This window comes from Rattus rattus, chromosome 2 (genome assembly GCF_011064425.1).
Source record: "Rattus rattus isolate New Zealand chromosome 2, Rrattus_CSIRO_v1, whole genome shotgun sequence".
NCBI classification, from domain to species: Eukaryota; Metazoa; Chordata; class Mammalia; order Rodentia; family Muridae; genus Rattus; species Rattus rattus.
Window position 1 is genome coordinate 201,970,920 of NC_046155.1, and position 72,089 is coordinate 202,043,008.

Below are 72,089 nucleotides of genomic sequence, written 5' to 3' on the forward strand. Positions count from 1 at the left end.
TACAAATGTAGTGAAAGGGCCAGGAAGGAGGATGTGATGGTTTGGTTTCTGTATGCTTGGCCCAGGGAGTGGAACTGTTGGGAGGTGTGGCCTTTTTGGAGTAGATATGTCACTGTCTCTAGCTGCCTGGAAGTCAGTATTCTGCTAGCAGCCTTCAGGTGAAGATGTAGAACTCTCAGCTCCTCCTGCACCCTGTCTGCCTGGATGCTGCCATGTTCCCACCTTGATGACTCTGGACTGAACCTCTGAACCTGCAAGCCAGCCCCAATTAAATGTTGTCATTTATAAGACTTGCCTTGGTCATGGTGTCTGTTCACAGCAATAAAACCCTAAGGCAGGGCTCTGGCATTGTGTTCTGCTCAACTACAGGCTTCCTTAGTAGATTTATGATATGCCTGTTACACACGTTCCAAATGGATACTGTTTGCTTAAGCCACACCTCACCATCTCCATTCTGAAGTGGATACTTAGCAACCACCTCAGAGATGGCTCTGCAGCCAGCATTATACACTTGTTTCCTCATACACTTGTTCCCCCTAGCATCCAATAAGGAATGTGTGCATTTCAAAGTACCAGCAGCTGGACATAATTCTAATTTGAGGGTTTGCTTACTATTTTAGATTTCATTTTTAAGGTATCCCATGTATGAGAAAGTGTGGTGTGAGTATAAACTGTACTGTGTTTGGATAAGTCAGACACATACCCTGTCATCATCTGTAGTCAGTTACCGGCTGTGTGGCTGCACCCCAGAGGCTCTTCCTAGAATCCAACTGCTCACTAGGGAGGACTCTCTCTCCTCAGTCTCTCCTCTCTGGCCATCATCACTTTACTCGCAGCTTATATAAGAAGCTTTTCTATGTTCCACAGGTCATCATGGTACCTGGTTTTTCTGTGCCTAAGTTCACTTAACACAACGTCCAATTTTATCCAGTCAGAGCAACACGATTCTATGAGCATACATATTATTCTCTCATGTTCACATACAGTTTTTTTGCACATCAGCTGATCAGCTGGCTTGTAGCTCCTAGTCACTGTAAATAGAGCTGTGGACAAGGAAGTACAGATGTCCGCAGCAGGCTGATTCCATTTTCTTTGGCCATATTCCCCAGGAGTGATCTCAAGCTTTAGGTTAAGAACATCTACACTGGAGTGTTAATTTCAAGCCACACTCATCACCCTATTATCTAGTTTCACTGGCCATAGAAGCATATATTGGGATGATGTGACAGACAGCTTCCTGTGACTTTGACCTACATTTTTCTGGTGATTAGTAGTGAACATTTTATCGTGTATCTATCAGATTTTCCCACATCTTCTGAGAGACATCTGTTTGGGCGGCTTGCCCATTTTTAATGGGTGTGATGATTAATCTTGATTGTCCACTTGATGGAATTCAAATCACCATGGAAACGGATCTCTACGCATGTCTGTGTGGGATACAGATTAATGAGGTTAGCTGAGATGCTAAGACTCATTCTATGCATGGTTGGCACCATTTCCACAAGCTGGGGGCGCTCAGAATGAATAAGATGTGAGCTGAGCATAAGCAATCAGCACCCTTTGCTTCCTTCTTGTGCATGCGATGTGACCAGCTACTTCACCCTCTTGCCACCATGCCTTCCCCACCAGGGTGGACTGTGTCCCTTTGGACTGCCAGCAGAAATACCCCTCTCCCAGTGTTTTTTATCTTGGCAAGAAGAAAGTATTTGCTTGGATGCCACATTCTTATTTCCTTGCATGCTCTCCATATTTAGCTGGGATTGATACACCTGTAGGTGATGTCTTTCATTCTGTAGGCCATTTCTTCTGGCTGTTTCATTGTTAAGTAGCTTTTTAGTTTGATGCGATCCCTATCGTAAGTTATTGCACTTTGTTTGCCTATGCTTTTTAAATTTGATAATAAAAAAATAAAACAAATAAAAACACCAATCTCCCCAAAGCCCACCTATTCCAGTATCCTGAAGTATTTTCAAGTTTCCAGTGACTAGCTTGTTTTGTTTTATGGTTTTCCATCCTTTATTTTGAGCTAGTTTAGATGTCAGAGTGTGACTGCAGACTTCTCATTGATCTGTGAGTCTGTTATTAATTAGTACCAGGTGTGCTGACTACCACAGCTGTGCAGTGGTTTATACTAAGGCAGTGCGATGTCGCCTCTGTTCTTCTCTATGCTCAAGACTGCTTTCCTCTTTGGAGGTTTGTCTACCTCTGAAGAGGGTTCAGACTAGAGGTTGTACAGATCTGTGAAGAATGTCCTGTTTGATCTAGATTGAAGTGGATTTCAGAGACTTTTACAGTAGTGCTTCTTGGACCCCGTGAACACGGACAGCCTTTCTATCTGTGTCCATCAACTTGTTTTTCTTCTTTTCAAGGTGTTGAGATTTTTCATTTCTTGACTATTGCTTTTGGTGTTGCTGTCCAGATTTGCTTCAGATATCTTGTTGGCAAAAGCAATATTACTGAACTTTGAATACTATTTTCTTTGCTTTGAGATTTGTGCATTCTTAAGTCCTAACATATTTTTGAAGGTCTCTATTTATGGTCACATTACCTGCAGTGGCGGCAACCTTCCTTTCTAATCTTACTGGTTTTTTTTTGTTTTTTTGTTTTTTAACCAGTCTGGTTCACCTGTCTAGGACTTCTAGAACAACAGTGAACGGTGGTATCCTTTTCTTGCTCCCATTTGAGAAAGAAAATGGCAAGGCTTTTCCCATTCAATTAACACTAATAACTAGCTAATATCAACCATCCTTTGTTATCACTGACACCTTCTTCAGCACCAAGCTGGTTCAGTTTCATCTGCAGGGATGTGTTCTTCATGGGCTTTGTCCTCCAGAAGTGGCAGGCTGTCCTGTGAGCCCCCAGTGGGAAGTGGGGAAGGGCTGGGGCTGGAGCAGTGAAGAGGCTGGCACCGGGAAGAGGCACCCAGGGTTGTATCTCGAAGAGCCTGCTGAAGACCTAACATCCTCCACAAAGCAGAGTCCTTCAGAAGTGCTGCACGCAGGCCACTTGTACATAATTCTCTGGCCTTTGAGTTGGTCTATCCTCAGCTGCACTCAGAAATGACCTACCAGTGGTAAACAAAACTGATGACAAAAGAGTGGTCAAAGAACATTAAGATGGCAATGACTTGATATAAATATAGCATCTGTTAATACATTGTTTAGAAGGGCAGGAAAAGGGGTGTCCAGTGTTCACAATCATTCACGAGGAAATGTCAGGAGGAGGCAGAAATGACTTACAAGTTAGTTCCTTCCTTACTCTAGAAATTCAGCCTCTAGAAACACCTCATTAAAACCTTTGCCTCGCCTCTGCTGTGAGCTGCCAAGTTGATAACTCATGCTTTAACCGCTATTTATACTTTCCACAGGAGCGGGTTAGACTGGTGAGCTTTCCTCTGGATGGCTCTGTGCTGCTTATCAGTCAGGCCAGAGGGCCATGCCTGCCCATGGTCAGTAACCCACCTGGACACATGGGCTTTTACCCTCAAGCGTTTTATTTTGTGATTATTTTTAACAATCACCAAAGAGAATTTGACTGAACAGTTAAAATTTATTCATACCTGTTACCTCGTCATCCATCCTGACCCCCATGTACCTTAGAAATAATGGGCCCAAGATGCCAAACTAGTAGCCTAGGGGTAGAAAAGTGCTTTCCTGATCAAAAGCCACCTACTTACCTGGCTCTTGTCACAGGATGGTCTGCAGCACCCTCTGGTGGCCACAATTCAAATCCATCTACCTTCCTCAAGGGCATTTGATGAGCTGCACAGCCACATCTTTTGTAAGGAGAGAAAAACAACAAAATGACCTCCATCACTGGCGTGACAGCTTCAAGGACATATTGCACCATGACCTTGGAGGTCTTCAGCAGGTATGTCCGGCCCATTTGGCTCCACACAGGTCCACTTCTCTGTCTGGATGATAAAAGCCTCCACCTGTACTCTGCTGGGTACAAGATCTGTCAGTCTAAAGCGATCTATCTCACCCAGAGAACCATACGGCACCCACCATGGGTGACCTCTGTCCTTGCAGATGTGTCATGGATGGATGGATGGATGGATAGACGGATGGCAGCCAGAGCTGGAACTGGGGCAACTGGAGAATGCCACTGTCTGTGGGAACTTACAGGTGCTCAGTCACTGGACACAGACAGATGAAGCTCGGGCTCTCCGTTCCCACTTGCTCTGCCACCCCGACAGGCTACTCACCGACAGATGCTTCACTGCTTTACCTAGCGCAGGGGCATTCTGCTTTCTTCCACTCTGCCCCACCTTGCATCCAGGAGGGCAGAGGTGACGCTCTCCAGAGGAAGAGACAGAGGGGAGGGGAAGGAAGAGAAGATATGAATATGAACGAGGAATGATTTAGCATTTGCCCTCATCAGCTACTGATCCCCACAGCTCTGCCCTGATCTCTAAAACAATTTTGCTCTTAGGGGCCAGGCCACAGGGGTTGAACATCATGCACCCAAAGTAAATGGAAAACATTCACCTGTGATCCCCACTACTGAGCCTAGCTCATTATCCTGGTCCTCACCTATACTTCAACACAACATTGTTTCCACCTTTAGGGCAGGCTTGAAACCCACCTACCCTGACCATGTACCTGTCCCCTGAGGGTCCAGTCTGTGTCCCTCACCCCACACCCTCTGCATCCTCTGTCCTTCTTCCCCTGCACCTGCTAAGGTGCTGTGTCATTTGCCTTTCTAGGCATGCCCTGTGCATCCTTACCCTTCAGCAGCCCCAGTAGCAGCCATTATCATACCTCTGGAGCCTAGGTCCCACCGTGAGACCTGCAGTGCAGTCCTAGGTACCCTGTACCTGCTGTGGAACAGGATCTCACTGACAGTGACTTGCATTTGGTCCTCACCCTCAGAAGGGCTTCTGCACAGGGCTACCTTCACTTTCCAGAAGTGCTAACACTCCCTCTTCTGGGCTGATGCTCTTCTTCTGTGTCCTGACTTTCCCTCCTCAGAGGACCCGGATCACATGTTGATGTCTGTGCCCCATCTCTATCATCACTGCCTGGCCCAGTGGGTGATGACGTGGGTTTCCCCACTCACAGGTCAGAGCTGTGAGAGCATGGCTGTTACCAGGCTTGTTGAGCACAAGCACAGGCACAGGAGGAGGAACGAAAAAAGGACTTCCAAAGGGGCAGCCCACCCACTCATGTTTGTGAAGGCTACTTAAGACACAGATGCAAGTCACCACAATCGTTGTCTGGTCTGACTCTACAGGCAGCAATTATAACGGAACAGCGAAGTCTACATAGAACCATTTGACACTCTTCAATCTGGAAGACATCTTCATCTGCACTACAGATGGGACATCAAGCACCACATAAAAACAATCATAACAAGTGTGTATGGCTTGTTTTATTTTTTATTATAAAAACACATACAAGAGTTTTAAGAAATGATGAATATAAGACAAATCAGAATCACAGTGAGTTATTAAACCCATTTCTATATACAAATAAAAAATTCCGAAAGTGGAATATCATCCAATGTGAGACACATCATAGATAGCATTGCCTGTATTCACCCCCCACACAGCTGTCCCTACGCACACACCCCACAGAGCTGTCCCTACGCACACACCCCACAGAGCTGTCCCTACGCACACAGCCCACAGAGCTGTCCCTACGCTGTCCCTACGCACACAGCCCACAGAGCTGTCCCTACGCACACAGCCCACAGGGCTCTGCTGCTCCCTCAGACTGGTCATCTCTGCACAGCCAAATGGGAGTCTTGCACTGTCCGTTAATCCTGATATTTATGGTTCAGGACATTCAGAGATGGGAAGAAACACACTCATGTACACTTCCACCAAATTTGTCCTACTATGGTAGCTGTGCACCACACTGTGGTAGAACTTCTGCGGCCATTTCCAGCTACGACAGGGAGACTCACTTAGTTCTATGTTTTAAAAGCCAATATGCTTTTATCTAGCCATTTATTTGAGCATAAACTCTAAAAGTGACTCAGATACCAAATCATGTTTTTGTACGTTTAAGATCATTATAAAAAAAATGCCACTCAACCTTTAAAAGCCACTAAAAAGGACACTTTTTGCAGCCAAAAAATAAAAAGGGCTAAGTTCAAGTTTTTGTTGTTTGACCAAGATACACTAATACAATCGATATGTCTGTGACCATACAGCCATAACTGAAATGCATGTGGTATAAGGGAAAGGCAGCTGCCTGTTTCTGTCCTCATCACACTGCAAGGCGCGCTCCTGTGTCATCTGCATCGCGCCTTTCTCTGCTGAAGACAGGTAAGTCCTTTACAGTAAAGCTTGCCAAAGCGCTTCTCTCCCCAGTGACCATGGCCATCTGGTAACCCTCCTGTCTCTCTCAGGGTGTACAGTCTCCTTTGCTTGGAGAGTCTGCTGAGTCATCAGTACTCAGAGAGCCAACCTCTTCCAGGCAGCTGACAATTGCTGATGGAATAGTGTTGGAAGTCTGTGTCCGCCAAGCTTCTAGAATCTTGGATATCTCTGCTGGATTGCTAGGACTCAAGTCACAAAGGGCATACACAGCTGCAAGTTGTACACCCCATGGGATATCTGAAAAGGATTTTCAAATCAGTTATGACACAACAAAGAAAACCTCTGTTAGTTACTCTGCACCTCCGTGTATGTCCTAAAGAAAACTACTCAGACATGGATGACTTCCTGCCACTAATGAAAATTACATTCCAGAGAACAATGTCTCACAATAAAAACGTTCACTCAAGGCCTATCTACAAGTGAAAAATAAAAGATTCCTGTCCCTCTGGGCACTGGCTGTTATGAGGACTTCAGGGTCGTCTAATCCCATGAAGCTGGAAAAACATGAGGATCCTCTAACAACCAAAAATATAAAACTCTCAGTCTCCAGCACTGTCTCTAAAGGGATGTAGACATGAAAATCATAATAACTTTAGTCTATTTTTACTAAATAGTGCATTTATACAAAAGCCTACCCTTGTGTCAACTGACATCAGATGAGATCGCAATTCCAAACCAGTGTGACTCTAGGCCAGTGTTACTCTAGGCCAGTGTGACTCCAAACCAGTGTTACTCTAGGCCAGTGTGACTCCAAACCAGTGTTACTCTAGGCTAGTGTGACTCTAGGCCAGTGTAGCTCCAGGTGTGACCCCAGACCTGAATAACTCCAGGCCAGTGTGACTCAAGAACAGTGTGGCTCTAGACTAGTGTAACTGTAGGCCAGCGTGGCTCCAGGCCAGTGGCTGTAGGCCAGTGTGACTTCAGGCTAGTGTGGTTCCAGATCAGTATAACTTCAGGCCAGTTTGGCTCCAAACCAGTTTGACTCTAGGCCAGTGTGGCTCTAGACTAGTGTGATTCTAGGCCAGTGTGACTCCAGACCAATGTGACTCTAGGCCAGGGTAGCTCCCGGCCAGTGTGACTCTAGGCTAGTGTGGCTCCAGGCCAACTGTGACTCTAGGCCACTGTGGGTCTAGGTAAGTGTGGCTTTAGACTAGTGTTACTCTAGGCCATTGGGGCTCCAGGCCAGTGTGACTTCTAGGCCAGTGTAACTCCAGACTAGCGTGGCTCCAGGCCAGTGTGACAGAGCTAGTTTAATCAGAGTGCCATTATCCCTATGTTGGCAAAAGTTTACTTTTAAAATCTAATTCACTGATTTGTAACTTAGTTAATGTAGTTCACTGAATTTAAATGTTTTAGGAGCTAAAGTTCATCATCAGCCATGTATCTCCATCTTCTATGAGCAAGGCAAGAATAAACAGGGCAAATTGGAATTTCAGGCTGTGTCCCGCATCCAAATGCATATCCACAGATCACAGATTGGATTAATTTCTAAACATGACATGCATCTATGATCCATATATGCCTTATATGCATAGCAAAGGTTTCATGATAGGAATTTTACAGCTGTAGTCTTTTGTCAGTGTTTTAAAAAGTTTTAGATTTTAGAATAGGGACAATGTTCGTTTTCTGCCAAGGGCAGCTCTGGAAGGTTCCCCTCCTCAAATAGGAAGCAAACACCAGAGAAATCCATGTGTCCAAACATCAGTTCTAGTTGACAATTTAGAAGCCAGGACTCAGACACAAACGAGGCATTCACAGCGGTAAGCAGGCACACGTGGACGGCCCTATGCAGACTCCAGACTGCAGTAGCAGGTCTGGCAGGCATTGCTGGCTCCTTACTCTTCCCTCTGGCTTTTAGTGTATCAAGTGAGGACAGTGTCTTTCCACCTCAGGGAGCTGGGAGGCATGTACTACTGTAGGGCAGTGTCCCAGATACACGGCTTTTAGGTTACATCCATGACAGCAACACAATCCAGGCTGCACATGCTAGTGAGACAATTTACCAGATAGGACCCTCGCTACTTTCTATGTCAAGTAGTATCTAAATTGTCATCAAGAGCACTCTCCTATGGAAGCAACGAACACTGCCTTAGCAGCAGGACCGTGTCTTACAGCAAGTGCTTACAGCTGCTGCCCATATGCCTGGCACATCAGGCCTGCCACCCACAGTGAAGGCAGACTTGCCACTAGGGCTAGCCCAGTGCCAACAGGTGTCTCAGCTGTCAATTTGCATATCCAGTACAAAACTGTTTAACCTTATTTTTCAGTCACTGCTCAATATTCAACAGAGGAACCAGACCCATCATTCTCAGGGTTACTCTGAGTTAAGCTTTACCCAAAGAAATCAGACATTAAATTACATGTCATGAAGTCCATAATGGTTAACACAAGAGCCCGCTCTGCTACAGATCACTCTCCTCAGGCTGCATGTAGGTTTTCACTGAGGATACAGCCCAGGAGGCAGCCTCGTGGGCACTTTCTCAATTGTGGTTTTCCCCTCTCAGATGGCCATAGTTAACTGGCACAAAGCTAAGAGAGCAGGGGGTATTGTGTGCTTATGCATGCATGAATGAGAGTGATGAGCCACTCAGGATGCTTCCCGAGTGACAAGTCACCAGTGCAGGAGCACAGTTCCCTTTTTTGAGGAACAAAACAGGGCAAACTGACCCTTGAAGATACAACATATCACAAAAGGTCAAAAGCGCATGATCTTAAGTTGGAGGAGCACTGACTCATGTACTCAGGACAAGCAGGGAGAACAGTTCAAGGGTAAAGAAAGCCACAGTCTTACCTTCATCCTGAGCATGTTGTATGAACATGCCAATAACTGAACTGATATTCTTCACAGCAGTTGGAAATCCTTCCTTCAAACCTAATTGACCTAATCGACCTGGAAAAACAAAACACAACAAAGCAGACAGAGTTCAATAAACGTTGGCTAATATTTTCTGGAAACTGCATTCATGTCTTGTTTTGTTAATGCTTTCCCCATTTCCCATGATACATGGTGTAGTTTAAGCCTGAAGATCCTGTAGTGCAGTGGGAGCAACCACTGTGAGAGAGCTGAGGCCACAGAGCTCACAGCACGATGCCACACACCCTGCCATTCAGGGTGCTGCTCACTTCTTACCCCCTCACCGCTTACCTGCTGCTTTCTTATGTACCATTATGCTAGCTAGTTTGACGTCAACTTGATAGAGGCTAAAGTCACTGAGAAGAGGCAACTGCAACTGAGAAGATGGCTCCGTAAAGCCAGGCTACAGGCAAGCCTACAGGGCACTCTCTTAATGATTGGTGTGGGAGGGCATAGCCCATTGTGAACGGTGCCATCCACGGGCCCGTGGTCCTGGGTTCTCTAAGAAAGCAGGCTGAGCAAGCCAGTAAGCAGCACTCCTCCATAGACTCCACATCAGTTCCTACCTCCAGGTTCTTGTCCTGACTTCCTTTGATGATCATCTGTGATGTGGAATCATGCGCAAATAAATCCTTTCCTTCCCAAGTTGCTTTGGTCACAGTGTTTCATCACTAACTAAACGATGCGACCCTAACTAAGACAGGTAGAATGCAGAAATGGAATTTAAGTAGTAGTCACCAAAGGCAAAATATAACATAGGTAAATTTACCAGGTTAACAGTGAAGACTGTGGCCTCACTGACAGACTGTGGTAACAGAGCAGCAGCCACAGAAGGAAGCATAAGGCTTCCTGCACACTGAGGGAGGGCCACGGGTACAAAGGCAGCACCAGACCAACCAAAGCAGCATCTCACCGGGTGAAGGAGGTGATGCCTCCTGGCTGGCACTAATAGCTATCTCACTAAAAGAATCTGCTTGATGGACAAGGCTCAGCTACCTCATTTTTCACCCACCCTGAACTGTGGTGCACATGTGTGACACAGAGAGCTCACAGAGTACATGTCGAACACTCACAGCACACTGAGCACAGGGAGTTGTGAAAGTACATCAGACTGAACTGTGAGTTCAACAACTTACACCAGCCACCCTACCCTACTCAGGAGCTCTCCAATGCTTAAGGTCCCCTGTAAGTATGAGCTGGTGCGTGTATTTTGCTGTGTATATTGGTGACATTTGCAAGAGGTATACACCTCAACTATTCTCCAGGTGAACACTGCAGATCAGAAAACTAAAAGTGGGCAAATGAGTGTCTTCACCATGAAAGCTAGACTAGTGGACTTCGGGTTTCACAAGTAACTTTAAAAATTAACTACTTCAACAGGAGCCACGGCAAGACTCCATTTCAGGAAAAACAAGGTGGAACATCTACAAATATTCAGAATGGTTACTGAAACACTCTTCACTTTCATTGATTACATTTTGCATGCACACACGTAAGATAGCTGATGCTTAGTTTGCCAGCACAGGTCCTCTGGACTGCCTCCTTCTTCCTGCTCCCAAAACAGAGACAGCCTCTGACCAAGGAACTCAGCCCAGCAGTCTGAAATACCCCCAGACTGCATAGGACCCCACGCCAATGCCTCTAGCATTGACTTGGCTCTTGTGAATGCCTAGACGTTGGCCAACTCATTCAGTAACACAATGCCATGCACATTTTGACTTAAGTCTCATGAAGGTACGTACCCACCCAGACTCAAGGTTTTGTCTTAGATGTCTGTACACTAATTAGTGTGTGCAGTTCACAAGGAGAAAGAAGTGAATTTGTAGATACAGTGACAATCAGCAGGGACATTGTATTTCCCACTATGTAGTAAGGTTTATTCATATAGCATATTCCCAAATGTCAACATTATCTCCAATAATATTGCCTTTGAGCTTTAATTCAGTGGAACCCAAAGGGCTCTTTGAAGAAACCAGCTTTTTGAAGAAAATAGCTTATAGAAAGAGATTTAATTTGTGCCTTCTAGGGATTAATTGGGAGCCCTCGTTAGCAGCTAGGATTAAATGAAAGCCTCTTTAGCAGTTAGTGCCTCTGCCCACTTGTCATCTCACTGGCCCATGATGACATTTTAGACACTGAATAATATGTGAACCTGCCTGTGTATGTGTCAACACCACACCTAGAATTGTCACAAATGGCCAGCGCACTGAGGTAAGAAAGCAGTAAGGGAAGAGAAAGGGAGGTGCTGCCGCACAGACTTACCAATCAGTCTCAGCACAGATGCCACAATGATATCAGGGGTGTACGCGATGTTTGAATGTCCTTTCCTGTATTTGATCCACTTATCCATCACAGGCCACAGCTCTTTACTAGAAAACAGCATGACAAGATACATGCCCATCACTGTGCAGACAGTACCAGGCGCATGCCCATCACCGTGCAGACAGTACTAGGTAGTGCATCGTCACAGATCAGGCACTGTCATTTCCTTATGTAGGACTGAGTAGGACGTGCCTCCCCATGTGTATGTGCAAGGGCCTCCTCACAGACAAGCACCTTGACACAGGCCTCAGTCTAGAAATGGACCTAGTCCCAGTTCTCAAGTGTGAGATCCAAGGGTCTGTCATTCCTGGAAGCAGCAAAGTGGGAAGAACAAGACTCTCATGCACAAATAGCTTGACTCTTATGGAAACCTTCAGGCATTTCAAAGATACAAGTCACCAGCTCTGTGGTAAGTGGTTTAATGTTTAAAGCCAGGCTTTCTCAGCCAGAGTTTAAAAGCAATTTCTTTATTGAGTGTCAGGTTTTTCCACTCTCTTAAGGAATGGTGCATGGTTGATGCCAGAAGCAGACAAGCAGAGAAAGCTTAACTAACTAAATTCAATGGCTGTCTGCAACAGCAGGCTCCACCCTCTCCGGCACAGAGCAGCTAACTGCTACTCTGCACATATTTGTTCCTCTGGTTCTGGCTTGTCAGGGCATAAAGATGACAAGTGGAGCACTTGGTTAGCTTGTACTGGCTGGGCTGCCTTGTGTGGATGCCAGTCTGAGGACAGAAAGGAACAGACGCTCTCCTGCTCCCATTACTTATATTGGGGAGATAGTAACAAGGCAGTGAAAAGTCAGCACACAGAAAAACAAAGCTCAAGCCTTTGATAGCCACTTGGACACTCGCAGGGTACTTTTATTAGCTCTTATAAAAATCAAAGTTATCTGTACTTCAAATGCCTTGGCAAGATGGAAGGACTAGTTAGCCCACACTCCAGCGTTAGCGGTTACCTTCCTTAATCACCTTTCCTTAGAGCAGCAACCTGACTCACCTTATGATGTTGTCATGCGTCCAGATCCACCTCTGGTGGCAGCAGAGGAGATCAATGGCAAATATGTATTCCCAGATGTTTGCACTTAGGTCTTCACCAAACTCCTCACTCGACTGAAATTCTGTTTTGGGGCATAGCTGTATGGTCAGAAGCAGCTTAGAAACTACGATCCCAACATCTATAGGAGCATTCTAGAAAAGAAAAATAAACATTTTTAGAAAGTAACATCTTAGGTGTTGACGATCTGAGACGGTAACAAGCATGTGGTAGACTGCAATGTACCCTGGGTAACTTGGAAGACGCCTCAGTTAACTAGAAACAAAAGCACTGGAGCCACAATCAGAACCATACCCAAAGAGCCGAGCTGTAATCTAGACAGAAACACAAACTGCATTTGGTTACAACCAGGAATTAAGGTTATAAAATGTAGTTACAATTTAACAATAAAATAACCTTAAAATTCTTTAAATTCTGCCTTCTGCAAATGTTGATCAATCTACCAGAGAATAATGCCCAGCTTCCTTCACTTTTGAGAACATTCTGGGCTTTGTGTTCTCATCGTGCCAGCGGCTTCTGTACTTTTCTTCCCTGCCAAGTGGTAAATCACAAGGACACGCTGACTGTGGGCAGCTCAGCTCTACAGAGCACACACTACACTGCACCTAGTTCTGCTTGTATGAACACTCACATAGGCTTTTTTTTTTTTTTTTTTTTTTTTTGATGATGATGATGAAAAGCTTCCTTTCCCTTGAGAAAGGCCTGGAGTGGGACTGCAGGGGGCTGTGTGCAACTCCCACAAGGCTGAGTTGCTCAGAATCCCATCAGCACTGCAAGCAGGTCCTAGGGCAAACGCAGGCTCAGATCAAGAGAGGAAAAAAAGCCTGAGCCTGGAAATCTACATAAGCTACTGACAGATTCTGAGGTTTCCGAAGAGGTGTCCATCTTCTGGGAAAAGTCGGTAATTTGGCAAGCTAAGATGAAGAAACAAACTCAAACACATCTAGTGGCTCCTTGGGAAGAGGCCGAAAATTCGAGAGTCTGCAGGAATGCTGGTTATGCAGGACACTGAAATTCCCAGTCCAGGTTGAGGTGATGGTTAGAGTATCAAGAATCAGCATGATGAACTAAAATTCTAGGAGACAGACTGCACTTATGAAAATAAATAGCCAGTACAGCTTGTAGTCCACATTCTCAACTTGACCTTAACATTCCCAAGTCAAGGGCTCAAGACGACCACTCGTCAGATCTTGAGGTGCAGTTCGTACTGCTTCTGAGGTCTGTATAATTTATCACTTAAAACATTGAGAACTAGATGAAGTTTACAAAGACTGCTCATTTAGGAGATAAAATCTATTGTATGTGCATTAGCATGACACTAATCAATGGGCAACGGACAGCCTACTTTTTAACTATTACCCAATTTATGAATGGAACGAGACTCAGAGCATTACAGTTTCAGATCAGGAACATTCAACATGTAAAATCCACACAAGTATTTCAAACTTGGGGAAAAAAAAGCAACCCAACTCTGAATCTCAAGCATTTCCAGTCAAAAAGCATTTTGTATAAGGGATGCTACCTCAGGAGAAGGGCAGCAGGGACATGTGTGGTTTGGGGTGTCTGCTGGCTGCACCTGGAGCTTGTCAGATAGCCCAACTCGGCAACCTCCTGTTTGTTTGTGCTGGGATAAAGCTGTAGGCCCAGCAAGTGCTGTGCCTCTCCCCTCTCTCAGGGGCAGAAGTTACTTGGTAGGGTCCATGACACCATCTCATAAGCTGTATCATATGCACATGTATTTTGTTCCTTTGAGACAAGGTCTCTCTACGTAGTCTGGCTGTCCTAGGACTGCTATGTGGACCAGGCTGTCCTTGAACTTTTCTAGATTCACCTGCCTCTGCCTCCGAGTGTGGGATTAAAGGTATGGGGCCCCAGAACCACCCTGAGGTGGTTAGAGACTTGTGTTCCACTCCTTCTCATAAATATAAAGCCAAATACAGATTAGTTCAAAGAATACTTTAAAAGGAAATCACAATGGTAAACACACACAGTTTATGTGTATAAACTATAAGCATTTTCTAAAACATTTGAGGTATTTCATGCTTATAAGAAGCAGAAAAGAACAAGGTAAAGGTACACTCATGGCAGCTTCAGCATCCACTCTCATGGTTTACTGATGTTAACTAGATTCTCACTAGGCACAGTTCAGGACTAGGCAAGTGTCAATCTCATACTATTTCAGTAAACCAGTGATTAAAGAAAAGACGCAGTAAAAAGTAAAAGTAAAAAGAACAAAGCGAACAACTTCTCACCTAAGGTCCTTTGCAAAGTCAATTAATTTACAGTCCCTTTCTCTGTGCATTACAGACCAACAGATTTCATTGGCCGTAAGGCAGCATATCGAATGAACACCATGCACTTTGAAGGGCTGCAATACTTCCTGGGATGTCATGAATACTCAATGAATAACATGCATAAACCTATGACACTCTTAAAGGCCCTGCTGGGAAGAACAGCTCTACAGTGCCTAAGAACAAGCTGGTGAGATGGCTCAGGAGGTAAGGTGCTCGCCACCAAGCCTCGTGAACTGAGTTTGATTTCTCGAAGCCTGAGTGGTTGTTCTCTGATCTCCACATGTACAGTGAGCACACATGCATGTATAGGCATGATAAGGAGAGAAGCAGGTGAGCAAGCAAGTAAATATGCATTTCTTAGGACTGTTGAAGACTAAGGCAACAGGGAAGACGATACACAGCTGCCTAACACCTCTGCTCATCCTGCACGTACTGCAGAAGAGAAAAACAACAAAGGGCACCTTTTCCCAGCTCAGGAACGCTCTCAAGCAGTTCAGAACCTCTCCTCTGGCACGCTGCCTGGCCACCAGCTGCATCGCTTCACTAATGGCTGACTGGGAGAGAAATACTTCACGCCACATGTTGGCAATAAACAGAGTCAACTTCTCAGATTCCGGAAAATCTGTAAGAAAAAAGGATGAAAAGAGCCTTTAAGTCTGTCTCACCTAGGCAACTGATCTAAAATGAGGCACAGATTTTACTTCACAGGGGCATACAGGGCACTGACAGCCGACAGGCTTGTGAGTGGGCAGCCAAAAGGGTCTTCAATGTTTCAAAACCTGTTCTCCCTCCATCTTTAGTCCCTTTTCGAATCGTCTTTTGTTTTGAGACAGGTCCCATTCATTCTGGAGTCTCGACCTCCTGCCTCAATCTCCCGAATCTTGGGATTGTGAAAGTGAGCTACCACAGCTGGCTTGGCAGTGTTAGATTTTAAACTCTGTACAAGAGTAGAAAATGTAGCATGAACAGGTGGTATCAAAGGGATCCATCAAAGGACAGGAAGTTAAAACCTCTTGCTTCCAAATTCCTTCAGGCTCAGAATTTTCCCATTTGATAAACATTATAACAATTCGATTCATTTCCATGCAGACATTAACCATTTGCTGAGTAAGTGGACTGTGTGGTGGACGTGGACATTTGGATAGTCTGAGGTAGGACTCAGGAAGCTACCTCTGTTAGATGAGAAGTACGGGTGAGACCCAGGAGGGCATGCAGAAGTCCTGTCAGGTGAGGGGTGCGAGTGAGACCTGAGAAGCATGTGGAAGTGCTAAGACAGGAACCACCCTCACATCCACTGCACTAGAAAACTGGTTTTGTTTATAATATTCAGATACATTGCATACTGACAAATTCCAATCCAATAGAAATGGAAACATCCTTACAGATTTAAGAACAGGTATTTGTGATATCTTAATTCATGCTAACCTATAGTTGGAAAGAAACAAGTGAATGGACAGGACAGGACAGCACATTGTTATCTGTTGAATAACTGAATATGACATGGCTGGGCCCAGCAACAGAGACAGGGCACCACGGATCCATCTCAGAAGTTAGGTTGAGTAGGTCCAAAACGGAGAGTACGTCATGCCTGTTTGGAACTTTCCTGTTAGACTCCTACTGTGGTCACAGGGTGTGCAAGTCAGAGTTCAAGCTTGATGTACTTACTATTGCTGTGTACACCCGTTCTGATTCCTGCTTCCTGCCGTGGCACCTCTACATGCCCCACATGGCATATACCACAAAGTCAACAGGAGGCCGTGAGACAGGAAATGATTAAGGACTTCTATGAAGCCATGGAGTGACCACAGACCAATAGGCATGCAGTCTGAGTGAGCCCACAAATTGGTTAGAACAAGAAATGCAGGGGACTTGGCTGATCGCACTCCTTCCCCGCTGCCTGCCTTTGTGTTCCCCAGTCTTCAGCCCTTTCACGATCACACAGCATGTATCCCATGATGGGTCACTGAACAGATCAGTGAGCAGTGGGCAACAGTGTGGGCACACTGACACAGACGCCCTGGTGCAGCACTATGCCCATTCCTCTCTATTCTATTATGAATACTCAGCCCTGCTCCTCTACCTCCTTCTCAGCAGTGAGGTACAAAAGTCCACCTTACAGTCACTGCCATTTAGCCAGAGGCACAGCAATATGGACAGCCACTGTGTAAGGATCCCCACAGTCTGCAACACAAGAATAAAGGAAACACACACAGTGGGCAACAAGGGACAATCTATACAAATACATGTGCCAATGTAAGTAAGTATGCTGACAACTAGAATGACTAGGTAGTTGCTTAATCTTTATGATAGATTAAAACTTGTTTGTTAAGGCAGGATCTCTAGACCATGCTAGTGTCAAACTCATGAGATTAAAGTATTATTTTTAAAGATTCAACCAGCTGAGAGAGAGAGAGAGAGAGAGAGAGAGAGAGAGAGAGAGAGAAACGAGTGTACGGTGCCTGCAGCAGTGGGTTTCCACAGCAGTGTGAACCTGGAGCACACACCTTCCTTCAGAAGGCTGTAACAGAACAAGCGAGCTCTTTCTAAGTCTCCAAGTTGCCGACAAATGCCCACATACACTCTGCACAGTGCATGGATGTAACTGTGGTCCAGAGAGGTCTTCTGAATCTTTAGCTCTGAGAGAATAGAGCGAAGTAAGTATTCTCCTAAATGCTAGATTGGGAAAAAGATAAAACAATTATTAGTGATACAAGAACCATCCTAATTCAGTATCTATCAGATAAATAAAACTTGTAGAGCACCAGAAGGCAGGCCACACTAGCTGGTGACAACCTGCCTGCCGTGCTAGTAGAGGTGAGAGACCTCCCCATGACTGACCTCTTGAGACTGAAGTGTAACTACCATAGCACGCCTGTAAATCCACCTACTTGCCTATTATGACATGGTCACCATTCAGAGAAATTCTCCTTTGTAGTTCTTGGCTAAGAATCCACACGTGCAAAGACCTGTGTACATACATTAAGCTCAGGCTAACTGTATCCCCATCTTTATTTATTCTATTGTTTAGATTAGGTGCTATTTTCCTTTCCCTGAAAGAGAACTGTACCATTGAAAATGCGACAGCTATTCACACAGAAGACAGTCTCTCAAAGACACTTCAGCCTCTTAGGCTTTCTGAGAGGCAGCAATAAAGGACAGCTATTCCATCAGGACATCCTGGATGTAACAGAGGGCACCGAAGGGTGAGTCAGAAGGCCCTGGAGTCATCTGGCAAGGAGCTGAGGGACGCTTAGCCCACACAGCTACAGCGTCCTCAGGAGCTACACAGCTAGCCTGTGCAATGCTCTCACACTATAGGCACCACTATCCAAAACAGACAGACAAAAGGCTACCATGTGCTGGCGATGAGCAAGCTGAGGGAAGTGTACTTTAAACTGAAAATGCCAGCACCTCCGGAAGGGTACGAGTCTGCTCTGACAGTTTCCTCCATAGCTGTGTATCCAGCCTCCGCTGTCTTCCTGTATTTCTAACCCATAGATACAGGCTAGAACTACACAGGCCTCAGTGTGGAGAAGGTGATCCTCAGTGTCCCCTGCACTAGCCAGTCCTGCCAGACACTTGTGCTTAACACATGCAGAGGAAGAAAGAAAGGCTGCCACATACCTTGTTTGTTGTGCTAAACTCATATACAACTTCTTTCTCTTGATCTCTCATGACAGGCTTTTTGGAGATGTTCCCCACATACACGTGACTTCGAATGACAGGTAGCAGGTCAAAGGAGGACTCAGCAATCTTCCTCAGAGCCCGAGTTATGGCTATGTTATATGACTCTGCCATCTCCCTTGGATTTACTCGCAGAAGTGGCACTGAACTGCAGACTGGGACATTAGTTTGCTCTTCCTCAGCTGGTACGACTTTAGCCGGTGGGATTCCTCCTTGGGGGTCCTTGGGGACTCCTTCCCCAGTGACCTCCCTGGTGTCTGGTTCTGGAGACTCGTTGTCTAGGCGCAGTCTTTTAGCGCTCCTCAACATGGATACTGCTAGTGTTCTTTTCCCACCTGCATCCTGTGACTTACCTTGGTTACTGTCACCACCAGAGCTGCTGCCTGTCAGGACAAATGCTGTTGATGTTGAGGTTATAGCTTTGAGTCCTAGGAGAGCACTGACACGTCCTGGTAACACCTTTCCATCCACAGTGGAGCTTCGGGAGAGCTGCATGTTCCCTTTGAGGAGGCTGAGGGTCCGGGCTCTGGCAGATAATTCTGGGTACATGGTGTCAAGGATTTTTACAGAATTTTCTTGCGGTCCACTCACAGCCGCATGGCCTGGTGCACAGGATGGGAGTCGGCCAGGCACAGGAAGTGCATGCTTTGGTGTAGCAGCACAGAACTGCAATGGAGAGGACACTATCCTTCCACTAGCTGTTGCTGTGGATGGGGATGGAGAGGGATCCAGTGGAGAGGCCTGCTGGAGTTCCTCAGGCCATGGAGACAACACAGGAGGCCCTGGAACTTCACATAAGGGGGAAACACGGCCAGCAGGTGAGGACCTTGAGGATGGTACCAGAGGAGACAGTGTCCGTGATGTCCTTGGAGGTGTCGCTATTAGTGGGGGGAGCAAGGGAGGCAATGGCGGCCCCACTTCTTGCCGGATCTTGCTCAGAGTGTCAGGAGAACAGTTGGTGGGGGTGGACATATCTGTACCTGCTGTGGTGGGCTGCGCTTGGCTTCTCGGCGTTTGTGTATTTGTTCTTTCTCCCGATACTGGCTGAGGGACTTCACTCACTTGCACTTCTCCTCTGTTGAGTCCTGGTGTCTTTGTGAGCTTACTTGCTTGATCTTTGTTAGAAATCTTTGATCGAGGTTTATTTTTACAAAGTGGCTCTAATTTCCAGTTATAATATGTGTGATCAGATGTAACTTTCTCAGTCTCAAGTGTCTGGTCATATATCTGAGAACGAATCCAGATGCTAGGTTTCACAGGTCTGTTCCGAAGGCGACTCTTATCAAAGTTGACACTCTGACCACTGCTGGAAACATCCTCCTGGGCACCAGAGAGATCACCACCACATGGAGGCTCTTGAGGTAGAGGGCCAGAAGGACTGGCTCTGGGGGACTTCTCCATAGAACCATCGTCTAGGTCTTCCTGGGCCTGGGAGGGAGCAGCATCCCCAAGAGTGTCACACAGAACTACTTGTTCCATGCCAGGGGAGATGGCCACACCACTGATGATAGTCCAGTTGTCTCCCTCTTCAATCACCAGGTCTTGATCCTTATTTAAAAGTACACTGATAACTTCAGAGGTCACTGCAGAGATCTGGTAGTGAAATGCCGTCTCTGCCATACATTCAGAACTCTGCTCTAACCTGGGCTGTGCTAGAGAGTCAGAACTCAGGGTCAACAGCTCCCCAGGTTCTGCTAGGCCCTCTTCCCCAGTACTGAGGCTCCCCTCAGAACTGGGCTCTCCCTCATCTCTGCTCTGAGTGTGTTCAGCGTCAGACCTGCTCCTTAGTGGGGAGCTGTCCCCACCACCCACAGGGGATGGCTCAGGCAATTGAGCAGTGTGGGGCATGGGGCTGGACGTTTCCTCAGGAAGAGCATTTTCTGTCAGATCTTCAGCTGCCTGGTTGTGATGTGTATGTACGGGCAGTGCATGCTCAGGGTCCTTGCCACCGCAGTCCACAGGGTTTGTATGAAGTTCCTCCCCAGTCTTGGGGAGAACATCAGATGGTACTTCCAGAGGACACTGAGCGTCTTGGCATGATTTGCTGCCACAACAGTCATCTCCTTCTGACTCCGCCCACTCTTCCGAGGCGCTGAGTAGCTCTTCTTCACAGAACCTCTTCCCACATTCCTTTCTGGAGATCTCACTTTGCCTTAACTCCTTGTTCATTTCTTCATTTAGGGTTCCTTTGCTAGAACAATCTGAAACAGAGGGCCCTGAACTATAATCCCTTAACTGACAACTTTCAAGAACCATAACCACTTCTGATGTAGAAAGCTTGTCTATGTAAAGAAAGGTGCTTAAGTTACATTCTTCAAGTGCGGAGGTCAGATCTCCTACATCTGATGGTTGTCCTGCCTCTGGGCCTCCCAAAGGTCTATTTGAGTCTCCCGCTGCAGCCTGCTGTCTGCGCCCCTTCACAGCTTCAGTCTCATGCTCTCCCTCACTGCAACTAACAGCCTCATCCTCTACCTCAGTGTCTTCCTCTGTCCTCTCTCTGATACCCGTGTAGCTGTAGGAAGCCCCAGGGAGACTACTTTGGGAGGTCCCTTGTGTCTCATCTGCACGGCAAAGGCCTGAAGGGCAAACAGGGCCCACGGGCACACGAGCTCTGAGAGGACCCCTGCTTGGCACTATGAGAGGTACACTGGCTTTCTGGGGAGCAGCTACAGGGGCTTCAGTGTTGGCCTGGGGTCGGGGTCCATGGGGCATCTGCTCAGCAGGGAAGGCTCCTGATGTCACCCCGGATGGAAGCAGCTCCCCAGCCTCCAGCCTACTGGCACCTGGCTGTGTGGTTTGGGGAGACTTCCTGGGCTTCTGCAGCAAGTGTTCATTCATGACACACTGGAAGAGGTTGTCCTCGGAGGAGAACGGTAACTTACGATCTGTGGAACAATCGACATTCTCTTCGAGCAAGGAGCTACCAGGAGAATCACAATTAGGTTCTCGCCAAGACACTGAAACTTCTGGAGAAGGGACTTCTTCATCAGTTACCTGCTCAGAGACCTGTGCTGTGGGGTCTCCATCTCCAACACAGGCTGATACTGATGGCGTAAGACCTATCCCCTTGCCACCATTTACAGCAGAGCTCAGTGTGCTCCCACACGGCCCCCAGGGTTCCAGGCTGCTACTCAGCACTCTCTTGGGTCTTGCCTGCTTTGTTATGACTGACACTTGGTTTGGCAGCAAAGCAGCAGCTGCCTTAAGTCCCAGAGGAATGGTACTTTCTCCAGGAGGTCCAAGCATAGCTGTCAGCCTGCTGTTCTGTGAAGCTGGTGCCTCCTTCTCTAGCTGAAGCCTGGCCCTTTGCTGGTATTCTGAGGTAGCTCTGGGACTGCCCCCACTACCTCGCCTTAGGATATCACTGCGGTGCCAGGAGGTGCTGTCAGCAGAACCAGGGCTCCTTCTGGTGAAGCCAGCTTGCGAACGTGCCAAAGAAGTCCAGTCTGACTTAGGCAGTATGAGTGTAGTGCCTGGACCTCGGCCTCCACACTGTCCACCTCCTGTTGGCTTCTGAAATACTGACTGGGGAAGTGAGTGTCCCTTCGCTGTGCTTTTGAAAATGCTGAAAGATTCCAGGCCCTTGCTCTTCCAATCACTAAAGGTAGATGTTCCTAATTTTGACTTTGGACTCAAAGTAGACAAGCTGTTTTTTGGGTCATTTTCTTTTAGATGTGCTGTTGGCTCAGACCGCAGAAATGTGTTTAAAGTTCTAGTTGGTGACTTTTGTTCTGAATGATGCAGGTCTCTGCAGGTTACTTCTGCTGGAGTGCCTACACTGACACACCCTGGCCATGAAGTCTGGCGGTTACTGAAGATAGACACTGGTACGGAGGTAGCAGAGGAAGAGGAAGGAAGACTGGCTGAACGGTCATGACCTGCTGCAGCTACACACGCGCCTGACTGTGGAGTGGACTCCTGCACATCTCTTTCCCTTCTTTGAAAGTGGCCAGAGCCTGTCACACAGTGTGACTTGGGAACAAATCCATCGGTGAGTATCCGTTTGGAAAATTCTGACTGGGATGGACACAAAGCCTTTGATGACAGGGTTTTTCCTTCAGAGTCTAGGAGTTCACTGAAGGTCCTCTTGCCAAGGGGAGAAAACCAAGCTTGTGATGGCCCCGCTCCAGCTTCCTTCTGTGCTGCTGGACCTCTGGATGTCACCTCCAGCCACAGCCTCCTATTGTGCTTCCGCAGCCCTTTCCCAACTTGCACAGACTTATCCACCTCCCTGGCCTCCACCTTTCTCTCTGCGTCTTCTACAGCATCTCCTCTGTCCCTCAGGAATTCAGACGATGCAGTCAAGTGCCTTCCCCAAGCTAGAGAAGTTGTGGCTGAGGGTTCTCCCAGTGCTGCTTTTCCAGTAACAGCTCCAAGAGGTGTCAGTTTGTTTACAGCCTGGGCAGTTCCCAGTGGCCCGGGCGTCTCTATACACATATCACTCCTTTTAATTTTTTCAAGCAAGTCAAAATAACCCCGTGACTCTGCTGTGTAATCTTCCAAAGCTGATTCCAGAGAGTCTCTAGGTGGGACAGAGTCACTATCGCTGGAATCCGTGAATTCTCCAAAGAAGGATTCCTTAAAGTCACACAAAGCACAAAGTCACTGTCACCACAAGAAAGCACATTTAAAAGAGGGGCTGCTTCTAGGAGAAACTCTCAACACCACTCCTGTGAGGGGTGGCCAGGCTCTATCCTACCCTTAAGAAGCCAGGTCCTATAACAAAGGCCTCCCCAGTCCCAGTCTACAGAGCATCCAGGCTGGGCCTGTCCTTCCAGCTCCCACGTGTTCCTCGTCCTGGGTTCTGTTAAAAAGGAGACTGCACACTGAGGTTTACGCTTCTGCCTCCATCACCCTTTGGTTCCTCTTTTTGTTAGACTCGTGCTGAGGCTAGCCCCTGAGCCATGTTGTTATTCTGGGGACTGCATAGATCCAGAAATACTCCTACAGCCAGTGGCAAGTCACCTCTGCTCCGAGACCCCTCCTACAGGCTCAGCTGGTGGCTCCCATCTGGGCTAACTGCGTTCTCTTACGTCATCAGACCCTGCGCTTTATATGCCTAAGGGAAGGGTGAGCTCCAGTACTGAAACCTAACTACGCACACGTAAAAACCCCACTTGCCAAAGCTTGAAGTTAGAGGCCATCTCTCTCAGCCATCCCCACATTCCCCTACCTGTCTTTCTCCCCTGCCTCTACTGCTTATCTGCTGGTAGCTGCCAAGGTTTCTGACTGGATCTCCACCTTTTCCACATCCTTACTGAATGCCATCACAGCTACATGGCTTTGCTTTACACAGCCACAGATTCTAAATGTCTATATCCTGCTCATCTCCATGGCAGGTATCATGGGTGTTAATTTTAGATGAGAAAAGCATCCTTTCACACACCAGTCCAACCCTGTATCCTCCATCACCTCTGAACCCACAGTACCTGAGAAGGTATCTGGTACAGAAGTGCATGCCAACTCTTCTTAGGGGAGCAAATAGTATGTAAACATTTGAAGATATACCCAAGGCTGAAACGCTCTTGGGTGAACAGTCAAGGATGTTAGACATAGAGACTTTTCTGTCTCTGGAAACATCCCATATCTGCAAGAATATGCCTCCCCGTTCTCTCCATGTTTATCTCATGCTACCCACTAGCAATATAAATAAATGCTATGTTTCTACATAAAAACTGTACTTAAAGACAAATAAAACTCTTGGACAGTGAAGAAAACCATACCACATATGTTGATCCAGAGGATCCTGGCACCACTTCTTACTCTCTTGTTACTTCACAGTAAACCAGTTTTCCTGAGTAAACTAACACCTCTGAGACACCCCGGGCAAAGGACACACAATCCAAACGGAATTACAATTCAGAGAGCCAACTCACAGGTGCCAGGGAAGATGGTAAAGGGTCTGACGCCATCGGAGGGGGTGAGGGCACTGGAGACAGAAGAGGAGGCGGAAGTTTGAAGAAGTCAATTGCAGCTTGAAGATCATCATCAAAAAAGTGTTCGTGGTCATAAACATCAGTCCGGTTGCTGTCATCAGGCTTCTGCCCTGAGACTTCAGGATGCCTCTCCTCACAAAAAGCATGCTCAGTGCTGGGGCTTGCCCCAGTGGGCAGCTCTTCTTCTGCACTTTCCGAGGAAGTGAAGTCACCCTCCATCTCCATGGACAGCTTGGTGAAGAAAGAGCGCATATCTGAGGCCCTGGAAGGGCTGCCTGGCACTGGGAGCAGCTCATCTTGCCCAGACTCTCTGGGTGCACTGTTTCCTTTGGTGGATTTTTCTGAACAGAAGAGAAGCAGACACCACATATTTAATAATGCCAAGGAAACTTACAAATTACTTCTTGATAACATCAAACTACTAGCACAATTAATTTGAAATGAGTAGATGGCTTTAAGAAGGTCACCAATCAACTTCTAAAGTTACCACAGACTAGGACAGGGTTGTGGATGGAGAGTGGTCCATTGAGACACCAGGACTAGCTCACAGCCCAGCAGCAGGGACAGAGGCTTTACTGTCTTACCACACACTGGGAGACACTTTCCCTTCAACAACAGTCTCAAGTACCTTCTATAGACACTGGTTGATTTCAGATGACTACTCAGAAAGATAAAACTGTCTGACTCAGCTTGTGGATAGAGGTCTCTATCTTTGTCACTCACTCCCTCCCTCAAACACTGCTAGCATGGTGTGACAAACAGGCAACCATGCACCTTTGTGGGGGAGGGGGTCTGGAGTTTCATGAACTTCAGTTAATGATGATGATTTAGCCTAGAAAAACCTCTTCAGAGAAATGGGACTGCACCATTGGTGCAGAAACTCAAGGTAAGGCGGGAACAGAGAAGTGCCTAAGCAGGACAAGCATGTGTAAGGCGCACAGGAGCTGCTCTGAGGCAGCTGGTAGTAAATACGAACTTGGCCAGAGCTCTGCTGACATGAGAGCAAATGAAAGTCAGCAGTGGAGAGGGAGCACAGGACTGCAGTGCACTGGGAAACAGAGAAGCTAGCCTGACATGAAATAGACTAGAGTGCCAGCAGCGGAGAGGAGAGGGGAGCCCTCCTTACGTAGGAATTCCTATAGCCAAATGCAGAAGGAATCAGATTACAAACAAAGAACAAAAACAACAACAACAAAAATCTCTGAGCAAACTGGAGCAAAGGAGAACCACTCTGGATGTGGTCCTCAGTGAGTCACAGTCACCATACATCCTGTTCCTAGTCCCCAGCAGTGCCTGAGCAGAAATGGAGTCAAGAACTAGATCCAGTGCAGGTGGGAAATGTGCCATTTCCATGAACCCCACTATTGGTTAACAGGACTGGGGAGGAGTTCTGATGGAACCATTCTCGTGTGAAAACAGAAATAACTTAAAAGGAGCTGCTGTGTAGAACAGGAAGATGACTTGGTCTTCCACATACAGCTGCCAAGCATGCCTTCGTTCCCTCTCCCAGGGCTCTGAGGAGAGCTGCCACCAAAGACTGACAGTATCTGCTGAGGTCAGAGTGACACTGCTTCTATGTACCGGCTATCAGCTACATACTGGAGACTGAAAGGTAGCCTGTAGCAAATGCTGCCACACTCATGCCTTAGGAGTGTCTGGTATCTCTCACCTGGGATGCGTCTGCTGCTCTCCCCAGATAGTCTGTGTGCAGTGTTCACACAGAGCCACAGCTCTTTCAGAAGAACTTTCACCTTTCCTGTAAACAGCAAAGCACAGAGGTAAGGCACAGTTCTGTGATAGTTCTGAGACTTCTTATCCAAGCAGGAAGCAGCACCCAAACCTCCTAGCTGCAACCACTGTGCATAAAGCTAACAGTTGACAAAGCCAAGCAAGGCTTCTGCTACAACCCGAAGACTTGAGATAGGTTTGTTTGCTCTTTTTCTTTCTTCTAGAGCACCGGTTCTCAATCTTTCCAATACTGTGACCCTTCAATATACAGTTCCTCCTGGTGTGGTGACCCCAACCACAAAATTATTTTTGTTGCTACTTCACAATAGTAATTTTCTAATGTAAAATCTCTTTTCTGGTCTTAGACAACCCCTGTGAAAGGGTCATTCAATTGTCATAGGGGTCATGGCCCACACGTTGAAAACCACTGTTCTAGGGTATGGACTCAGAAGACTCAGCCCATTTGTTATTAAAGGTATTGCAGCTTCTCTCTCACAGCAAGTTAGTCCGTGCCTTTGTTCTACAGTGCAGAGATGGGCACAACAGTAGCACAGCATCCCTCAGTTACACGAGTCCATCAGCACAGGCACCAGATACTATGCAGCAACCACCCAGAGGACTGACGGATAGTACAGTCCATGGACAGGAGGGGAAAGGGTGGAAGCAATATGCAGAAAGGCCTGCAGAGGGCGCTCACAGCAGAGAACCTCACAGAAGAAGACAGGCTTTCACAGGATGGGAAACTGCTGGGACTTAAATTCCAAAAATATCTGGACTCTCAAACTGCAACAGAACCACTGACCCAAAGTAAAAGAGGCCAGATGAAAACTCTAAGAACAGTATAATATCAGGGATAAAGTTTCTGTAACTCATTAAATACACAAATTTCAAAAATAGCCATCAAGGCAAAGTCTATTTATGAATATGTAAACATAAAGAGCTTGAGGAGAAGCATGGACTAAAGAGCCAACCCACCCTAACTACATCTCAATGTGACATGATCCTGAGGCCAAACCAAAGAGCTCTAGAAGGCTAAGCTTTAGGAAGTAGGTAAGACCTCTAACCCAGGTCAAGAGAAAATTGACTACATCAACCTTTTGTGTTAAAATCTCCAGGAAATCAGTCACTGGTTTAATACAGTTGCATTCATAGTACGACACTATACTATGTCATCCCAAAAGTGAAGCCCACAGATGGGCTATCAAGACAAGCATGGCTGACATACTTACAAGTAAATCTGTGTACCTGCCCCCACCTTTCCTATTCCAGGTCAACCCGGTTACCATGGGGGGCTCCAGACCCCTGTAGCTGAGAAGCTTATCTGAATTATATGATTTAACCTACCCCAGAGCCTGCTTCCAAATACTGTAATCCCCTTTGCTTAAATGACCTGACCACGGTCCCTGCTTAGTACATTTACCCAAAGCAGCCAACAACGAGCCCTAAAAACAAAGAAAACAAGTTACTTTTTCATCCTCCTGGAGAGCAGTCACAATGCCAAGGAGCACACGTGCCTTCTCAGACCCAAAGCTGGCCTTCCAAACAAGCAGAGAAAAGTCCTCAGTGCAGCTTTCTGAATGAGTTGTGAGTGGGCACCTGTGTTTAATCTTTGAAGAGTGTCTTCTTGTATCACAATCTAAGGTACTTATAACTACTTCTGATTTTTCCACTCCATTATCCCTGTGTATCAAAGAGCATCTTCTTTAATCATGATGGGCATGTCAGAGTGTAGCTAGACCAAGGTCCTGCTCAGCTCTTCCTTTAAAGCTCACTGCTCATAGAGCTACTCCTCCTGAGAAATACTGTCCAATACCTGCTGAGCTTAAGCAACACTACACAGATGTTTAGGGATGCCCGGCACTTTTATGACTCACCCTTCTCCTATGGATGCTGGGTATTGCCTTAGGTCCTTCTCTCCACACCTGACAGCTCAACTGCCATTTGAAAGGGGGTAGGTCTCTTACTCTGTTTATCTTCAGAAAGTCAACAAAGCACACTGGAGGTTTGCATGATATTGGACACAGCAGCACACGCTGTGGCCTGTCATCTACTTCCCACACCTGAGGACGACACTAGGAATGGAAGCCGCCATGTGCAGAGCCTGCACAAGCTTTCCTTTCTGAACCTTTTACTCTACATGGGATTGTTCTGAAGCCCGGATGTGCTGTAGGCCTTACTGCTTTCACAGGACAGTGAGCCTGTCTTAGGTCCACTCCAAGAACTCAACACTCTGCCTCATTTGATCTGAGGCAGGCATGTGCTCTATTAGCCCAGTAGAGCTGCTCTCCGCCCTTGTGGTATCAACACACACTCACTACCTGTGCTTCTGATCAGCGACTCCCCTTTTCCTCCTCATGGATCTGCCCTCCTGGCTCTATTCACCCCTCTGAAACCCTGGAGCAGGTGAATGCTGAGACTTCTGGCTTCGTCTTCTAATGGCACTCAGCATCTTTGATGTTGTCCCTTTAAACTCCATTCTCAGAGAACCCACACTTCATCTCCCAGTTCAGGAATCAACTATTAGTTTAGCCAGCACTTCAGTAGGTAGCTGGTATTTTGGTTCTCAAGGTCCCTCCACAGGTCTGATTGTTAATACTGTTCTTTAGTCTTCTATTGTTTTATGTTAACACTGGCTCCTTAGTCTACAAGCTGAGGGCTTCCCCATGCCACTTGTACTTTTCAAAGTTGTAGTGCGGGATTGAGGCAAACTGATGGCAGACAGGCTCCTTGCTTGCCTACACTCTGAATCCACTATCTGTCAACCACTGCGGGTCCTCCTTTCAGGAAGCTATGGAAGACTACCGAGTGAGTTATTTATGAGAATTTAAACAGTGTCATAGCATCTTATTGGGGGTGGAGAAAGCAGGTAGCTCTCAAACCAACTATTACCTAACCAACTCACAGTTCCCATTCACAGCCCACACTAAAACAAACTACACCGAGGGAGTTTCTGAACGAAACTCTAGCAACAGTTTCTAAACCTGGCAGGGTCCTCTTTAGTCAGCTTTGTGTAGACCATTAGTGCCCTGGCCTTCTGACCTGGAAGAGCCACCTCTGAAACTGTCCTTCTCTGTTACCATGACCACCAGCTTTTCCTCCTGATTCACTTTCCTCTACAGTTGCCGAACCTCACAGCGGTGGTTCTCAACCTTCCTAGTGCTGTGGCCCTTTAATACAGTCTTTCATCTTGTGGTGACCTATAGCCAGACAATTTAGTTGTTACTAAATCATGACTATAATTTTGCTGTTACGAATCATAATGTAAATAGCTGTGTTTTCCAATGGCCTTAGGTGACCCCAGAAAGAGTCGTTTGAGCCCCAAAGGGGTCATGGCCCACAGGTTGAGAATCACTGATGCAAAGTGACCAAGAAAGCTACTTCTGTTTCTGGAGACAGGGCACCATAGCCAAGGTGACTTCAGATCACAGTGCTCCTGCATGGACACTCCAAGAGCTGATGCAGTGTGTGGGTCCTGCCTGCACCTGTTGCATTTGCCCTGTCTGAGCTCTGTAAGCACCAGGACCTGACCACTCAGATATGGCCTCCCTGTTTTATTTGCTGTCCCCAGAAAACACACTGCAGAGCTGCGGCTAGTTCTGCCTCACTTAACACCGCTCAGCACCCAGGAAACTTAATCTTATAGGCCTAATCTAGGCAGAAACCTATCTCTAACGGCTGAAAAAGTGAGATTTATATACTTTTCTTTTCCCAATGTCTTTGCTGAGTCTTTCATGTATTTTGTAAGAAAACAGTTGGCTTTATGCACATGTATAAGTAAACCTGGATATGCAAATCTAACTATCCAAAATAACAAAGTATCTACAAAGCCATATTTTCACAGAAGCCAGGACAGGAGCTGGCCAAGCACAATAAGCAACCCCAGAAGCCAGCACAACAGCCGGCACACTCACTTTTATCTATGCTTCCGTGCGAGTCACTGGAGATTTGTGTTCCAATGTGTCTCAACTCTGAAAACACATATGGAGAAGGGTTTAAAAGGAATACTGCACACTCAAACTAGCCCTCCACATAAGCACTGACCAAATACTCACCCTTCTCATTTTTCTGTTTGGAGAATTCATCAAGTCTTTCCTGTGCGGGTGGGGGAGAAAAACCAAGAGTGCTTATGCTATACAAAGGCAGACACTGTGGGGCAAAGGTCAGACAGGCACCAGAAAACTGTAGCCACAGCTTGGATGCCACCGAGGCCCTGAGTCTGAGCTGCAAAGTGTGTGTGCATCCTTTACCAAGTACCTGTTTCTACAGAAGCTCCGGTCAGGGATGTAAAGGGTGTGCATAATTTTACCCAGTACCTGTGTCTTCCTAAACTCCTTTTCAAGTATTTTCTTTTCATTTCTCAATTGCTTGAAGTCTTGAGTTTGCTTGACAGCAGCCTCTATGTTTAACAGGTACAGCAAAGCAACAGAAAAAGGTGTGGATTAGTGACCCCCCTAATTAAATGCACAAGCTTCTTTTCTCCATGTCACACACAGTGCCTATTCTTCAAGCTACAGAACTGACTAAGGCTGTAAGATCCTTTCCACACCAGGCATAGCAACTCTAATCCTTGCATACAACACTGGCTGGTCAGGGACAGCATACAGGGATTTAGACTGTGCGTAGACCATTCACTTCTTCTTTGGTTCAAAAGCACCCAACAGTGTACACCCCAGTGCGAATCTAACCAGAACCAATACCAGAGACGTGTACGTGCACCAATGCAAAGGATAGCAGCATCATACAAGTCACCAGTGACAGTTCTCTTCTCCCCGAGTTTGACTGTGCCCAACACTTGTAGGGACAATTCCTTTTGTACATGAAAAACAAAGGCCACATTTAACTTCATGGAGGTCTAGTCTCTAAGCTGCATACATCCTCTCAGGCACTCCACTCATCTCCACAGACAAGGCAGGACAAGGCTGAGAGCACTCGTGCACTAAGTGATGCACTCAGGGATCACGAGACGGCTATTCCAACCACCTGCAGTTGAATCTACACTGAGGACAAACAAGGAATACTTCATCACTTTTGTTCTGAATGGCCTTTTGCAAGTAAATTTGAATTCTGAAGTCTACACCTTACATGGAAACACCTCATTCTGAAGCAGAACCCAACCCTGTAATGCTGGGAGTCAGCATAGGCAGACAGCTGGTGCCATGTTGGTCAGAGAGTGACAGCACAGATGCTGCCTGTAGATGACCATCAATGAGTAACGACAGACGACACAGACAGTCCCATTTGAGCTGGCCGCTGAAAACATAGATGGCCACACATCCCAGTGTGGCCTTTTTGCTTTCTGTCTATGCAGAAACAAGAAGCACCAAACAAGTGGGACACCTCACAGAATTCTGCATGTGTGCCAGAGTGATCTATGTACAGCAGTTCCTTGACATCAACTTGGCCAGACTTGAGTCATTTGAGTGGAAGAAACTTTAATTGAGGAAATTCTCCCCATAAAATCAGGGTGAAGGCAAACCTATATGGCATTTTCTTAATTAGTGATTGATGTGGGAGGTCTCAGTCCATTGTGGATGGTTATATCCCTGGGTTGCAGGCCCGGGTTTCCTATAATAAGAAAGCAAGCTGAGCAAGCTACAAGGAGCAAGCCAGTAAGCAGCTCCCCTCCATGGTCTTTGCGTCAGCTCCTGCCTCCAGGCTCCTGTCTTGTTTGAGTTCCTGCTTTGGCTTCCCACAATAGATTGTGATATACAACCAAGTAAACCGTCTCCCCCAGACGCTTTTGTAATGGTGTTTATCACAGCAATGGAAATCTCGACTAAAAAAGACAAATCCCAAAGTGACAACCTTTTCTAGTAACCACCACCAACTTCACTTCAAACAACAAAAGAGAGACCTCAAACGGAATCACTGTGTTTCCTTCCATGCTGCCTGTTTACAGCAGTGGTGACAGACGACAAGAGAATTAATGTGAGCACTCGCAGACGCTTCTCCACACACTGGGCTGACTGCAGAGCAGGGTGGCACATGTCCCTTCCTAGCACACCCACTGATACCTCAGCCTCACACTAGACTGTGAGACAACGTGGCTCGGCTGGCCAGCGAGCAGCGGCCGCACGTACCTTCCAGCTTCTTCACCTTAGCTTCCAGTTTCTTCTTCCTAATAATAAAACCTTGTTAGTTAGACGGCAAAAACCAAAAATCTAGTTCATCACACATATCATTCTAGTTGGTAAGGTTTATATAAGAGATTTTGCTCACAGCTAGGACCACATGTCAACTAAATTACCAGCATATGATCTTACGGGAGAATGAGCCTGAGAAACAACACGGTACCAATTAATGTGCAGTATTTCTAAGATGGGTTTTTAAAACCTGACTTCTGTTTGAGAAACACAAAACAGGCCTATTGAGTCTTTGCCACAAACACATGGGAGACTTTTCTTCCTCCTTTGGGACAGGAAATGACTCCTCTGAGCCGTGTCCCAATGATCTCCCTGGGTCACCCAGCACTAACCGGGCATTTTTCAGGAGCATGAAAGTGAACAAGGGAAGCAGCAGGTGCAGGTGTCCCTTGGTCTAAGGTGGGTTTCTGAGATTAAAGAAGACCAGAAGCTCAGAACAGTATCAAAACAACTGTCATGTCCCAGCCCTAGCAAACAGTGACACATATACCTCCACAAGTGCTGGAGGGATGTGGCTGACCTCCCAAACGTGAATGTAATTATCAAGATGCTTCTCACAGCCCATTTCACTAATGGAAACAAATGCTCCCTGCCAGTGAGACACCACAGATGACGCCTGTAGAGGACTGTGGCAAAGACAGGAGACCCAGGACTGTGTTTCAGGACACACAGGCATAGGTGCAGCTCACATGTAACAAAGAATGTTCGAAAGCTCTGAGAACCCCTGCAGCACCAGATGACCTTAATCACAACAGTGCTGACCCCTCTGAGACACTAATTAATTACAACCAATGAACAGAAACTGGGGTGTGTGGGGAAAAAAAGAAAAGAAAAGAAAGAAAGCACCACTATTTATAGTTGTTCTAAGAAAGCCACTTACTGGGCATCAGTTCTCAAGCATTCTTCTTTCACGCGAGCATATTCCTGGTGGGTGTTCTGATACAGCTTCAGAGAACTCTGACAAGGAAGACAGGAAACAGAAAGATCACCCCCAAGCAGTCATGGGCCATGGTCCTCTTCTGTTCTACCACAAGCTGAATTCCCTGTAGCACAGCATTGAGTGCACAGCCAGAGCTGTCAGCAAGGCCCAGGAGTCACTCAGCACCACACAGATAGGCTAGCTTCCTCATAAACAGAGCTGACAGCATGGCAGAGCAAAAGCTACTTACTCAGTTCCCACCTAAACCACTGCTAATACCAAACACTAATGCGTTCACCTCAGCAGCCACAGTGACAGAATCGAAGCTGATATTGGTATATTGTTATTGTCAGGAAATGGAAAGCAAGTTTATCAATATTAACGTAATCAATATCAATGGAAAATATTTGAACATTGACTTATCTGCATGGTGACCCTATGGACTGGGAAGACACTGTCCATGGTGTGGTCTGTACTTGGCATTTCTCTGGCACTAAGAGCTCTGAGAGATGAGCTTTATCAAGCCCTCTTCAGAATGGACTTCACAGGTTGGCTTATTCCTGCAAATCATGGACACTGAAGGACTCCAAGGGTCTCCACTGACTCCAAGGCTGATGCTTCCTTGAGGACATACCTCAGATATTGCATAACCAAGAGCATGTAAGACAGAACACTGTGATTAGCTGCTTAACCTCCACTGCAGTTGAGTGGGAAGAGAAAAAGGAACACTGATGTGTACCTTCATGGTGTACAAGTGCACATCACTGCTAAAACCACAACGTGAGGAAGATGAGTGATACACAGCACAATCTTCCCTGAAAAGAGCCATCCAGGACATGGGGTGGGATAACCATGGATAGCCCTGCCTCCCCTCGGACCACCCCACTATGCTATAGATGCTTCTACATACAAACTCCATGGGCACAATACTAGGACTCCTCTAAAAATAAAACAAAACAAAACAAAACACTAACAATCACACAGGAAAGCACTTAGAGCTGTTTTGGGGGTCTGACTTTGAAGAAGGGAGCTTGTGAGAGGTCAAAGGATCAGTTTCATATCCAAAGCATCTTCTCCCTCAGGTAAAGCACCAAACATTCACCTGTAAGAGCTTGTGAATGAATGCTGCTCTCTGAGGACCTCATGACCCTGAGAAACTACAGGGACTGTGCATAGCTACCAAAACACCGAACCAAGCTGTCAAGACCATTCAAGTTAAGTGGCTCAAGATCCATGAGCAGAGGCCCTGAGTGCTGAGCTGAGGCTAGACCAGCACAACTAATGAAATCCAATTGCCCCTACACTGCCACACAATGATTCTCCTACCACTAATTCTGAATGTCTACCTTATTTCCCACATAAGTCAAGGAAAAAAATTAAGTTAAGAAAGGAGGGTTACTCGGAGATCATAAAATCACAACAATTTACACTTAACCCTCTCGACACTTGGGAGGAGTCCCATGAATCGCTGTGAAGCCATGCATCAGCCCGAGCAGGATGCTCAGGGTTTCATTAGCTCTTCCACCCCTCGCCTACAGGGAGACACTCTCGAATCCCAACCAGCTACACAGCTAATCCTAACAACTGACAATGACCCTCCACAGGACAGAGGTTCAGACACCTTCTTCTCCTCCAGCTCAGCTTTCAAGGTTCCCAATTCTTCTTGACACTTCTGCAGAGGGGAGATTTTCTGGAGCATCTGCTCTACTTGGTGATGCAGTGTGCTGTTCTCTCTGAAAATGGACAAAGGGTTGGCGTCACTAAGCAGAAACTACTAGAGTGTGTTAATAAACACTAACTTTAAATGCAGTTTTCTTGCTCACACTAAGGATCAGACTACTTTTTATCTTTTAGGCATAACTTTTTAATGAAACTATCAAAAAGCAACATCAGATACTAATCAGACAGACATCAGGACACGGGAAGAAGCTGTCTGGGGACACTGTGCCAAACACTGGGCATTTACAGTCTTCATCGTCTCCCCCTTTGTCTCAATTAAGTGATACAGCATCTTACAGTCTGATTTATAGCCTCACATTAGCTTAGCTTCTAAGTGATTACTGCAGTCAGAGCATAAAACGTCACTATCATTTTAGTGGTTTTATTTTGGTTTAAACGACACAAGATAAACGGCACTGAACAGTGTAACTGTGTAGGCAAAACGAATGGGAGAGCTTCAGCTTCAGTCCACACAGTGGTCAACAGAACAGCTACTGAAGCAAACCATAGGATGCAACTTGAAACCTACGCCATAAATATATTTGAGCCATTTGATAGGCAATGCAAGCTGTTTGTAAGGGAGCATCCAAAGCAGTTTAATCTAAGCCAGGTCTCTGGCCTGCCACATATCCACCTCTACCCAAGGATTCACAGGTGTAATCACAGCTACAAAAGCCAGGCAGCTCACCTTCTTGCAAACTGCAGCTGTAAAGCTTGTTAAAGAAATCTCAGAACCTTTGTCTTTTGACATTTGTTTGGAGATAAATCTGCCTTACAGGAAACATGTACACCCAGGCTAGAGCATTAACACTACACAGTACACACACAACAATTGTGAGTCAGCATTAACCCTATTTACCAATGTATTCACACCCATGGTGGTGTGAGTAAGAATGGCCCCACAGGCTCATCCATCTAATGCTTAGTTACCAGAGAGTCACACTATTAAAGGAGTAGAAGGATTAGGAGCTGTGGCCTTGCTGGAATAGGCATGGCTTGCTGGAGAAAGTACGTCACTGGGATGGGCCTGGGGGTTTCAGAAAGCTCACACTAAGCCCAGCATATAAATCCATATATCTATATACCTGCATACCTCTGTCTGTCTGTCTGTCAGCCTACAGATCAGAATGTAGCTTTCAGCTACTACTCTGGCGCCTGCCTGCCTTTATGCCCCACCATGCTTCCCTCCTTAATGGTAACAGACTGGCCCTCTTACAGTGAAAGCAAGCCTCCAATCAAGGGCTTTCTCTATATGAGTTGCCTTGGCCATGATGTCTCTTCACAGCACCAGAACAGGGAATAAGTCAAAACATCTATTTCTGTACTAAAGCCTTAAATAAATGACTAATTAAAATGACAAGAATTAAGACTGATATAGCTGATGGAAAATATTTTTTATTTCTGTATATATCAGAACCTCCAAACAGTCCTGCAGACAATCTGGACCAAACTACTACTCAAGGTCAAGAAGTACACATTCATTCATTCTCCTCACTCCACTGTGGCCACAGGGGATGTGCTCAGGTTCCTCAGAAGAGGTAGGGCAAGGGGTCAAGTGACATTAAGCCTAGGACACTGGCACCCAGAGGTCGGAGAGCTTCACTTCTGAGCTGTAACAAATATATATACTTGGGGCTAATGCCAAAGTGGCTTAAAATTAGTATCTGTAGCTGACACTAAATACCCCATCACAAAACAAACCTCTGTATCTCAAACAACTGCAGGCTTTATCTATTTAAAGGACTAGTTTGGGGTTGGTGATATGGCTCAGTGGTTAAGAATATGCAGATCCCAGCACCTATAGGAGGTGCTCAAAGCCACCTCGAACTCCAGTTCCAGAGGCTCCAATGCCCTCTCTGACCAGCATGAGTACTACACTCATGTGCACAAGCCCACAGAGAGACACAAAATAAATCTTTAAGAAAAATAATCAATTTGTTTATTTTTATTTAAATTTTGATAGGGAAATATTAGAAAATTAGACCACTTACTCTGTCACGGAATTACAAATGTAATCACCAAAAAATTTATGCCATTTCTCTCAAAGTGCTGTAGAGACCAATGCTCTAAGTACTGTGACCTCACAATACTGCAGGGACCATGAACTCGACCTCTGCAAGAGCAACATTTGCTCCAGCACTGAAAAGAGTCCAATCTCTACAGGTCCACACATGTTGATTGTTTGGAAAGAAATGTTATTATGTTCTTTTGAGAGAGATTTAAACCAAGGCAGCTGTTACAAAAAGATGAGGCAGAACCAGCTTTTTCTTGAAGATATCTACCCTTGCTTAGCAACATGGTGAGTCTAAGCCGAGAATTGTATTTCAAATACAAAGTTGCATTACTTATATAATCTGTGGATATACACATTAATAAGAACAAGATCAATTTCCTAACCACATCGGCGTCTCACTTAAACATAGCAATCAGCAAGCATTACTGCAGCTACCACAAAGCACTTAATGTCACACCATACACACAAGGAACATCCACTCGCTAAAAAGCTAAGGACCCTGAGGAAAATGAGAGCAAGCACCAAGAACAGAGTCTGCCAGGCCCGTCAGTTCAGGATCCCCACCACACACCCATCGCTACCACCCTAAAATCCTGCTGTTGGCTGTGTCTGTGAGAGGGTTCCCATTAATCCAGTAGACACCGCCTTTTGAAAGGTGAATTGTAGAGGGCCTCCTTATCGTTTTGAGTTATCACACATAAGTCAGTGCCAACATCCAAAAAGAAAAGCAAGCAAAGGATATCATCACATTTCTTCTGATATTCTGTCAGCAGGTTACTGTAAAAGAGAAAAGAGCAGTTAGGCCCTGATGGCACTGGCAAGCAACCTCAAAGAGGTATGGCTCAAATCATTCCAGGTGGCCCCTCCCCTTTGGTCCCCAGAAACAAAAGCATGCTGGGCTGGCATCACCTTGATTCCTTAATGCACTACACAGGAGCTTTTTAAAACATGAGACTATCAAGGGATATTAAAATAATTAAATCTCACAATGTAGCATGAAATGGTGAAGAAATTTGACACCCAACAGACAGAACAATTTTGGAAAAAAAACGGCTTTTAAAATAAATACAATTTGGCAAACATAATTTTATAATAACGGCCTGTGAACCACTAAAGCAAAGACCTCAGGGTTTCTACCCTAGCCAGCACCATTGGGTCCGCGGTGGACTCCAAACCACCACCCACTTCAGCCAGCTGTGGAGAGATGGGCAGAGGTCTTTCAACACACAGATATACTTACTCTGTATTAATAATTTTTTGTTTCAAGGCAATTAATGCTTCAACATATTCATTTAAGTTCTGAAAGAAAAAAGCTACAGTCAGCTGTTTGGCTTCCATGGATTCATTACCTGTGACTGTCCTAGATTTATAATTAAAAAAGCTGGTTTATGGAGCCTTGTCAACAGAAACGGGCAAACCTCCCCATGCACTGTGTCACTGTGTGACTCCTCTGGAGCCCAGAGCCCGTCTCCCTTGGTGAGAACTGCTGCTCTGTCACGCTGAGGTCTGAGGGCGCAATAAGTCACTGACTGCCCACTATTTAGCAAAAACATAAAGGCTGCCAGAAAAATACAGCAAAATAACAAAAATTAAGATAATGTGACAGAGATCAAATACTATAACGGTTTCACAATTAAGTTTAAAGGTAATTTGTGAGATCTGTATTACACTGCAGGAACCAATCACAAGCTGGTTCCAAATCCTGTTAGGAAAAAGATGGTTAAAGCATTCTTGTTACACTGTCCAGGCATTCCCAACAATCAAAACACAGATTTTTCTTTTCTTTAGCTGAGTTCTTTAAATGTTAATTTTCCAACCAGTAAAACCATCAAGAGTAACACTCATGTTTTAAATGCAGAACCTCACAGGACAAGTCTGCAGTCAGGGCTACGCCCACCTTTCCTATCTCAAAGGTCAGCCTTTAGTCAATGCAGAGGATTCTGAGGAACAGTAACATTCCTACTGTGTCCATATTTCTGGCAGCTACCTGCACATTCCAGCTAAAACAGACAAAAGCCTGGGCTAGAGTCAAAGGGAAAAGTGCTTGTCCTCTGCACTCTCCACACACCTTTCCTGGTTCTCTTCTGAAGGGAATGTGGTCATGTTCAGTCTTTCCTAACATCGAGCAAAGGATTTCCTTGCTTGAGATGCTTCACTTCAGCTGTGACCTTGAACAGTGTTACAGGAGTTCCCATGAGCATTTATTTACTAATTTATTTGTGTGTGTACAAGTGTGCTGTGGTGTATGTGGAAGTCAGAGGTCAGCCTTGTGAAGTTTGTTCTCTCACCTTCACATGGGTTCACTGGATGGAGTCCAGATGGCAAGGTTTGTGTAGAAAGCACTGTTCCTGGCACAGCCCTCTCCGCAGCCCCACCCTACCCCTCCTCAGTGATGTTAGGTCTTCTCAGTCACTTCTGGGTATTCTTTCTTCTTCCTTAACAAGCTGCTGGTCTAACACTTCCTTGGTGCCGCAGCTGCATGGTAAATAGGTAGCAATTCTCTCTAATGCTACACACATGCATGCTTGCCAAATAATTGCTCAAAGACAGGCATACAGCAACCAGGCTTGGCTAAATACTGCTATAGCTGAGTATGTCTGAGTATGTGCTAAGGCTTTGTTTCCAGAAGCAAACTTAGCAAGTTCTTTATCAGATGAAAATGAGATTTATTCTACATCACCTGGAACTACTCTTTTTTTTTTTTTTATATTTATGCCTGTAACTTCTAGGATTTATTCTTATGCACGTAGACTACCAAAACTTCATCAAAGAATGACGACAAATTGGCTCTTTAGCAGGATCAGCACATGCAGCTGAAACATCTAGACCTTTCGTTACATATGACATACTTTCTACATGGACTACAATCGTGTAATGGTTCAGGATGACTCCTGAACACTGTCAAAACAGAGGAAAGCACACAAGCTTGACATATTCACAGTACCAACATTTTGCATTTCTGCATGGCACCAAACACTATGAATTTAGTTCCAATTCAACAGCCTCAATGCAGTCAGAACACATGAAAGCTGAAGAAGCCCCATCACAAGCAAGTCTGGCGCAGCAATTGCAAGAAGGCAAGTGCACCGGCAGGAGGAAGTTAACTTGGCTGAGGAATGTGAAATCCATCTTCATCGCATTAAAAGAATGCAATGTAGGATAGCAAAGATGTCCTTCTCACCGACTACTCCAAACTCAAATAGTACTGCATCTCTATCCTTACGTGATTCCCTCTAAGAGTTCTGATCAGATGTAAGAGACCTTTCCACTCTGTGAGGTAAAGTGTTTCTGTGCCATCCAGAAGGAAGTCAGTCTTCCCAAGGTGTCTTACTGGATCACACACTTGAGGCATATATTAAAGGGTCATAGCATTAGGAAGGTCGAGAACCACTGTACTAGAGAGAAAACATACCTTTCCAAGTTACCTGTTTGAGCTCCTTCTGAACCACTCCCAAGGCCTGTGTGCATGTCAGTATCCTAGTATTACCAGTCAGACACTGCAGTGTTCCTAACTGAACAATTTTTTTTCTTGTCTTCTGAGCCAGGTTTATTTATGTTGTTTGGAACTGAACTTCCTGAATAGTGAGATCAGCAAATATGGGAGGTGGAGGGCCCTCTTGGTCCAGCTGACCCACATTCCTGTGTGCAGGTAGGGGTCAACTGTTCAACAGTTCTAGGAAAGGAGGGGGTCCTCTTGGTTAGGGTAAGGGTAGTGATCTCTGCCGATATCTAACAACTACTCTCTCAGCCTTCATGTTTTAGCTCCTGGAGCTCCTTTACAAGTTGAGGATCCTTTAAATGAAGTACTTCTGACCAGTTTCCTGTTCTGGGGACTCTAAGCAGCTATTACATGCTGACCAACTCTAATGCAAAGTGCAGAGTCTCAAATGTTCCCCCAAAAGGAAAGTGACTTCCAACATCCAATCCCTTGGCTTAAATCTAAAACTGTGTAACTCAATGCTTGCCTAATTTACATAGCACCAAAGGACTCGCCCCCACTGGTTTTTGTGACTACTGAGATTCTAGAACTTGTGGCTGCTGGGCTGCAGATCAGTAACAAATGACTACAACCCGAAGGTGAAGAGTGCTCTGTGAAACTATCAAAAGATACTTAAGATGCTGGCAAGCACAGCTGCCTTTAGATACATTTCTGACACAGCAGATAAAAAGGCAACTGTATCTTCCACATTAAAGAAAACAAGGGCCAGACGACAGCAAGGTGTTCTGCAAGCAAAGACTATTCAGTTCAGAACTCGCTACCCTAAGACTCCAAGTCAGAATGAAGGTCCAGCACCAGGGCAGGGGCAACTGTGGGAAAGACTATTTGGAGAGCTGCAGGAATGAGAAGTATCAGTGGCTTCTTCTGATATTTCTTTCCTGAAAAGTTCAAGCTACACACAGCAAACACTTGCTGTAGTGATGTCCAGTCATCTTTCTCCTCCTGACAGGCCAGCAACCCAATTCCTGTAGAAGTCTCCTTATCTTTTCTTACCCCTCGCCATTCCATACTTTCTTCAAGGGACCAGACCCAGCTGCCAGATTCCCCTCAGAAGCTAGGAATTGACAGAGCTCAAATAACTCAATATACTACCTAACCCCTCCCCCAGAAAAAGATTATTATGAACTCCAAGCCATAGAAACCTAAAACTGGCTTCTGCTACCTTGGAAGTATATTAGAACATTTCAAATACACTCCACAAACTTCTGAAAAATAGCTAAAATTCCCCAGTCTAATGTTTTAAAGTTTTAGCCCCAGATTTCCAACAACCTTTCTACCTCAGCTTCCTTTCCTTCTTCACCATACTTCATGTGGTTATTCAAAGGCTGAAATCTTGGTACCCTCCACACCCCAGACATGAGAACCATTCTAACACTTCACCCCACTCTGTTTCTCACACTCAGGGCTTTTCCTGCTGTCATTCTGTTCCCTAGAGCTTCCGATGAACTCCTCACTGTAATGCTTACTAGGTCACATTAGTGAGCTAATTTACCTTTTGTCAAACACCGCTCCCATTCATCAATTCATCTTGTGCCTTCCACCTGTGACTTTTGAGCTTTACTACACACTTTGCTTTGGTGATGACAAAAGCTTCCATCTCTCATCATACAGGAAATAAGCACAGAACCTCCTAGGATGTTCTATCATCTGCTAGGGACCCATCTTCCCAGGCTCTCTTTGCAAATGCTATCAGAACTCAATGCTATCTCTGAAACACTACTGCCTGATAAGCCCTCTCAGAAGCTACCTTCTCTTGGTGGGAGCATGGCCCTGGGGCTCTTACTCTTGCTTTCACACCTCAGTGGCAAGTGTGAACAATGTTCCACAGTTACTTATGATCTTGTCTCTGACAGAACAAAGTTTACAGACCAGGTGTATACAGAGCTAAAAGAACCTCTTCTCTACTCACAATTCACCAATGTGAGAGTATGGCTTGGAGGGAAGGGAAAAAAAGATGCCCTTGGGAATCAAAAGCAGTAGCTTCTAGGCCATAGATTAGAATGCTTCCAACAGTGAAGGTGGTAAGAAATAGAGATGGCAGGGTCAAGAAACCCAGCAAACCAACTGGATCCAGGCTGTCAAAGAAGGGAGGCACTAGGACGGTCACCAGTTTCTGGCCTAAGCAACCTAAAGAACTCAATGGTACTGCTGATTCAACAGGACAGGGACTCGTGGTGGGCAGTGTGTGGATGAAGCTCTGCAGAGCGCTGAGAGGCATGGGTCACACAGCTGTTTGTACAAATATACCTGAAGTGACTCACCACCTCATCCGGGGAAGCTCAAGCTCATACAACCAGGGCTCTTCTGGCTATTTTGACATCTGCAAGTACTAAAGTCTACCCTGCCTCATGGGCCTTCATCTTCTTCACAAGCACACCAGGAATTACTTTGGACATCCACTAGGATGTCTGGCTCCAAAGAAAATAATCAAAAGAACTCATACTCCTACAACCTTGCTCAAATATGATTTTTCTGAAGACCACAAAATCCCAGCCTCTTCAGGCCTGGTCCTTACCCACTCAAGCCCCTCCTATTTTTTGCCTGTTTGTTACCAATATGTTACTTCTAATATAACTTTCCTCTTCTCTTTATATATACATTTACATATAAACCAGCAGGATAACAAAAAAAAATTTTGAGTGAATAGGCTCAAAACACAAATATGGTCCATTAAAGATGCATGCCATTCAGAACCTTGGAAAGGAAGGGGAGGGTTATAAGATGTCTACACGATGTAGCCTCGCTACAACATGGCTTGGTTCTCCATCTTCTCCATAGGAGAGTGCCATATTCCCCATTTCCTATTCCCCAAACAACTAGAATATATGAATCAGCGCACAGACATTGCACTTTACAATAAAAATCAGCTTTCCACAGATAACTACCTGGTCTGCATCCCTTATCTCACCAACCACAAGGCTTCCTTCCACAGGCTTTGCTCATCCAACACCAAGAAACCGTCCCACCTGTTAAAAACCGATATCCCGAGCTGCTTTTCAACATTCTAACTCCCACTGCCTCAACACCTCATCCAGGACCCTCTGACATTTTCCATCTAAAAGCCTGTCGAGTAGTACTTGTGCACGTTCGTTCATCTTATCCGTGTCCAGTTGGCTTACCAGAAAGTGAACAGTGCTTAGAACACCAGGCAGAAAGGGGACGAACTGAACAGGGGCAAGGGCGAGTTCCCTTATGCCACTGACAATAATTGAACGGGACTTTAAGACAGAAAGCTGTGAGAGTCTCCAGAACTGAGCACTGGGGGCTATTTCCATTGCATCAGTAAAACCCAGAACCTATCTGCAATGATTCATTGTTAAGAACAGGGCATGCCACTGTAACAAACTAACCAGACCTACATATCTTCATTGGGACATTTTAATCAGACAACTAACATACTACTTAACAAAAGCTACGCTTGATGGTATATTAATAGATACGTGTAAGCTGAAATGTATCTTCCTAATCTTGAAGTCTAGCAAACCGGGAACGCAACATAAAACCCTTGCCTTCAAGTAACAAATAATTAGGAGTGGGAGGAGGCCTTCATCCCAGAGAGGAGGATTCCCTCCGCACTTAGACAGCGCCCCCCACCAACCCAATTCGGCCCTGCAAACCCCTGAGTCCCGCAGGCGAGAAGGAGCCCAGAAGAGCACGCTCACTGTCCCCCGCCAGCATCGCAGCAGCTGAACCAATTCTGGGTCTGAGATTAAACAAAGCACCCGCACCCGCCCCAAAACAACGCAAACCGGTCGGCCATGGATTCTCGCACCTGCTGCAGGGAGGCGCAGCCTTGACACCGCGCGAGGTCGGCTGGCCCGGGCGCCGCCGGGTGCGTTTCGCCGGGCATCATGGTGCTGCGGCCCGGCCTGCAGGGCGCGCGCTCAGGGGCCCGCTGCCTCGGCCCTGCTCCGCCGCCCGGGCCACCGCCAGCCTGGCCGCTTCCCGCCGGGCGCGGGCAGGTCCATGCGTGCACTGAGGTCCCCGTCGAGCCGGCCTAAGGCTCGGACCAGCGAAGCAGCTCAAAGCACTGAGGAGCGGCGCAGCCCGGAGGGCCTAAAGCGACGACAGCACACGAGGTCCCCGCCCCACCCGGCCCCGCCCCCATCAGGGCTGTCCGAAGCCCCGCCTGATTAAAAAGCCTACACGCAGCGGGACCGCACAAAAAGCAAATCCCTAAGACTCACCCTGGAAGAGCTAAACAAGAGCCAGGTCCTGCCCGCACGAACTGTCTGTCCCTGTCAGCTGCCTCATTACAGGCCCTGTGTAGACACCTAAATCCCTTTAGCCTCCAAGGGGCGGGGTTTTGTGACATCATTGTCATGCCTACTGCCAAGGGAGGACCGGAGCCTGGGTCTGCAGAGTGCAAGTTGCAGAGCTGAACTGTTCTCCCAGTAGTCAAGTAGGGAGCAGAAGAAAAACTACAATTCCCGGCATGCCTCGCGGCATCGGGGGCGAACACCCTCCTAGGCCAACCTCCAGGGTTCCGTGCTTTACAGCTAATGTGTGGGGTGTGTCTGCACATAGCACACGGAATAATTTCTTCGAGCGGTTTCCCAACCACGGTCATATTTCTGCTGGAGAGGTGAAAAGGCAAGATCCACATTCAGCCTTAACAACAACTAGAAATCAGGGCTTGATCTCCGGTAGACCTCCTAACATTGTATCCACTACTATCAGAAATGTTCTTTGTTGCCATCAGTATCTGTCTACTAGGAAGTTTCTGGCGGTTCCTGGTCTTCTGGTTACAAAGTCCCAATCTCTGAAATTTCAACAATACTGTTGCATTTATTAAGAGGGCATCCAGACTTGTCGGTCCTGTGACTGTGATGTCTCGTGATGGAAAGTACACCTCAGACGCCTCGCACACTGTTCCTTCTTCAAGTTATCTTCTTTGACGTTGAAAAGACCAGATAGATACCCAAAAACAGCTGAATGTCTTGTCATTGTTGTTCACACCCAAGCAAGACAGGCCCATAACCTGACACACAATCTGTGTAGACGGCCCAGGTTTCCTCAGAGGCTGGCAACAGAATGTGCAAGGCTACAAGCAGAACATTGGGTTGGGGTTGAGGGTCAGAGCCAATCCCTGGTAACTAAAAAGTTAGGCCTGGCTGCCTAACCTCAACAGGCCAACTAAAGGACACAATTTATAGTTAAAAACAGAAAAACATATATCCAAAGTGATCACATTAGAAAGAAAAAGATCCAGTAACTACCTCCACCCTCAGCTGTGACTTCAAGTCCATCTTGAGAGTCATGACACAGGTTTAGGTTTAAGTGAAGAGCAGGAGGCATGTATAAGTAATCATGGTGTCTGTGGCCCTTCCTATCATAAATCCATCATTGTGTTGGCTCTAGTTTCTGTTGAAAGGCAAACTTTGACAAGCTGCCAAAAGTTTGAGGAAAGTCTTTGTCTAGATATAGGTTTCTGTTCTGGTTGGTCTTTGGTTTCAACCATTTCCTTCTTCCAACATGGAATTCCTGTGGATACAAGGATCAATGGTCTCACAGTGGGGTTGGGGCCCAGGACACTAGACTATCTTTATCTAGAATCTCTCTCTCTTTCTTTCTTTCTTTCTTTCCTTCCTTCTTTCTTTCTTTCTCTCTTTCTGGGACAGTTAGAGAAGGGGAAGTGAGTAGATGCAGGAGAGAACAGTGTGCCTTGTGAAGCAAACCATGTCATCCATTAGGGACCAGGGAAATTGATGTTGACCCTGACAACTGTCCAGTTCTTACTTCTGACCCATACAGATTTATCTTCACAGTAATTTTATTTCCCATCAGGGTGGGTTTATTTTTATGTATTTATTTTTAATGCAAATTGCCTTAGCAGAGAAGAAGCCTCCACCCTCTCACTCTAGTATATTCTGGCAAAACTGCAACACTGCATTGCAGGGGCCTGCAAAGCTGTGTTCTGCCGCAGCACACTTCCGGCACTTGTCTCTTTTCTGAAACACTCTGCCTGCTAACTTAACTGTGTGGAAGTCCCACTGTCCCACTTGGCCTTCCAGGCTCCGCATTTATCCCTGCAATCCTGAGTCAACACCATCTTCCTTTTTTTTTTTTTTTTTTTTTTTTTTTTTTTTTTTTTTCTTAATTTCAACTAGTTTTTCTTATTTTTATTTGTTAGGTTTTTTTTTTTTCCCCAAGACAGGGTTTCTCTGTAGCCTTGGTTGTCCTGGAACTTGCTCTGTAGCTAGGCTGGCCTCGACCTGGAGAGAAGATCTGCCTGCTTCTGCCTCCCAAGTGCTGGGAATAAAATGTAGACCACTAGCATGTGGCTCTAACTAATTTTGCAAATACTACAGTTTAAATTGTGTGGTGCCATTTTTTTTAAACCACAAGTGAGCTTTTGACATTCTTTGATGGCTCTATCTATCTCGGAAGACAGATAAATAAAACTTGCTATGGTTCTTTCCCTCCCAAACACATGCTGTAGCTTATTTCCTTTTGCGTGCTAATACGAGAATAGGAATTCACACCCACACCGTTAGGTGAGCATTTAGAAGTAGAAACTCAGGCAGACAAGAAGGATTAGGTAAGGTCATCAGTGTGAAGCCCCATGATGGGGTGCAGTAGCTTTAGAAAAGCAGACGAGACTGGAGGAGACAGACAGGGGCACTCCCTGTCCCTTGCCTTGCAATTCCCTGCCTTGGGGACTCCCCAGACTTAAGACCACTGCCGGGTGTTCTCTTTCAGCCTTAGGCCACTGCATCAGGGAACCCTAATCAATCTCTTCTTAAAAATCACTCAGTCTGTGGCATTTTGCAATGAGAAACACCAAACAAACTTAGATTTGTTCCAGGTGTGGAGGGGATTGCTAACAGCAAGCACCCAACAACATAGGCATGTCTGAAGTAAGTGATAGGTTAAGCAGGAAGAACTTTGGAGGAACAGGAACCTAGTATGTTCCAATGGATCTTCTGGAATGTTCTCGGGGCCTCAGAAGATGAGAGTAAGGGAACTACTCTCAGGTGAAAAGGAGGAGCCTACTGGGAATTGGGGAAAGGTCGTCCTCACCCTGGTTACAACATCACCCTGGTTACAACATCACAAGCAACTTGGCCAGGGGCTGGTAGAGGACTCAACTGCAAAGTGAGTCACTAGGAGGACTTTCTAGATTTGCCAGAGGAGATTTCAAAGCAAAGCATTTAAGCAGAACCACGACTCATACTGGACTCATACTGACTACTTTCAGTTGGATTTACCGAGAGATTCTCCAGCAAAAGTGGTGGAAAATAGCAAAGCTTCAACCTATTTACATCTCTGCAGAGTGGCAGGAAAAGATTAAGATTAAAGTGGAGTTGAGGAAGCACGGGAAGAATAAGTACCCAAAATCCAAAGGGAGTGGTCAGGCTACAGAGCTATTCTGCCCTGTAGGCACAGCATCCTGCTGGGATGAGTCCTTTTAGAGAATGAGGCCAGAGAACCCTTGACTTTACTGCCCAAGGCACCTTGGATTTGTTTTCTTGCATTCAGCAGGCAAAACACCCCACAGAAAAAGCAATGAGTGTTCAGTTGTTGCTGTTTAGATGAAGAGACTTAGAGAAATACCTAAGATTAGATATGGCCATCACTGTGGAGCCCCTGAGATGATCATTTGTGTCTTTGGAAGGGGTGAGAGGCAGACCAGAGGAAGAGTCTGCTTTCCTGATCCTCAGTGCCACACTGACTGCCTTGAGACTCTACAAGAAGGCTGTCGCCTGGGTTTAGGCTTCCAGAACCATAAACGGAGTAAACTTCTGTTTAAATCTTACCCAGCTGTTGTGTTGCATTGGCAACACGAAACAGCCTAAGACCTATCTCAGCCTGCTCTTAGGAAGAAAAGACAGTACTTTAAAAAGAACATCTAGGTAGGGGCATGGCATGAGTTCTGATCTCCAGCATCCAAGCCAAAGACACTATGCAGCACTGGGCATTGAGGAGGAAGAAACTGAAGGAGCTCTTGGCAATGCTGGTAGGTATTCTAGTAGGATCTAGAAACTTCAGATCCTGTGTGAGACTCAAAAGTGAAGCTGGAGAAAATGGAAGAAAGAGCTAAGGTCAAATTCTGTCCTCTACACATGAGCACACTTGCAGATGCTCCTTCTCCCCCCCCCCAGGCACACAGATAAATACCCAAATACAGGCAGAAACAGACAGAAAGAAAAAGAGAGAGAGACAAATAGAGACAGAGGCCAGAAAGAGGAGAAAAGGAGAAAAGGAAAGAGAGGGAGAGGAGGGAGAGGGAGAGGGAGAGGGAGAGGGAGAGGGAGAGGGAGAGAGAGAGAGAGAGACTATTTCCTCTTAGACTTTCAAGAACTGTGGTCCTTTGTCCATGCCCTCAGCCCTTCAGGGTACCTGTGTTCTAGCCAGGGCACTAAGAGATTCCCGTGCTGTCCAGTCCCTCCAGCTCTCCAGCTGTTTGGAGAATCTACGTAAAGGCCTGCATTCTCACCTCACACCTTCACCACCTCTAGACATCTGTAGCTTCTAGAAGCAACATGTCCAAAGTTGATCTGATTGGTAGGCAACTGGTCTCTTAACCGAGTGCCACGCCTCTCACTCAGTCAGGGTGGCAGACAGATTAGGTTCACAAACAAAGGAAAATTCATCATGGGAAGCTATTAGTTATTTGAGGTCACTGTGTTTTGCTTTATGAGAAGATATATTCATGGGCTGGGAGGGCTCCATTGCCAAAGTGCCTGCTGCACAATGCCCAGGCAAGAGGACCTGATTCTGATTCCCAGAGCCCACATTTAAAAGGCAAACAAACAAACGGAGATGAACTTTCGATGTTAGTTCTTGGGAAGCAATGAATGACAGATCCCCGAGACCTCCTGGACAGCCAGAATAGCCTGCATGATGATTTCTAGGTCAGTGGGAGGCGCTGTCTCTAAACCAAGGTAAATGGCACTTGAAGAAAGACATTGGAACCTGTCATCGACTGCCGTGTGCATGCTCACATAGATGCATGTGCACCCTGACAAACACATACAAGGAAAATAGTCTTTCGTCTGATCAATCACCCAAAAGTGGGCTGAATTGTGTTACTAATTTAAAAACAAACAAACAACAAAACAAACAACAACAACAACAACAACAAAAACAACCACCCCTTAAAGTCTGCAGGCAGTTCTGTGATGTCTTCAGACACTGACTTTCTCCTTCTGTGATGAAGTATTAGTATCTGGACAGCAGGTGGCGATCTTTCCCCGTGTGTGTGTTTTAGAAATAGCCCCTTTCCACTATAGCCTTTAAGGTGCTCCTTATGGGAAGGGAGATGGCACTTGGGACTGTACACAGGGACAGGTTTTGTAGGCCTTACCCTCCACCTGTCAGTCCACCCTGCCTGGTCCTATATCCGCTGTCCCCAGAGCCACAGTTGTCTGGAGCGCTGGCTTTCTCCTGTGACCCCAGGGTACCTGCGGCTCATGATGCAGCTTAGCGAAATATGTTTCTGTTTGTCCTGGCTATCAGGGCAGCTTCCAGGCCCCTTGCATCTGACCTATGGTATCATTTAGGTCTTTTGGCTGCCTGTTAGTGAATGATCCCCCTGTACCCTTTGTGATGTCTACAAACTAGAGAAAAGATGATTCTAGGGCTCTGAACTGCAAGTTAAGCTGATCTCTCAATTCCAACCCTTTCCTTGTGTTGTCTGCTTGGTGGAGAGGTGTAGCTGCCTTGCAATAATGTATCACAACATGACTGAGTTCGTACCTCCACCTCCACTTGGTAAGCTTCATTCTGTGCCCAGCCCTTGCTTTTGCACCCTGGCAGTGGTAGCTCTTGGTGCAGCAACATCTGTATCCCTCGCACAGTGCCTCTTGCAGACACAGTCGCATACTATTGCCTTTCTGTGCCATGACATTGGTTCCCAGTGCCACTGAGTCATATCTCCCAATGCAGAGACTTCAACAGCAGCACCTTGAACCCCCGTCAAAAGTCAATGCCTCTGTCCCCCCAGCGTTCTACCGAGCTGTGATACCTATGAACTGCAGCAATGACCAGCATAGCATGGCAGCACCAAGGGATCAGTAGCAGTATGTATACCTTGCCTGTTACCGACAGCTTCCTCATTGAACTTACAGCTTCCCCACTCATTAGGAAATCATACCTGGTACTGGAAACCTAGCCAACTACTCAGAGATCTCGGAAGAGATCACACAACTGCCCCTTAACTAAGCCAACACCATCCCTAGTAATCTAAACACTTGTCCTTATACCAATGGGTAAGTATTAACTTTACCCCTCATCAATAAAACTTCCCTTTGCAACAGACAGAGACTGTTGCAGAAAATCACAACCAATTCAAAGACAGAGCTGAGGAGCCCAATCCCAACCAATGCGTCCACAAAACAATATCCTAAGGGGGTAGGAGGTAGAAAGATTGTAGGAGTCAGAGGCAGAGGGAGCTGGCTGTGAGGTTGTGTCTCCTAGAAATATCAGAGAAGCTACACCCATGAGGACTTAATAACATGGCGGACTAGACACAACTAGAATAAAACTGACATCAAGGCACACACCGGTGTGAGCTAAGGGAAGCTCGTGAGGCCTTGGCTCTACACAGAGGACTATTGGTAGCCAAGGAATGCTGAGAGCAGGAGAAGTGGTCTTTCCCAGGGGAGAGCACCGCCCAATGGTCAACACTGAAAGCATCCATACCCAGAGTAAGTTTATACTGAGCAGGTTACATCTATGAATATATATATTTATTCATGGCCTTTGTGGGGCACGAGGAGAAGGCCACTTTGACCTTGCACCACACAAATGCATGTCACAGCTGAAGGAGCCATGCACAGCAGACATTGCTTTCATTGCTTCCTCTTCTCCTTGTCCAGTCCTGGAGGAACAGCAGCCAGCCAAACAGGACTGAACCCTACTGGAGAAAAGGCAGACCTTCTTGTCCCTAGCCCATCTTAGCTAGACCCTCAAAGAACAGACTAGAATTCCCGGCTGGGGAAAATTTTAACTGGGTGATAAAAGAGGCAGGCCTGCCCATCAAGCTGAAAGGGAGCTTATGTTTTATCGAGGGGGCTGCAGGGGCAAAGGCCCATGCCTGAGATGGCAGCTAAAAGACGCCTCAGTTAAATCCCATGGAAGTGAGTACACACCCATGATCGACACAGGGGCTTCGAGTATGCCCTCCCTGGGTACACGATCCAGATTAAGACAAGTGTCACGAGTGTTTCCCCTCTCTTCCCTTAAATACGCTTAAGACATGAGTCTTGGTGGACACCAGGCATACGGTTATTTTCCAGCTCTTGTCCTTCCCCCTGCACAACTCCAGGTGGCCACTCTGAAGAACTGGCTGGGGCATGCAGCTGGCACCCCTTGCTATTCCAGGAGGGAATGCCCCCAGCTCTCCAAGGTCCACTCAATGCACTTCCTCTGGAGGGTCTCCTGGTGCTGGTTTATCTTCTCTGGTTATTTCTGTGCAATGCTGCGCTAGATCCTTCTGGATCTTTCTCTTCGCACCTCCAGCCCTTCTCTACACATATGCATCCTTGAGGCAGTGGTGCTGTTTCCTAGCAGTGCCTTTCTCTGCAGTCACCCGCTCTCACCTCCGCATGCACTCGTATCCAGGCTCGCAGCTTTCCCCAGATCCCTGGAGGGAGGACTTACTTTCTGCCAAGTCCTCCCAGATTGTGCCCCACCCCTCCTTGCTGTCCTTCACCTCCCAGCTGTGAGCACTGCCTGAGAGACAGAGCCTGGACAGTTTCCAGGTTCTTCTGCAGGAGTCATAAAACCAAACTCCCTTTGGTCTGCTCCAAGCCAGTCTTTAAGTATGGTGTCTTATCACTCTCCAAATCTGTGTGGTTGCCGACCCTCAGCCCAAACATGACCAGCTCTAGTCCTTCAGGCTCGAACCACCAGGTATCTTCTCGAATGGTCTCTGGATCACATTACCCAAAATAAATATGCAATATTCAAAGTAGGTGAGCATGAGAGAATGGCAACACACAGTCATATTCTTTACCATTGCTTACAGCCCTGAACACAGTGCAAGCAGGGTGGCTTATCTCGAATGGATAGATGAGTTTGCTTGCTTTAGCAACTCTAACAAGGCCTGCGCTGATTTTAAAGTGAGTCCTTGGAGGCCAGAGTGATTAAGTGGCTGGTCCCGTGCATCACAGAGAAGTGGTAGAGTTAGGTCTTCACCTTGGGTGCCAGGGAAGGAAGAGTCCACCTTGTTTCTGGTTTGCTTTATGATTCTTAGTTATCTCCCGGAAGCTAGCACAGTGCTTCAGAAACAGCACACATTCTAACAGGCCCCATAGGGCATAGCCTTGGGCACATGTGGGGCTTTTCACCCACTTCATTCTCTGCCTGCACTACTCTGTCCTTCCAGGTCTGTGTGAGGAAGCCCGTCTTCCACGCTTGGATGAGGTGTTACCACCTCCAGGCTTTCCTTTACCACCCCTCCCCCTGCTTTCACCTGTTAAACCCCATACACAGCTGAGACGCAATTTCTGGGGCCTCTGGCACTTGTCCATGATGTCATAATGTTACTTTAGTGAGGATGTCCCTCCCACAGCACCTGCCTTCACCTGGCCGAGAGCCTCTGGCTGCATTTCCCTCTCCTTGCTTGTCATTCCAGCACTGTAGCAGATGTTTGCTGAATGGAGACTGTGCCCCGGGGCACTGTTAGCACCGGGGAATCTGAGAGAGCAGGAGAAGAGCCAGGGATCTCCCTAACACAGTGTGTTCTCCAGGCCTCTTCCCAGAACTCCTTGTCCCACCTTGCCAACTTCCTGCACAGTCTCTTTGACAGCTGGGCTTCTACCTTAAAATATCAATGTCACCAGCATCTCTTTAGTCCCTTCTGACATCAGGACTAGCTGTGTCACCCATGAAGCCTGCTTTAAATGAAACTGTAGGCTCATCTCTCTAAACTCATCAGAGATGCTTAGACCCACCAAGTCATAGGCAAACCCTTGGGAGTGTGGGTGGCTGCTATGTTAGACAGCGTGCCCAGTAAGTGGCCTTGACAGGTACCCTTTTTCTGACAATTCCGGTGCTCCTCATCTGTATGGTGTCATCATCTCTCAAGCCATAGTCACTGACTATCAACTTCCATTCTCAGACATGATCACACTGATCTTTAAACCTTGTGTTCAGTCCCATCTCTCTTCATACGAAGTCTCCACCATCTGGAAATGCCAAAGACATTGCTGGCTGATTGATTTCTTGCATCAGCCAAGCCATGTGTAGGTCATTCCTATCTGTCTGCTTACTGGGTCTTTTGTGTTCCTCACAATGGGTCCATCGTGTACCTTACTCCTGCCGCATATCATATGTAGGATTAAAATTCTCCAGAGCCCTTAGATAACCAGGAGCTGCCTTTGGGAATATTCCAGGGGACCAACGAGCTACTCCCACAGGGAGTAGCCCCTGTTTGTAATTCCTGTATCTCACTGTGTGAGGAGAATATACTTGCTGACTTAGTCAAAAATTCTCTAAGCTTACCTTGCTGTGAGACAGATCCCACATCGATACTCTGTGGTCACTAAAACAAGGGATGATGGATTCTATTCACTGTTCCTCATACAATAGCCCTTTGATGTCTTTGGTCCTATGTGAGGAAATATCTCTCTCCATTTGTGAGCCTGGTTGTAGGCTTTTCTCTTATGGGAGTCTTCTAGGAGAATTCGGAAGACGTAGGATCCTTTGGAGCATCTATAAAAGACTCATGATGCCAGCATTTGCAAACTATAAAATCTCATCATTCTCTGTCAGGGTATTCCAGACTTGGCATGCCCAGGTCAACCACACTCCTGTTAGTTACATCGAGCACCTGAAGCTGAGACCTCCCACACAACCCTCCTTCTCAGGGTCAGCTTCTCAGCCAGAGTAACAGCCCATGCAACCCTGACCCTATGTTCACCATGAGCAGTGTCCACTACTGTCCCTGTGCCCAGCATCTGTCACACACATCAAGACGAAGGTGCTCTTAAATATAAGTCCACAATATCTTCCCCGGATAAAGAAAGGAACCCCCAACTCAGTGACTCTTTCTTGCCTCTCTGCCTTAGCTTTCCTGGACAGCTGCGTCTCCTTCCTGCTATGCAGCATGAGTCCTTCTTCCTGAAGACCTTTGCCCTGCTCTTCATTTCCTCTGGCTTCTCTTCCTTCCCCTGACTTTTGACCTCAGCTCACTCATACTCCTGTTCCAAGGCTACCCTGTCAGAGCGCTGCCTGGAACGCAGCTCATCCCTGCCTCTCAGCTGTCATCCCCAGCAGATGATGCCTATGCTCACTGCATCTTTCCCCAGGAGTGGGGGCTTCCACAAAGATAACCCTTCTCTCTGTTTACTGCTATATCTCCAGGGCTGACATCATTCCTCACACATGACAATCACTCAAAGAATAGCTGTTGAAAGAAGCGCAAGTGAAGGGATTGATGGAAGCTTTCCAGCCTTTACCTAAAGAATCTCACAATCCAGGGAGAAGAGGAACAGAAAGTGTCAGCCTTGACATCAACCCAGAGGGCTTGAAAAGTTTGGAGCACAGGAAAGTGTGCGTGTGAGCATGGAGAAAACTTTTACACCCCAAAACTTGGGGGGAGGATTAACGAACCCCAGGACATCGTGACAATGGAATATTATTCAGCAATAAAGAGAAATGAGCAACCAAATCAATGAAGGGACTTGGTGAGGGGCTTTAAATTGCTGATTCATCAATGAAGGATGCCCATGTAAGGAGGCTGAGCTCTCTGTGAACCCATGACACGTGGGAAATGCAGAGCTGCAGAGTCACTGAGGAGGCTGGTGGCTTCTGGCAGCACCAGGGTCGGAAGGGCAAGAGGCAGAGCAGAGAGGGCTTTCACAGCAGGATGGCTTTTCCTGTGACTCTGTGATGTCTACATACACACTTTTAGAAAGCCACGGAGTGTGTAACTCGGATGACTCCTCATGTGAAGCACCAGCCTCTACTAGGCAAGCATGAGTGGGTAGGACTCAGTGCCACGGGGATCTGTACAGAGTCAGGGACGGGATGCATGGGGAAAACCCCTCTGTACTTTCTACTTGCTTTTTAAAAATAAACACAGAACCTTTAAAAAGCAAAGTCTACTCGAAAAACACACAAGAATAAAGTATTGGAGCAAGAGCAGAACAGTAGCCTAGTCTGGGGTAGTCTGGTGTGTTGAAGACATAGCAGTCTGTGTCTCCAGAGGGCAAGGGGCCTAGGCTAGGCTACTTGTATGGAGCAACTGCAGCAAGAGGTGGGCACAGTGCATATTGGACAGACATTCACAAGCTCGGGTAGAGAAGTATTAGACAACTGAGTTTAGGAATCAATAGTATTGATGTGTGAATGAGAACAATGTCAACATGGTTGTTCTAGAAAGTTGACAGGGTAATGACAGTAGAGAAGCATACTGGCTGGTTTTGTGGGTCAACTTGACATAAACTGGAGTTATTACAGAGAAAGGAGCTTCCCTTGAGGAAATGCCTTCATGAGACCCAGCTGTAAGGCATTTTCTCAATTAGTGATCAAGGGTGGGAGGGCCCAGCCCATTGTGGGTGGTGCCATCCCTGGGCTGGTAGTCTTGGGTTCTATAAGAAAGCAAGCTGAGCAAGGCAGGGGAAGCAAGCCAGTAAGTAACATCCCTCCATGGCCTCTGCACCAGCTCCTGCTTCCTGACCTGCTTGAGTTCCAGTCCTGACTTCCTTTGGTGATGAACAGCAACATGGAAGTGTAAGCTGAATAAATCCTCCTCCACCCCAACCCCCAATTTGCTTCTTGGTCATGATGTTTGTGCAGGAATAGAAACCCTGACTAAGACAAGAAGGAAAGAGGCTGTTCTATGGTTGTGATGAAGAGAACAGGGGACACTTGGCCACTGTCCACACAGGAGAACAAAAGAGAAGGGGATCCGGGGTGAACAGATGCTATTGGCACTGGCAGAGTAGGAGGATTGGTGTACTGAGGGAGAGGAGGAGCAAGAGGTTGTATTGGCTCCTAGGATTCTAGCTTGAACCACATTAAGAGAAGGGTGGGGGGGCCTCACTTCCTGTGTAGACTGCGGAATTTCGACTTTAACCTTATGGAGATGATAGAGCCACGTGGGCATTTAATGGCTACATGTGTGTATTTACTTATTTACTTGTGTATATTTGCCTGTGTGCACATGTGGGGTTACAAACATGTCATGGCAAGAGGAAAATGAGCTGTAGTTGATTCTCTTCCTTCAGTGTGTGTGTGTGTCCTGGACATTGAACTCAGGTCACCAGACTTGGTGGTAAGCACCTGTACATATTAAGACATCTCACTGGCCTGCCTAAGGTGAGTTTGTAACCAGGAGTTCAATAGCAAAGGGACGTCTGGTTAGGGTTTACTGTGAACCCCGACTTCTTTCATTGTTTCATTCATTACACAGAGTGTCACTCTGCTCTTTGGGAAGCTTTGTGCCAGGAGCTGAGACATAGGGAGGGCAGGCCTTCCACGGGAATGGACCTCCTCATAGAGACAATAATTCCTGGCTAAGACTTGCCTGGATGCTTCTGAGAGAAAACTGAACCTGGAGCCATGCATATTTATTTGTCTTTGAATAGATACAATAGGGGCATGGGAAGTCTTTATCAAAGGCATGTGTAAAAACATCACTAGAAAGATGCTTGACATTTATTTAAAGAACTTTATGAAAGTGAGACATAAAGAGAAGTTTGGTCTTGTATGAGTAATTACTTTAAATTAAGGAAGGAGGAAAAGGCTAGCTTAAATTTCCTTTAGCCTCTAGCTAGATGACATAGATTAGCTACAACAGGAACCCTAAGTTCAAGTTTACATCAATTAACAAGTGTCAGGAAAGGAGACAAAGCCAGTGAGTTTGAGAAGTTTTCTGTGTCTGATAGAAAATGGACACCTGGGGTGAGTCCATTCAGGTCACACGCAAAGAGCAGTGGTAATGAATTAAAGTGGACTGTGTCTCTTCCCCAGAGACAGGTTAAGGCAGGGGATGTGAACGCACCATTCTCAACTCTGCCCTCATCTCTCCCCTTCAAAGCTGGAACTCTCTGGCATTGAGTAGAACATTTGAGAGAGAATAGTTCCTAATATGTTTTATAAAAACTAATAGGACCGAGAGTCTCCTAATACAGAAATACATTAATAATACATTTAAGGAGAGAAATACATTTAAGGAGGAGGGAAGGCTAATTCTCTTGAAATGGTCGTGCCTGAACTTGTCACACAGAACCACCACACTTCTCTATACCTATGTATCCTTCTCATTGTGTGCCAATTATTTAATCAAAACCTAATTTAACCGGAGTTTAGATACAAGTTACACTTTGGCAATTAGACATCCACAGGACTGTATCAGGCAGTTCTCAGATTAGGAGTGGAAACTAAAGCTTCTTAGACTGGACATGAAAAGAGGTCCTTGAGGCAGGAAGGATGTGGCGGCTCCGTTTCTGCTCCAGCCTTCCTGAGTACCGGAGAGCAGTCTTTGCCTCACTCTGGTCTGGCCTGGCCTGATGTTTGTCTAGAGGCCTAGCTTCCAGCCGGCTTACAGTCCAGTGCCCAGTTCCATATTCTATGCGAACTATATTTAAACATTTTATACTCAAAACCAGTTAGTGTCTTTAAAAAATGTGAAATGACAGACAACATTTGTATATTTTTGGGTACATGTGCACACACACATGCACATGGGCACGTGCGTGCACACACACATACACACCCACGTGGTAGCTAGATTAAATGTAAGTAGCTAATACACCAGCTGTCATGACACATAGAGAGAATGTCAAACCTCCCCTTATACTCAAATGCACCCCAACTTGAGTGAATGTAAAAAATACCATGTACTCTTTAAGACAAACTTCCTGTTTTCTCAGCCTGCTGGCTACATTTTGGAGGCAAGCTGTAACATGTTCAGGCATGTGCCTGTCACCCAGAGATGGAATAACTTTAAAAAAAATTAACTTTATGGGGAACTCAGAGCAAAAGAAGGCAAGGGACATCTGGGGCTCCAGCAAATGTGGCACAGTGACAGATGCAAGACATCGGTGAGTCCAGTGACAAATCCATTTTCCAATGTGCTGTGCACGATCAGTCAGTTTTGTCTGCCACTTGTGGTGGGTCAACACCATCTTTCCAGCTTTCTCTGGTATGCCCTCCTGTATCTGCTACAGCTTTCCTCACATTCCTGCAGTGGCCAGGAGGGAGAGGAGCTTCTGGGCAGAAGCAAAGCCAGGCTCACCTCCCTGGGGAGCAGGAATCAGCTGCGAACTGCTGTGGCCTTGGTTCAGGGTCTAACACACCCATCAGCACCCGCAGTAGCAATTTCCTCTCTGTGTTCCTACCATATCCACTTCCAGGGGTGATCTCATCATGGCCAGCCTCGCTCTCCTTCTGGGGAGCTCAGTCCCTCAGAAGAGCCCTCCAGAACACTCTCGGGTACCCTGGTTCTATACAGAACTTCCCATAAATCCTTCTAACTTTCGGCAGCTCCCGAGTATTCCCTCAGCCGTGTCTGTTGAAGATAGCTTGTGGACTGTGCTCCATGCCTTTGTCCCAAGCATGGCCCGGTGTTCCTTCTTTAGATGTTTCATCTGAGTCGGTTTTTCTCTGCCAACCTTCCTCCTTCCTGTCACTGACAGTTCATCTGTCCTGTCACTCCCTCCCCATTCTTTTCATGTTCCTTCTGTTGGCTGTCTCCTCTCTACAAGTGTTCTCTCCCTCCTGGCTCCTGTATACTCAGCCAGAGACTGTCACTTTGGGGGAAGCTGCCCATCTCTTTTTACCCCTGGAAGAGCAGACGCACACTCCTTAAAGCAACTTGGAGAAAGCAGGGTGTTCTTTCACACCAATATCCCCCTCACCATATCAGACAAGCCGGCTGCCACAAGAGTCCTACCCTCTCCTTATATCTCTGAACTCACCCTGCTGGTAAGTAGGTCAGTAGGTCACAATGCCACTTACTCCCTTGTGTTCTTCCTCACAGTCCTTTCATGGAGAGACTTCGTGGAGAGAGTCCTGTCTGTCTCTCTCACCCAACTAAACTTAACTCCAACTTCCTGCCCAAGCCCAGCATTTTCTATGATTTACGATTTAACCTGGCTCAAACTAATTGCCCTGCCCTTTGAACCAAGGTAAACTTTAGAACTTAATAGAATCATGTCATCTGTCTCTCTCTCTCTCATACACACCCACACCCACTCCTCTCTCTAGCTCTTTAATCTATAGGTCATAAATCCTGAACACTATATCTCACCATTGGGCCTCTTCCAGTGTACATTACAAATCAATTCACAAGGCAGGATTTAATCCATAATCATTTAACTGGCACACTTGGGAACAGTAGGCAGGGAATATGGCTTATGCGCAGCCCGTGAGGATGGTATGAAATACTTTACATTGTAACATCCGATAGCCATGCATGTCTTGTGCTACATGAAACCTTTTGGTTTTTCACTTGTGTTTCAGATTTTTTTGCCCCAAACCGGGGGGTAAGTATGTTGACTCACAGCTCTGGAATCCCGCAGAGCAGAGCACCGTGGTGTTCGCACAGTGCTTGCTTTCCACCAGGGAAACTGCAACGTGACCAGCACGGGGTCATGCTCTTCACGAAGCAGGTTTAACTCACAGATCTTAGATTTGACAAGAGCAAAAAGAATCCAATCCATTTTAAACTTGACAGACATGATCTATCGTCCTTGAACCAAGTGGTAGTAATTTAGAAAAAGAGAAAGAAAAAGAAAAGCCTTTTTGGCTGCCAGAGTTTATGTTTTCAATTCCTTATCTGAACGTCTTCCCATGTTTCTTTCTCAGGGCAAATTCCCACTAGATTTGATGGAACTCTCATATGTTGTATGATTCTCTCACCTAAACACACCCGCAGGGAAGTGAGAATTCATGCTGAGACACCCCCCCCCCCGTTTCTATTCGGTTTTTACTGGAATAACCACAGAGGTCATATCTGCCCCAAGCCAGCCACTGCTCCGGGGCTATGGAGGTTAAGGAGATTTGTTCTTGGTGTGATGAAGGCTGGAGACAAGCACTCCTGTCTCCAAGTGGAATGAAGCTAAGGAGACGAGATCTCTTCTCCAGGTGTGATAGAAGCCGAGGAGAAACAGTTCTGTATCCAGGTGTGATGGGAGGTCGAGAAGAGACACTCGGGTACCCATGGGTGATAAGGTAGAGATGCATTTCCATCTCTGGGTAACTATGGCCTGAGGAAGGGAGCCTGGGCTAAGTGTGGCAGCCACTGTGAGCCCTCAGGTGGATGAGCAGGGAGGCACAGTAGGAGTTCCTCACAAAGAAGGAGACCTGTAGTGTCTGCCAGGAATGGTGTTATTGTTTTTAGGGTTAAGTGTTCTCAAAGGAAGGGAATAGTTTTGTCCAAGGCACTTGGCATGGAGCACAGGCCTCATAAGGACAGGCGAGAACTAGCATATGGCTAGGAGAGAGGTTGTCCAGGGAGAGATAAGGAAATGTTATTCAAAAAGGTGGATTTGGGGGAGTGTATAAATTCTAGGGGGACCTCTGCAACAAGAACACCATATTTTCTGTGTTCTAACGATGTGGACTTTCAAAGTCAAGAGCTTCCTAGGGATGGCTTCTGTTACCTTTTCTGTGGAGCACATGAAAAAACCCAAAGCTGCCCACAAATACACACATGCACACCTACATGCACACACGCACACACACACAGTGGTGCAAACGCAGCAGCCTTTTACTCACTGTCTGGATATACCAGAGGACAGTGTGGTTTTATGCAAACACATATACAGCAAAGTCTTTCCACTGTGCCACTGTGTATACATGCATTGTGCCTGGCCACAGATCACTGGCCAGGCTTCTCTGAGCGATACATGTGAAGCTGTAGAGACATCATGTTTGTAAGTCCGGTGCTTATCCGTCTTACTGCACTTCCTTCTCACAAACTGAGATCTTATTAGAAGCAGCCCAACCCAGCAAATGCACTCCTTGCTGTTCTAAGTTAAAAAGAAGTTATCTGGGTACAGTGTGGCTCATGCCTGTAATCCCAGTAGTAGGAAGTCAGAAACAAGAGTATTGCCCAAAGTTTGAGGCTAGCCTGAGTTACACAGTGAGTTTTAGGTCATGTTGGACAAAGAGAGAGAGCCGAAACCCAAATGACAAACAACGACAGGAAGAGTTCACACTGTACTCACTGTCAGAATTATTAAAGCACCCCCTGACCGACGCAGCTACTCTCAGAACACCACAGTCAGTCTGTGGAAGCCAGACGGTCCTCTGCTGTACAACTGTCCTGAGGAATTCCCGAGCATCCCCAGTTCCACATTTTCAGTCTTGTGGACACACAGTTGTTGGTCATCCAATGTGTAAGAAACATCCTGCTCAGACAGCTGCCTTCCCTGTAAGTCACCTCTGTCCCTTCCTGCCTCTTACTGCTCTCAGTCTTGTTCCAGGAGACTTCTAACTGTACAGTAGTGGCATCATGGACTCCCACCTCTATATGTCTGGCTTTCATCTGATCCCTTTAGATATTTTTGCTATGTTGAGAATGGAAAAGGTCCACATCCACGTTGACTCAGTGTCTAACTGGCGGTCATATGTCACTGTAGTTTTTAACCAAGTCGACTTTGACACTTCAGGTAACTCTTGTCCAGGGAGATAACAGTAAAACAAAACAAAACCAAACAAAAGCCAACCAAACAAAAGCCAACCAAACAAAAACAAACCAAACCCAATTTCTGATTTTAGTAGCTTTCACCACATGGGTCACCCTGGATGCCTGGGTGCTCTTCTGGTCACCGACCTGTCCTGAACTGTTGTGTCAAGCATCATATCCAGCCCTAGTGTCACTTTGAAAGATTTGCTTTAGCATGGACACACACACACACACACACACTCTCACACACACACACACACACACACCACAATACTCACCCTGCCCTTGTCTTTCTCTTCTTTGGTGCCTATCTGTGTCAGGTAGGACTTCCCACACACAGCCATCCATCCTGTCCTCAGCTTGTTCATGCGGAGCTTAAAGGGAGCTGGCTTTAGTCTCATGAGTGCCAACACCATGACGCTCATCATCTCCAGATGCCATGATGCTCATCGTCTCTAGTTCTGTACTTAGTTGTGTGCCCTGGTCTCTCTGGGGGGACCACATAAGTCTAATTATAATGCAGTCAAACAAGCCAAGTGTGGTGTTATAGGCCTTTGATCCCAGCATTTGGAAGGCAGAGAAGCAGACAGATCTCTGTGAGTCTGAGGCCAGCCTGGTCTGCATAGTACATTCTAGGACAGCCAGAGCTACAGAGTGAGATTATGTCTCAAAAATAAACAAAAGATGATAGATAGATAGATAGATAGATAGATAGATAGAGATAGATAGATAGATAGATAGATACATACATACATACATACATACATACATACATACATAACAGATAATGATGGATGGATAGATAGATACATAGATAGATAGATGATAGATGATATATACATACATAGATACATTGATGATGGATGGATGGAGAGATAGATATATAATAGATAGATAGATAGATAGATACATAGGAACATAGATACATAGATAAATTGATGATGGATGGATAGATAGATAGATAGATACATAATAGATCAATAGATAGATACATAGATACATAAACACATAGATACATAGATACATTGAGAATGGATGGATGGATAGATACATAATAGATCAATAGATAGATAGATACATAGATACAGAAATACATAGATATATAGATACATTGAGAATGGATGGATGGATAGATAGATACATAATAGATAGATAGATAGATAGATAGATAGATAGATAGACAGATAGATAGATAGTAGTTAAGCATACTATCTGTGAACTCCAACACACCATTTAGCAGGAGGTGCTGTCACTCTGGCTAATGCCAGGTGGCAGGCTGCATAATGGCTGCTTCTGTTGGGTTCTTCCTCTACCCTTCCTGTGACAATGGAGATTTGGAAGGTGTGATCGTGGAGTAGGTTTGCTCTTGGTTTTCAGGGAGGGGCCTCAGTGGAATCGTGAGTGTCCCTGTAATAGTAACTGGGTCAGGTTGATGCAGATGTGAAGCAGCCTCTAGGGAAAAGCAGAGGTGAAGTGATCCCTTCGAAGATAGGCCACAGGCCAGAGAACGCTGAGGGCCGCAGCAGCTGGTGAAGGCTGGGAACACCTTCTCCTCCACTCTGCACTCTGGAGCTGCTGTCGCTGATTGGTGGACTTCATTCTGTTCCTAGGTTTGCTTTTTACCCTCTGGCCTCCAGGGACAGGAAATGAAGACATTTGTGCCATGTTGGGCCAGCTGGATTGTGGCAATGGAGCAGAGCAGCCAATGGAATCTGGCACATGCATTTTGTCATTTTTTTTAAATTTATATTTTTATTTTATTTTATTTTTTCATCTTTATTAACTTGGGTACTTCTTACTTACATTTCGATTGTTATTCCCTTTCCTGGTTTTCGGGCCAACATCCCCCAACCCCTCCCCCTCCCCTTCTCTATGGGTGTTCCCCTCCCCATCCTCCCCCTATTACCGCCCTCCCCGCAACAATCACGTTCACTGGGGGTTCAGTCTTGGCAGGACCAAGGGCTTCTATGTATAGATACAGGTACTATGTACTTTGGTACTATGTGTAGATACAGGATCTGCCTTCCATAGCACAGCCCCTCCCCTCCCGGTTAAACGTGTTAATTCCCATAAAGGATGCAGATTCGAGTCTGTATGTCACTTGCATGCTTGGTCCCATAGAAGCCATAGAAGAAAGAGTTGCATCCCTGAAACTGGAATTATGAAAGGCTGTGGGTCTCTGTGTGAGTCCTGAGAATTGAACTGGGTCCTCTGCGAGAATGGCCAGTGCTCTTAGCCACTAAGTCGCTTCTCCTTAAGAAAATGTCCTCAGGAAAGTCACTGTAATGTCAGGATGGCTGCCATTTCTCCCTGTCTGATTTCAGACTAAGTTCTTTTTTAAAAGTTAAAAAAAAACATGTCTCTCCTGGAAACACAGAGAGCTCACATGGATGACACATTTACCTCACTCAGGGAGGCTGATTGGGAAGGGTACGGTGAAAGTCCTCACGGAGGCCCTAGAGGAAGCTACTGACAGCATGCACAGAGCGGGGCCTTCAACTGATCATTTCTTAGCCAACTCAGCATGAAGGCTATGGCTCCTCACCAACAAACATGCCATTGTCTGGCTCCTGCTAGCTTATTACCAGTGAGGTCAAATGCTGCCTGCACTTCTTGGTCACATGTCCCACCCACTTTACGTGTTCATGTCCTCGGTCTGATCTCCTAGGGAACCCAGCCTTTCTGAGATTCATATTGTCACCATAATTTGCCTTTTATGCATTTATGAAATTTCTCTAAATTTTCATTGTCACTTTGGATTTATGCTTTTCTCCAATGTAGAAATTTACATGCAGTATAAATCCATCAAACCCACTGGTATTTTTCTTTATGGTCTCAATTCTTGGATTATGTAGAATTCTTTAGTTCTTAACTCCAGAACTAAATGTACATCTATTCTTTCTTCTACTATATTTTGAGGCTGTTATTTTTGTACTTAGGCTTGTATTTTATTTAAAATACATTTCAAAATGAGTGGCTATTAGAAAGTACCCCCCAAAAGATAGTTGGCCAGTCTACTCAGTTCTAGCCATCAAATAATTCATCTTTTGTGTCATATTGTTCCTAAGTGAAGTCTGTAAGGATCTTAGATTTCCCAGACTGTCTCTTCCATTCCCCAAACTTGCCTATTATCTTGGCTGAAGGCCACACAATGTAAATTACTGTTGGTTTATATTACAGTTCCTTATCTGGAAAAGCAAGCCATCTTAAATATCGCTTATTTGCAAACAGGTTGTTTTTATATAGAAAAAAATACTGTTAAAAGGGCCATGAGTTTTCGTTTGGAGGTTAAGTATTTTCCAACTAGAAAGATACCTTCACTTCTTAGTGAGGTATTCTGTCAATTATATTTGCGGTTTTAATCATGTGGATATACATTTAGTTTGATTCCATTGAGGGTCAGAACTACCTTTCTTGCTCTTATTCCCAGGACTAATTTTCCTTTGCCCACAGAGCATGAGGATCTCTTAGATGCAGGGGTCATCTGAATGTTGACCGACAGCCCCAGAGAGTGGACAGCTTGTATAGTCTCAGGCTTGTGAGACAGTGTAGTTGTTTGGATAGGTTTGTTCCACATAGACTTGGGTGTTTGAATGTTTAGCCCACAGGGACTGACACTATTAGGAGGTGTGTCCTTGTTGGAGGAAGTGTGCCACTGTATAGGAGGGCTTTGAGAGTCTTTCATGCTTTGGCTCCGCCCAGTGAGACATGAGAGCCTACTTCTGGGTGCTTGTAGAAGCCAGTTTCCTTCTGCTAGGAGCTTTTGGATGAAGACGTAGAACTCTCAGCTCCTTCTCTAGCACCATGCCTACCTGGATACTGCCATGTTTCCTACCATGATGATAATGGACTGAACCTCTGAAACTGTAAGCCAGCCTCAATTAAATGTTGTCCTCTATAAGAGTCATCCTGGTCATGGTTTCTCTTCACAGCAATGAAATGCAAACTAGAGAGTTAGCAAGGCTGGATGCTGTAGAACAACATAGATCTTTATGATTTGGTGTCACAAGCCACCAAGTTTCTCCCAGCTAGCTCCAGTTGTCTTTCTTGTTCCACAAGATTCAGCAGAGTATGTGAAGGGCCAGATGGTTGCAGAGAGCCAACGAAAGATGGAACAGGCTTCCCTAGGGCAAGCCCTTGACCACTGTCATCCCATGACTTTCTGAAAGTCAGGGACAGCTAGAGAGTGGCACCTCTGAGGGGCACCAGGCAACATGCCAGAGGCCAGAGAAGCTTATGAAAGACTCTGATGCTATCACAATGCTACCCAAATATGGGCAAGGCACAGTGTTCCTCCCTACTGATGGAAAGAACCTCAGCTGTAACTGTGGATACAGCAGTGGGAGTGACATCAGCTCCATTGCAGATGGCGGTTTCTGTGCAGCCATCGGTAAGGAACAGAGGGCCGAGGCTAGGAGTACAGATTAGAAGGCTCAGGCTGAGGATGCTGACAGTCTCCCACTGTGGGATGGCTGGGGCACTTTCAAAGATTTACTCATATTGATTCCAGAACAAATTGTATTTGTTTTCCTTTGCTACGGAAAGGTAACCTTGAGTTGTAACTCGTAGAAATAGCCAGTTCTCTATCGACCATCAGCTGGTTGAAGCTGGGGCACAGTGAGGCTGGGTTCTCCGCTCAGGTTCTCATGTGATAAGATCAGGATGGTGGCCAGGCTTTCTTCCACTCAGGAGAACTCAGAAGAACAACTCTGCTTCAGAGACAGGCACATAGTGCAGGTCTTCAGGTGTTTCAGCCCATGGATTCAAGCATGTCTATATTCCTCTTCTTCTAGTCCCTCACATTGAATCCCCCAGCATGATTATGTCTTTCTTGGGGGAAAAAAATCACCATGCTATGAATTCACTTGCCTAGGTCAGGCTCAGCTGGTAGATATCTCTACTCTGAAGTAAACTTATTTTGTACCTTTTTGTCATCTGTAAGGTCCCATTCACAAGATCACCTAGCCAACATTTGATTGAATAATTGAATGGAATAATTGAAGTCATATGCACTGAAAAGGGGCTATCTCAGACCTCCATTTTCATTTCATACCTATTCAGTCCACCAGGCTGCACTTGCCCTAAATTTCCTATTGTTTTGGAGGTAATGCATGTGTCACCTATGATCTGCAAAAGGAACAATGAAAGGTATTGGGAATGCCAGATATGGGCCAGTGAACAGAACTCTGACAACCTGGGAAGGCCTCCTCTGACCCTGTCAGGAAGACTTCCCTCGCTGCCTGTCTATTACTTCTCTAGGAATCAAATGAATCTGCATGCTTGAGACTGGCAGTTGACTTTTTACGAATGGCTTGCAGAATCTGCTCGAAGCTTTGCTGTTCATGGTTTATGGTACACTCCACATACTGAGGGATGGGGAGTTAAATAGTAGCCATAGTACTAAGAGGCATTAATGTCCTTTGCCTTTTGTTTGTCCTCATGAGGAGAAAAACCACCCAAATCCCACAGTTGAGACACTCTGACGTGGTTGTCACATCCTTGCTGCGTGCCAGTCATTTCCCAGGCCACCATGATCTCATTCTCTGGGATCTAAGTCATGAATCTTTTAAAGTCTCTGGGTTTGAACAGTTGTTAGCGAAATTCTAGTCGGTGGAAAACACCAGCCAAATCAGGCTCGCTCACCGCTGTGGACTGGCTATGTGTACCCTCCTTTCAGCAGCATTGGGATTGAGTGCTGAAGAGATGCTAAGGACTGTCCCCACTAGGCCTCTATCCTTAAAGTTCTTTGCATAGTTATGAGCTTCTACATGGCTGGAGGAATCCATGAGTCCCCACTTTTATGGAACAGAGTTGAGTTCATGAGTCCCCACTTACAAAACGTGGCTGAGTTTCCTGGGATAGGAGGGAGAAGGCCCCCTAAACCATCCCTCTGCTCCAAGTTGGTCACCAGCAGGATCCCCAGACCAGCTGTCCTTTAAGGGAACTGATGTCATTGATAAGACTGAGCTCAGGGACACAGCACTGAGGCTCATTTTCCCAAGCCGGCCATGTTATATCGCCAAGCTGCCTGTGCTTCATTTCCAGCCACCTCCCCACTGTCTGCTGAGGAGTATTGAGAGCCAAACCCATTCATTTTTTCCACCTCTTGCTGGCCCTTGGAGCAGTTTAATGGCTGTTCTGTGAGGGAAATGGGGATGGTGAATAGGAACAAGCAGAGAGTGATGAGAAAGAAGGATTAGAAGTTGGAAGAGAAAGGCGAGATAATAAAAGTGTAATTTAAAACATCATACTTGCACAATTACCACACTGAGACTTACTTAACAGGGTGTCTAAATGTATCTCATTGCTGATAGTCCACAGTGAGAAATAAGACCCAAGGAGATCTGGGGGCATTCTAACACTCTAACAGAGTGCAGTATGGGAAATAAAGTGGGGTGACAGCCACTCAGCAGTCTCCTAGTCCCTAGGAGTGTGTCTGGCTACAGATAGGGTGTCAGCTCTGTTGCGGGCCTGCAGTCTCCCCCATTCTCTGAGAGAGCAGAGCAGATAGGTTTCTGATCTGCTTCTATTGCAGTGTCTGCTCTTACCAATAGACCTTGCATCTCAGACACTGAGCCAGACGTACTGAGCATTTCAAGTCTTGCTGGAACCTTCACCCTATCCCTGGGGGTCTCGAACTCCCCACCTCCAACCTTTCCTTCCTTAGCGTTGTCTCCTGGGCAGCTCTGTGATCCCTCAAACTTCATTCTCTCACGGGTAAGGACTCCCATGTCCTCAGAGCTCTGACCCACACCAGATCTCTACTCTGTCTCTCTCCTCCTGACCAGGCTACTTCTCTCACAGAACTACTCAAAGCCTCCCCTCCCCCGCATCTTCCCCTTCATGTCCCCAGATATCCTCTGTGCTCACAGGTGGCAGATTTTTGAAAAGGTTAGAAATTTAAGCATCCCTCTCTTGTTCTTGCTCAAAATCCTCCACCGGCTTTTCATCATGCTTAAGACCACGTCTTAATGTGGTGACCTCTGTAGAATCCACATTTTCTGATGTCTAGCTCTTCCTATGGCCACCCTCCAGTGCAGTGCTGTTTATCTTGTGATTGGAGAACTCACTGGGCCCCTTTCCCCTTGGTTGTCTAGTCACCAATTCTGCCTTAAGTATAATCTTTCCTTCTGGATTACCCCATGATACATAGGTGTTTGTTCAGATGCAGCTCTCCAGAAGGTTGTCCTGAGTTCATGAAACTTGACCCCAGTGGAATAGCGGTCCTCATGGTGACACCCAGGTTGTCACACAGAACCCTCTAAAACGTTGCGAATGGAAGAAATGAATGATGGTAGATAATCATTGTCAACTAGACTAGTTATAGAGACCCTCCTGGGAGACATCTCCAGAAAGGATTGACGAGAAGAGATTGGAATGTGGGGGGCATCATCCTGTAGGCTGGAGTCCCACACTGAATAAAGAGGGGGATCCCAGCACAGTATGTGTCTCAGCTTCCTGACTGCAGGCTTGGTGGTGTCACCAGGCACTGGCTAGTGTGACCAGGCACCTCCTGCCCTGCTGGCCCCAGCTGGAGCCACCCTCACCAGGGTGCCTTTCCAGGACAATGAGCTCCTATCAAGCCATGACCAAAACAATCCCTTCCTTTCTTAAATTGCTGGGTCAGGTATTTGGTCCTAGCAATGATTAAAAGCAGCTAATGCATGCATGAATAAAACAGTCAATTCTCTCAGTGTGTCAGAAAGTTTCAACTGAGTTTACCACAGGCTCCATCCTAAGTCTTTGAGCAGTATGTGCCATATTGTAGTCATTGATCATGGACAGCTACTGAGACACAAATGTAATGAAAACAAAAGACATCTGAAATACTTAGTTCCTCACTCATATGTGTACGGAGGACGCACAGGGGCTGAGGATCCCTAACGGCTGACCCCTGAGCTGGTCTTCTAAGAGGAGGAGGGATTGCTGGGAAAAGGCAGACAACCAGCAGACGACGGCACGAGTCAGGCAAGCGCTGTGAAAATAAACACAGATGTAAGAGACTTAGCAGAGTCTGAAGACTCCAAAGCTGGTCTGCTCTTCTCTTCTTTGGATGCTTTGTTTAAAAGAAAAAGCAATACATATATTGTTTCCATTCCCAAACTGACATCAACTATGGGATGCCACAGTAAAATAGTGGTAGGATTGGGTCTAGTGATTGTTAGCATTCTAAGTTCCACTCCCACAGTTACCTGGCAACACACCAATGTTGTATTTATAAAAGGTTAAGGAGAGAGGGGATAGGTTCTATGGAGGTGTGGGTGAAGGGGGTGCCTCAGTGGGCCCATGAAATATCCCTTCCCCTGAGGTACCAGCTACATGATGGTATAATATAGAATAAAGTTTACTCAGGGCCTGAGGAGGGTAGTTAAGAGGGGAGGAGGAGAGAGAGAGAGAGAGAGAGAGAGAGAGAGAGAGAGAGAGAGAGAGAGAGAGAGAGAGAGAGAGAGAGAGAGAGAAAAGAGAAGAGAAGTAGAAGAGTAGAGGTTAGCCATGAGCATGTGGAGAGAAGGGGGGGGAGTGGAATGGGGAGAGACAAGGGGGGGAGAGGGTGAGAAGAGAAGAGGAAGAGAGGAGCTAGAGAGGAGGAAGAGAGAACAAGAGAGTGAGGAGGGGGCAAGCAGCCCCTTTTACAGTATCATACATACCTGGCAATTGCCAGGTAACTGTGGGAGTGGAGTTTAGACAGAATGCTAACAGTGACTGCTGCTTAAAAGGCAACTTAAATGGAATTTTCCAATGGAAACTGTGTAGGACTGTATAGGTTGCTACCTTAGTCCCTTTCTGGTACTATAACAAAGTGCCTGAGTCTGAGCAATATAAAGAAAAGAAATTGATTTTCTTGGAACGTTAGAGATTAAGAAGTCCACGATCATGGCTCAGTGTCACAGCTTCCTCCAAGATGGCTTCTTGTTGGTGCACCCTTTGTAGGAGACTGATCCCGTGAAGCTACATGGGAAAAAAACAAAGGCTTGAGCCAGTTCCCTCTGAACTTTACATAAAATACCAATCTAATCGTGTCATTTAGTCAATGACTTTTGTGATGCTGTGTCCAAATACCCTAGAAAGACCAGTTAAGGGAGATGGGAGTTGCTACTGCTCACAGGTTAAGAGGCGTCTGAAAAAGGAGAGGTCGATGTAGAAACTGAGATTCTGATTCTCAGGAAGCAGGCAGAGAAGACATGGGCACTCAGGTTCAACTCTTACCTCCTTTATCTTTTCAGGGCTGGGGATGGAGGGGTACTGCTTCCCTCAATGAAGTCAGCTCTGCAGGTCCCCCTCCTTAGCCAATCCTTTCTGGAAATACCTTCCCAGGTGTAAGCAGACACTACCTTCTGAATGTGTGTCAGTCCCAGCAAGATGATGGTTGAGGACTGACCACCCTACGGTCCAGCATGTTCCAACCCTCATCACTTATAGGCACCTCCAAGTGCACTTAATGGGCTATCAAAATAGAGATCTGAACTTGGGAGGGTTATACTGGGAAAGATATATGGGGAGTTGGGGAAGAAAATGGGAGTATACATGATCATGTTTCATTACATACATGTAAGAGAAATTTCAAAAATAGAAATGAGAAAGAAAAGGTTATTCTAGCTCCAGCCTCAAAGACACGGACTCTTTATAACCATGGTAGATAAATGGAAAGAGAAAGAAAGAAAGAAAGAAAGAAAGAAAGAAAGAAAGAAAGAAAGAAAGAAAAAGAGAGAGATGGGGTAGAAGGGGAGGGAGAGAGAGAGAGAGAGAGAGAGAGAGGTGGGAGAGGAGAGAGGGAGGAAAGAAGGAAGGAAGGAAGGAAGGAAGGAAGGAAGGAAGGAAGGAATGAGGACATCCTAGGTATGGTGGAGGAGAAAGTTTCCTATAGATGTAAGGGAGATATGGCAAACACATCTGGGAGAATCCTGACAGGTCATGACCCTGAATCATATGGGGAGAGGAGGAGGGGAAGGGAGAAGAGGAGCCAAGTATAGCAAAGAGGCCAAAGATGCAAAGAGGGTAGGTAAC

The 72,089-nt window shown here is 46.1% G+C and overlaps 1 protein-coding gene across 1 annotated transcript; it reads right to left on the minus strand.

The window, feature by feature from the left end:
• Nucleotides 1–2,594: 2,594 nt before the first annotated feature.
• Ice1 (interactor of little elongation complex ELL subunit 1) lies at nucleotides 2,595–44,566 on the minus strand. Its single transcript, XM_032894832.1, has 19 exons — nucleotides 44,268–44,566; nucleotides 38,237–38,295; nucleotides 37,739–37,773; nucleotides 35,671–35,689; nucleotides 34,885–34,996; nucleotides 33,225–33,301; nucleotides 32,282–32,319; nucleotides 30,515–30,597; nucleotides 30,254–30,293; nucleotides 30,113–30,169; nucleotides 26,143–26,229; nucleotides 24,414–24,814; nucleotides 18,478–23,115; nucleotides 17,358–17,526; nucleotides 15,315–15,475; nucleotides 12,503–12,693; nucleotides 11,445–11,551; nucleotides 9,120–9,218; nucleotides 2,595–6,565 (listed from the first exon to the last, which is right to left on the minus strand). The coding sequence occupies exons 1-19, from the start codon at nucleotides 44,346–44,348 to the stop codon at nucleotides 6,354–6,356; spliced, it is 6,666 nt and encodes a 2,221-aa protein (XP_032750723.1). The 5' UTR covers nucleotides 44,349–44,566; the 3' UTR covers nucleotides 2,595–6,353.
• Nucleotides 44,567–72,089: the final 27,523 nt, after the last annotated feature.

What these genes read in the sequence shown, in the direction of transcription:
- Ice1 (XM_032894832.1), bottom strand. Translation starts at nt 44,348, where the DNA reads ATGATGCCCGGCGAAACGCACCCGGCGGCGCCCGGGCCAGCCGACCTC. An exon ending in TAAGGTGAAGAAGCTGGAAG is followed by an intron (nt 30,598 to 32,281) that starts GTACGTGCGGCC and finishes TGTTAAACATAG; the next exon opens with AGGCTGCTGTCAAGCAAACT. An exon ending in GCACGGAAGCATAGATAAAA is followed by an intron (nt 26,230 to 30,112) that starts GTGAGTGTGCCG and finishes TGCTGTTTACAG; the next exon opens with GAAAGGTGAAAGTTCTTCTG.